Source organism: Ceratotherium simum, chromosome 25 (assembly GCF_057802395.1).
Source record: "Ceratotherium simum simum isolate JZ-2026a chromosome 25, ASM5780239v1, whole genome shotgun sequence".
Taxonomy (NCBI): Eukaryota; Metazoa; Chordata; class Mammalia; order Perissodactyla; family Rhinocerotidae; genus Ceratotherium; species Ceratotherium simum.
The window spans coordinates 32032891-32104979 of NC_141924.1; the positions used below are offsets into that span (position 1 = coordinate 32032891).

The 72089-nt window shown below is 42.0% G+C and overlaps 1 protein-coding gene, 1 long non-coding RNA gene and 1 pseudogene across 2 annotated transcripts; 1 reads left to right on the forward strand and 2 right to left on the reverse strand.

Moving 5' to 3' along the window:
• Positions 1–10609: 10609 nt before the first annotated feature.
• LOC147913767 (uncharacterized) lies at positions 10610–13096 on the reverse strand. The gene is made up of 2 exons (XR_015556397.1): positions 11816–13096; positions 10610–11063 (listed from the first exon to the last, which is right to left on the reverse strand). It is a non-coding gene; the product is annotated as an uncharacterized LOC147913767 (long non-coding RNA).
• A 167-nt stretch (positions 13097–13263) lies between these two features.
• On the forward strand, positions 13264–17905 carry DUSP6 (dual specificity phosphatase 6). The gene is made up of 3 exons (XM_004417932.3): positions 13264–14083; positions 14704–15141; positions 16153–17905. Exons 1-3 carry the CDS (start codon positions 13684–13686, stop codon positions 16458–16460), a joined length of 1146 nt encoding a protein of 381 aa, XP_004417989.1. The 5' UTR covers positions 13264–13683; the 3' UTR covers positions 16461–17905.
• A 27371-nt stretch (positions 17906–45276) lies between these two features.
• On the reverse strand, positions 45277–49823 carry LOC101400934 (small ribosomal subunit protein bS6m pseudogene; annotated as a pseudogene).
• Between the last annotated feature and the right edge of the window lie 22266 nt (positions 49824–72089).

Consider the following 72089-nt stretch of genomic DNA (forward strand, 5'->3'; position numbering starts at 1 on the left):
CCAAGGAGTGTGATTGCTGGATCATGTGGTAAGAGTATGTTTAGTTTTGTAAGAGGTTGCCAAACTGTTCTCCAAAGTGGCTGTGCCATTTTGCATTCGCACCAGCAATGAATGAGAGTTCCTGTTGCTTCACATCCTCACGAAACAGTGTTTCAGATTTTGGCCATTCTGATAGGTGTGCGGTGGTGTCTCACTGTTGTTTTAATTTCTATTTCCCTGATGACACAGGATGTGGAGCATCTTTTCATATGCTTACTTGCCATCTGTATCTCTTCTTTGGTGAAGTGTCCATTAAGGGCTTTGGCCCTTTTTAAAATCAAGTTGTTCATTTTCTTACTGCTGACTTTTACGACTTCTTTGTATATGTTGGGTAAACAGTCCTTCATCAGATGTGTCTTTTACAAATATTTTCTTCCAGTCTGTGGCTTTTACATTTTTTTAAAAGAAGTGAGTAAGTCACCTTTAAAGATTGAATCAGAAATTAGAATTATCAAATGGCCACATGACTTTATTAATAAGTGAATAAATCTTCACTACTTCCCTTTATAACTGATTCTTTGTTGTCAGCAAAGCCATGTTTCTAGTTGATTTCCTTGAGCTCTCGCAGTAAAGGAATCTAACGAGTAAAGGATGAGTACGTGCAAATGCAGGCTGTGATATTTAAACTGCCTTAAAATAAAAACTAATTTGTGTAAGGATTAAAAAGCCTTATTCTTCTGTAATTTGTAATCTCTCGATTGCTTTGTGATGAATTTCACCAGTAGGTTTTCTAAGAAATGCATGTTAAGAGAGAACAAATGAATCAGAATAATTTACTGTACCAGAGCAAATATTTCCACTTGAGAGAACTATTCATTTATTACTTACGTAATGTACCTCAGAAAGTAGCGTATATTATCTTTTATGTGTTCCTGACATGTCTTCTTGTTATATCACTCTATAACCACATATGAGTGTTTTTCATATATGCAGTGAAGTACTGTGGAGTTCCTCATTGTAAGTCCAAATTGTCCCATCCTGGGATGGAAAGACTCCATCAGTCATCTTGACCTTTGATCTTGAACTTTGATGCTGTTCTAACACACTGAATGCTACCTTTGTAACATTCTGTCAGAGGTCACAGTCCCGCCTGTTAGCTTCTTGAGAGGAGTGTCCCCATGTGATTTATCTTTATTCCTCAGAATATCTTGCACCAACTCAGCAGATATATCGAGCATGTATTTTTTACAAGGTGGAAGACAAAGTCATTTTGGCAAAATTTAAAGCATTTTCAGTCCGTAGTGCATTCTGTGATAGATACCAGTAATACTTTTCCAAAGAGTAGAGAGTTCTGATATGGTCCTGGGTGGTGAAATGGAGATCTAGTTGTTGGAAAGGGCCGGGCAGCAGACGGAAAAAGGCATGACCAGGCGTCCCTCGCTACGAGGACAGACTCCAAGACCCCAAATGCAAGCACAACCTGAGAGCATTATGCCCAGCTCTTCACTTAAATGTTTAACCCCTTCTAATATGGGACACCTGCACCCCCATTTCGGCAACAGCAGTAATAGGAGTAACATCCCTTACACTTTTGTTTGTAATGGAAAACAATGGGGAGACAGGCCTGCCTTTACAAAATCTCACTTTACGGAACCAAACGTGTTGCAAGGGCATTTTCATCCTAAAGGTGACAGACTCTTGTATCAGAAATGCCACTTCCAGGGCCCGCCCCATGGCTGAGTGGTTAAGTGCACGCACTCCGCTACTGGCGGCCCGGGTTCGGATCCCAGGCGCACACCGACGCACTGCTTGTCCAGCCATGCTGAGGCCGCGTCCCACATACAGCAACTAGAAGGATGTGCAACTATAACATATGACTACCTACTGGGGCTTTGGGGAGAAAAAGGGGAAAAAAAAAAGAAATGCCACTTCCTGGGTAACGAACACTTGGAACTTCTGCAGAAGCTTCCCTCCAAAGAATATTTCTGATGCTTTTATTCAACTTTCAACTTTCCTGTAGGTTTGAAATTTTTATAATAAGAAGTTAGAGACAAAAGACAGTTTCTGTCCCCAGAGAGGGATTATACCACTGGCATTTAGAATAACATTTCCCCCTCTTTCCTGGGTACAATTACAAGCATCTCTCAGTACCTCTCTATGTGAGGTAAAATAAGTATTTTGTCATCTTCTATTAATAGAGAGGGATTCTGAGTCATAGAAGGGCTCAGTGATTTTTCTAGCCCCAGAAATAAGAGGAATAAAACGAAGCAGGATGATTAGTGCATTATTTTAGGAACAGGACAATTGTGGTGGTATAGCATCATTTTCCTGGACAACTGCAATTGCTTCCTAATTGGTTTTCCTGCCTCCAGCTTCTCCCTCCCCTCCATTTTACTCACCCGTTTGTTACCAGAATCATATTCTGAAATCATGTCACACCCCTGTATAAACACCTTTGATGATTTCTCACTGCCTAAAGAAAAATTCCAAACAGCTCAGCATGACATCCAGAACCCACGTCCTTCTGACTTTAAATGACCTTTCCCATGTTCTGGGCCACTCTGCACCCTGCGGGCTGCTCACCGGCTCTCCAGTTGTCAGGCAGGGCCATACCTTTGAACCTTTGCTCAGGCTGTCTCTCAGCCTTGAGTTCCTTTCTTCCCCTGTCCCTCTGGGCTGGGGGGAGGGGGGAAATCTGCTTATCCATAGGGATCTAACTCAGATATTGTCTCCTCTGGGACACTTGCCAACACCCAAGGTCGATGAACTGTTTCTTCCTCTTGTTCCCACAGCACTTCCTTTCTACTGCAATCACTACATTTATTTGGTTACATTCAGGCTACCTGGGCATGTATCTAACCTCCCCAATCAGACTTATTTTTTGTGACATCAGGGCCTGAATCTTACTCATTTCTATCTGCCCCAGCAGTCATTTCTGTTCTAGACTCACAGTGGGTGCTTAACAAACACTTGATGCTGTTATCAAGAGAAACCCTCTTTTAGGCAACCCCACAGGCAGATCCGGGTACAGTTCGGGGCCTCCTAAAAAGAAATCAGAGTGCGTGCCAGTTCAAGAGTTGAGCTTACAAGGGAAGCAGATTAGTTATGTCTAATGTTGCATTTTTCTGTTATGAAGTTCTGATATTTGTGGGTAAAGTGTACTATTTGATTCATCCTTCCAGGTAGACTTCAAGAAAATTTCTATACTTGCTGACTAGAGCCGATGGGTGAGGAACCTGGCTGTCTGGGATATTCGGAGTTTCTCAAAGTGTAGTCCACCTGTATGAGCCACTCCTGACTGCTGGACTAACAGACATTTGCCTAGGCTCCTCTCCAATCCTTCTGAATGAGAGTCCCTGAGAGGGAGGCTAGGGTATGGATTACAACCAAGTACCTCCAGGTGTTTCTAAACATTTAATTTTGAGACCCACTGGTATGCCTGGAAACCTCTCCCTAGGCAAGGGAATTGACAGGGGACGAGCGTTGTGAATCCTTCTACGCCAGTGGTTCTCAGCCCAGGCTGCATATTAGAATTTCCTGGGGAGCTTTTGAGACATACCAACACCTGGGACCCACCTTCCATCATTTCAATAAGAATTACTGGAGTTGGGACTCGGGAATGCATATTTTTCAAAAGCTTCGCTTCTGAGCCAAGTTGGCTGTTGGATAAATGTCAGATTCTTCAGATAAAAACCAGAGGCCTCTAGAGGTTAGAGGCCCCAGATTTCGGTTCCACGCCCCACTACACCCCACCTCACTCTAACTGTAAAAGTAAATCTCATACCAAATTTAACTAGAAGAAAAATGTATGTTTTAGCAGGTAGGTACAGTCACACAAACTGCGTGTGCCCGGGGTACGGTCAGCTCCCTCCCTCGCTACCGCGATTAACAGCACCTGTACTGTTGGCCAGGCTGCTGGTGAAGCAGCAGTGTTCCCAAATCACAACCAGCAGGTTTTGCAGTCTCCGTGGGGGAGGATCCTAGGGGAAGTGGAGGCGCACAGGCTCCAGTGCTGGAGGCTGCGTGCTTACGTGCACACTGGGCTGGCTGCCTTCGGATATCTTGGTCATTCGAGATCTGCGGGTCCTATCACACCTCCTCTAATGATCACAGATCATAAGCGCCACCAATAGAAATGAATTTTTTTAACATCCTTTATGGTAAATTTAAAAAACCCCACAGGTCACTAAGTCTATTATTAATTCATATTAAGAATGTCACAGCTGGGGCTGGCCCTGTGGCCTAGTGGTTAAGTTCAGTGTGTTCTACTTTGGCAGCCTGGGTTTGGTTCCCGGGCATGGACCTACACCACTCGTCGGCAGCCATGCTGTGGTGGCAGCTCACATACAAAATAGAGGAAGACTGGCACACATGTTAGCTCAGGGACAATCTTCCTCAACCAAAAAAGAAAAAAAACGAGGAAGATTGGCAGCAGATGTTAGCTCAGGGTGAATCTTCCTCAAAAAAAAAAAAAAAAAGAACGTCACAGCTAATTACCCATCCCTAAAACATTAGGGTACCCTCTTAGTTATACTGAATTACTTAAAAGCAAATTACCATACAGACAATATCACAAAAAGGCAGAGAAATCCCATCATAAAGGTTTTTTCCCTGAGAAACTGGTTAGGCAAAGTGGGGAGGAGGAGCATGACCTAGTAAGAGTTTAGACTTTTGGGGTTTGGGTAAAGAATCTAAAACTTCTGGTGGGTCCAGAAAAACCTGATGGGAATACACCAAAAGGTGCACACTTGTCAGACCTTAATAAAAACTTTGGAATGGTACATGTGCAAAAATTACTACAGAAACTGTGCTCAGCAGGGGGCCTGTTTACTTAAGGTGAGGTATGTTTCTACAATGTGGCCTTCAACACAGCACCCTTCACCCACAAATGGAAGATTCGTTCCAGTCATGGGAGAGGGGCTTTCACACTCAGCTCTGACCTACCCCTTCTCCCATCTGAAATGCTCCTGCTGGGCAAGAAGTCAGAGGAAGGAAGGAACCTCCCACAGGATGAGATTTCTCAGATGCAGGAGGCCTTAAGAGCTTGAGTATATAAATGGGTGCTCCCATCCGTGACAGTGAACCCAGATCACTGAGAGACGAGTGTAACATCACTGGGGTCAGTAGACTTCCAGTTCCGCTGTTGTGGAACATGCAGTCAATAGGGACGGCCCAGAGTTAGCAGCGATGGAGGGGTGATAGTGCTTCAGCAGGTGAGTCCTAGGCTGCAGGGACATCCCTCAGCAGCAATCAGCGTTCGCAATGTCCCCAGTTCATCCAGGTCTCTCGGCAGACTGGGAAACAGTGATTTCTGGGCTGCTTACATCAGCAACTAAGAGGGGTGGTAAAGCAATCGACTCTGTTCCTGAAAATTTTTTTTTTAAATCTCGTATGGGTTGTTTTTCTATTCCTGAGAACAAAACTGACACTGTAGTGTTTTTCATTATATAATCCCTTTTCAGCAAGGTCAACAAATATTTTTTAAGAGCTGTGTGTGTGCGTGTTAACAATAAATACAGGTAACTGTCAATGAGTTATTGTTTTGGGACTGTTTCTACCCCTTTACAAATATAAATCATTTATTACACTAGCCCTGTGATATGGTATCCCCATTTTACAGAATAGGAAACTGAGGCATAGGGAGATTACATGATTTCCCACAGAGTCACATGGCTAGAAGGGGTTAGAATCCAGCCTGAGCCAGGATCAGATTCTAGGTTGGTCTGACTCCAGCACTCCCAGTCTTTTTTTTTTATTTTTACTTTTATTTTTTATTTTTTGTGAGGAAGATCAGCCCTGAGCTAACATCTATGCCAATCCTCCTCTTTTTGCTGAGGAAGACTGGTCCTGGGCTAACATCTGTGCCCATCTTCCTCCACATGGGACACCGCCACAGCATGGCCTGACAAGTGCTGCGTCGGTGGAGGCCCGGGATCCGGGCCTGGGCCGCCAGCAGCAGAGTGCACGCACTTAACCGCTACGCCACGGGACCGGCCCCAGCACTCCCAGTCTTGACCAGCGAGATAAAATTTAACAAGTTATGTAGAAGCTGCCATTTTATAACAGGTTGAATTCATAACAGGCTGCGTGGAGTCATGCTTTAGGGCAACTTTTATCGAGTAGGCAGCAGACTGTACTAGAGAGGCTTCAAAGGGACTGAGATGTGAGTTTGGATTCCGGTGTAATTACCTGACGTTTGAGCCCAGCCTTCACCACTATAAATTGTGGTAATGGTATACCTGCTTTGTGGAGTTATCATGGTAGTTAGAGTTAACATGTACAAAGCTTAGTGTAGAATAGACTGTAGCCATTATGTTGTTATTTTCATGATATATCCAAATACAATTTTTGTAATTAACCCACCAAATGGCCTGCTACAGTACTGCTTAGACTGGAGTTTGGAGGCCTCTGGGGTTCCACCTATATATTCTCGGAGGATCTGTGAGTTCTTAAGTTTGATAAACTGAGCTAAAGCATCCCTTGTATTGTGGACACACATAGTCATTTCCACTGATTGCTGAGGCAAAAATAGGCTGGCAGGAAATAGTACCTACTTAGAAAAATAATTAGTTCTCTTACACAACAGCTATTTGTACTGCTCACACCTGCGTAAATAAAGGAACACAAGATGAGGAGAAAAGTCACCAGAGGGAACATGGCCCACACCACGAGGCACAAGGCAAATACTCTGCGTGTGGATGCAGCATAGCTAATGCCCAGGATGCTGCACACGATATTTCATGGACATGAGGAGGGAAGCTTCTGGAAAGATGAATACATATAGTCCCTCGCCTCCCTGGAAAGCGATGTAAGGCTAATTTCCCACTAAGGATCATCGCTGGGGCTTTGGAAATAGTGCAATGGTAAGCAACGTGCCATCGTTCCTTCCCCCTCGCCCCCCCGCAAAAAAAAGAAAAGCCAAAAACCAAAACCAGTAAGTGAGCTTGGCTGTACTGCAGTAATGTCAATTTTCTGACGATTTCTTACATATACATTTACATTTTACATTTCCTACTTTGTGAAAATAAAGAATAAATGAGAAGAATCAATGAACGTTTTCCTACTGGAAGGAAAGGGACTAAAGCATCTGAAAAAAGAAATAAGATTGTTATCTTTAAATGAATTTCCTTGCTAGAGACTTAAAAAGAATATTCTAGATAAAGTCTCTATGAGATCCGAATGTAAATTAACGTGCATTCCATCACGTGATGGGAAGCAGAAACACAAGAAAGCTGACAAAGACCCTAGGTTTTAAAAGCTTAGCCTGACGGGGCGAGGGTCTGAATTTCACAATGGTTCATACTTTTCTTCAGGTCGTATCATTCTGGCAGGGTGCGGAAGCGCCACCTCGTTCATAGGAGAGCTCCAACCACTCCCTAGATGTGACCGTGGATGTGTGACTCCGGCACAGCTGCTGCCCAGCTACCTGTTAGTTCCTGGCTAACCTAGCCTGCCTTTTCCCCCACCCCCGCATAGTTTGGGAAAATCATTAACCTGCACTCGGTGAGCCCCTGCAGCTCCTCGCCCTGGGGCAAGCGGCATGCGGCTGCCACGTGAGAAGCAGTTTGATTGCAAACCAGGATCTGCAGCCCTAGTGTGGTATCTTAATTAGGGGCTCATATTTGAAACTCCCTTTGGTTGTCTCTGTGCACAGCCTATCAATGTGTAGAAGCTGCTTCCTATCCTCAGTCCTTGGGGCCACAGTTCCTGCTGTTCAGACATAACTTGCTGTCTGTCTGAGGCACCTGTCAGGAGAGCTCAGCGTGGGTTTTGTGAACCCCATATGCCCTTTATTTTAAGTCAGACTATTTCAAACATATTTCTCAAATGCAGTTAAATTCTGAGATTTCGCTGTTGTGAAAGCCGTCGACTGTCACTTTGAGGGCCTCCCTGGGACCTCTAAAAGCGAATCTTGAATATGTCACAAGACTACATTTTAAGTCAGACCTTCTAAAACACCCTTTCCCTATTAGCTGAAAATCTGTTTAAGTATTTTCACATGATGTGTTAATAAATGTCATTGAATTCATAGAGATTACTCCAAGAAGATTAAAGGTCATGCCAACCCTTTTGGGTCTCATGAATCGAAAGTGTCCTCATATGCAGGAAAATTCCTGCAAAGTTGGATTGCTTCCCTAATAGCCAAGCCAACATTTATAATCAAAAGACTTACTCTTAAGGAGCTTTCCAGGGGGAAACACCAGGAAGAATTGAAGCACTGTGTGTGCTCTGTGTTTGCACACACATACACATACACACACACACACACACAGAGAAATTAGGATCTATGAAATTGCTTCTCTCCACTTATAAGAACGGGTCAGAGATGACCTGCTGTATTCTCCAATCTTTTTTTTTTTTTTTAAGATTTTATTTATTCATTTTTTTTCCCCCCAAAGCCCCAGTAGATAGTTGTATGTCATAGGTTCACATCCTTCTAGTTGCTGTACGTGGGACTCGGCCTCGCGTTGGACGGAGAAGTGGTGCCCTGGGGCGTGCCCGGGATCCGAACCCGGGCTGCCAGCATCAGAGCGCGCACACTTAACCGCTAAGCCACGGAGCCGGCCCATGTATTCTCCAATCTTTAAACACAGTCCTCTCCATATGAATGGCACCCTTAGCAGGGCACCGAGGCCTCCTTCCGGAAGTAAGGAAGCCTGTGGTTCTTCTAGTCGCCAGAACTCTCCTGAGAGAGCTTTTCCTGGGAGCCTGGGCGACAGGGCCGGGAGGATGAGATTTAAGGCAGCATCACGAGCAAGGGAGTCAGCTTTACACAGGAATGAAGCAGTGAGGTTTAAAATCAGCTTTTGGGTACCCACTTCGTGCCCTACACTGTTCATGTGTATCTCTTTAGTCTCTGACACTCACAGTCCTCTGAGGCAGGTGCAATCATTCCCAATTTTACACACTGCTGAATGCCCTTCCTTGCTTTATTCTTCTCCATAGCACTTTCACTTTTTAATACACTGTATAATTATTTATTTTGTTTATTGTCTGTCCTCACTAGAATGTGAACTCTGGGAGGGCAGTTATTCTTGTCTATTTTATTCACTGCTGCTTCCCTGGGACCTAGTATGAATGAGTGAGTGAATGAATGAATGAACGAATGGAGGCCCAAAGAGGCTAAGTGATTTTTTTTTTTCCAGAAAAAAGAAAAGCTTTACCGAGAGAAAATACACAACAAATTCCAGAGTGCACGGTTTTTAGTCCAGCCCACCAGCAATAGGAACACAGACCGCTCACACATTCCCTACCTCATGGAGGAAGTACAGCAGCTAACATCTGGTCTGAGAGCTGCTACGAAAAGGGGCAGGAGGAAGGAGTGTCTGGGAATTCCATCTTTTCACTCTTCCCTTCCTTCTGGCCCTTTCTAGTAGAATCTGACTGTCCCGGGATGTAGAATTCCTGGTTGGGGGTAAGGAAATAGAAGCAAAAGCATTTCAGAATTCAACTACTAGTGAGTGACAGAGCTAAGATGGGAACCCAAGCCCAGGTGCCACGCTGACACACGAGATAAAAAATGGTAGTTGTGGGGCCCACCCGGTGACGCAAGCGGTTAAGTGCGCGCGTTCCGCTGCAGTGGCCCGAGTTCGCCGGTTGGGATCCTGGGCGCGCACCGACCCGCCGCTTGGCAAGCCATGCTGTGGTGGCGTCCCATACAAAGTAGAGGAAGATGGGCACGGATGTTAGCCCAGGGCCAGTCTTCCTCAGCAAAAAGAGGAGGATTGGCAGATGTTAGCTAAGGGCCAATCTTCCTCACAAAAAAAAAAGAAAGAAAGAAATGGTAGTTGTGAGGATTAGAGTCTAAGACATACTCTAAGGAAGAAAGATATGCAACATTTAGTGAAGAGGTGCAGGCAAAGAAAGCCACCAGATGTAAAAGGAGCAGGGAAATAAGCCCAACTCTTGATCCTTGACATCTGTGGGGAAATTGCAACAGAATATGTGAAGCCGGAAGAGGCTGGTGGTCAAAATTCAAAATGCAGACCTTGAATCCTCCAATTTTCGGCCGGGAGCAGCACAGCGTGGTGAGTATGGTCTCCACAACTCCTTGCAATACGTGTGTGGTAACCCTTAAGGGTCTGTAAAGAGTCAGGCCTCAGATCCTGCCCCACCATTTGCTACTGGGTGACCTGGGGCAAATGCCTTAATCTCTGTAAATGGGGATAATTTTCATGGGTTTTCTGAAGACTGACCGAAATTATGCATGTAACAACAGAAATCAGGAGCATACCCACCATGTAGTAAATGCCCAATACATATTATTTCTATTTTATCAATTTGGGAGGTTGGAGAACCGGATGTTTATAAGGGGACCAGTTAGGGAGAAGTTAGAAAGCGAGCCCGGTACATTGTGTTAACCAGTTAAAGGATTTTGACCCTGGTCTGTAACAGCACCTGCTTCGCTTGACAGCTGAATTGGGATGGATTAAACCGCTTAGGGCAGTTCCTCAGAGGGCTGCTCTGTAGACTAGCGAGTTTCAGGTGGGCTGTCAGGGGGTCTTTGGGATGGAAAGGACTCAGGCCATTGTGTAGGTTCGGAATTCAGAACGATAAAAATAATAACACCTAACAGCACACCAACACCATGTTAGGGCACTTCGCTTTACCCATTTAATCATCACAGTGATCCTACAAAGCAGATATTTTTATTATCTTCATTATGGCAACATGAAAGACTGCGGCTGAGCACATATTTTAACCAAGGTCGCACGTTTACGTAGAGATAGGGACACAATTTAAGCCCGGGGCGCCCCACTCCAGAGGACCGAGCGGTCAGAATGCCATTTTCTAAAATGTGCTGAGAATAACGGACATTCCGTGCGATAGGTCCAGAAACATGGGTCTAGCTAAATGTTCCGATTTTCAGGTTTGAGAAGTGTTGCGATTATCCTCCCCCATTTATGCCCCGGCTCAGGTAACTGCACTTCTAACATAGCTACGGAGAAACCAATTTCCCTCCCCGCCTCTTCTACTGGAGGGCCCGGTCTGAAAGATCTTGCTCTTCTCAGCTCCGCTGCAAAGCATCCTGCGTCTTGCCTCCTCGGCTCCAGGTCCCAGGGACTGAAACGTCTTGGGAACGTCTGTAACAGGTGGGGGCAGATCGGAGGCATCAATTCCAGAGCAAGCCTCCTCCACTTGGAACTGGATGCTATCCAGTGAAATACGGGAATTTTGTTCCAAGGGATGCCCAAAAAAGGCGCGGGGAGAGGAGCGCCGCAACCCCCACCGTCGTCGATCACGCTTCTCCAGGGGCGGCCTGCCTGCAGCAGAGCTCCAAAATTGGCAACCTGGGCCACGCAGCCGCCTTTTTTTAGCCTACATTCCCCAAACCTAGGAGGAGGCCGGCGACTAAAAATGCAAATTGGAGCGGGGGCGTCAGCAAGCAGGCCCATGGGTGCGGGGCGTCTGGCTAAGGGAGACCCCGCGACCTCAGGTGCCCCGCTAGATCGCGGGGGGGCACGGAGCGCCGGGAGGGGCGCTCGGGGAAGCCGCTCCCCGCCGAGCCGCTGCCCCCGCTTCCGCCTCCCAGGCGGCGGCAGGACAATGCGCGGCCTCTTTTCCGCGGGGGGTTGGGGAGGGGAGGCCGGATTAGGGCCCGCGCCTTCCGGCCGCAGGCTCCCCCCTACCCCGCCCCAGCGCCGCGCCGGCTGCACACAGGTGGTTTTCCGCTCGGGAGGGGCAGGCCCGGCACTTTTATATAACAATAGAGCTCTGCGCGCCGGGAATGCGCCTCCCCGCCGCCGCGGCCCCCGCCCGGCCCCGCCTCCATCCGGCCCCCGCCGGCCCGCCCTGCTCCGCGGCGCCCCGGCCGAGCGCAGCAATCCCCGATTACCTGCTGGCTCTGCGGGGCGGCTGAGACGTTCCCCCGGACGCCTAGCCCTCCTTAGGAGCCATGGGGTGCAGGCAAGCACTCCTCTTCGCCCCTCACCCGCCCCAGTCCGACGGAGCCCAGGGCCTCGCACTCATTCGGCGGGACACCGGGAGCCGGCTGAGCGAGGAGGCGGGGGCGGCGGGGTGCTAGCGAGGAGCGCAGCGCGCAGGCGCGGCCGGTGCTCCGCGAGTGCCCCGCGACCCGCAGGGGAGGGGGCTACGGCCCAGGCAGGGGAGGGGGTGGCCAGACGCGGGGTGGGGGCTGGTGTAGGCTCCCCTGACATGCCTCTCTGTCTACAGTAACCAATCGCCGAGCCTGCCTGAGCCCCCGCAGTCCGCAGACTTTGCGGGAGGACTTCCCCAGGCCTCGCCGACGGTGGGGCTAGTCGGCCCCGGCTCTGCGCGCCCTAGTGCAGTTCGCTCAGGCAGCCCAGCCAGACCGGCTCCTCTGTCGGAAGCCGAGCTCGCTGCCCAGAAATGATTAACGAGCGCGACCCCCCCGCCCCCTGCCTCCGCCAGTGCGTGGTGGGTGACGACGGTGGGGGTGGGGGTCCCCCGAACAATGGCTCATAACGCCGCACTCCGCTGGAGAGGAATAAAAGCATCGGACTGCCCAACGAGTTTCTGCAGTCTCCACTGTAAAAAAATTAAAACGCTCTTGAAAAAAAACCCTTTCTTTCTATTATCTGGACATCCAGACATTTGTTTGTTTGCTTGCTTTAGAATGTTTCAACAAAATCCTGGTTTGTTTCGAAAGATGTTGGATTAGCATTTAACACTTCATCGGTCACTAAAGCCCAGGCAGTTCACCAGCCCCAACACAACCTCGGCTAAAAGAACATCAGAGCAAACAGAGCTGGGCTTTTTAAACTGGCGAACAAATGCCACACACCGCCTAAAGGAGGGCGGGGGGGTTAAGGCGAATTCTGGTCCTAATGAGTTTAAAGGGAATAAAAAGGAAAAAAGCACAAGTTTTCTTAAAGCTAGCTTGTGAGCACAGGCGTCGCGAACAAGGGCTTTTGTGCCTGCTAATTGCACCATTTGTGCGCAAAAGTTCCGACACGAAGTGTGAACTCTCAACAGAAGGAAACGAGACAACTGAAGTGCCCTGGTTTATGTGCCCTGCTCCTCCTCCTCCACCGCCTCCTCTTCTTTCTCCTTCCTCCCGCGGAGCCCGCTGTTGCAGCTTGTTTGCACTGGGGCTTATCCGGAGCGGAAATTCCTTTCCGTTTTTGTGAATGACAAACTCATTAACAATTCATCAACACAACCTGTTCCAGCCGGCCCGTCCCCACGGCAACAGCCCCTTCCGCAGCGCGCTCATTGGCTGGCCCGGAGAATGTATCCATTGAGACGCTCGCTGTTTGTATCCATTGAGGAGCTGCCTCGCGCAGGGGGTGTGCGAGGGCTGAGTCCCAGGGAGAGTGAGCAAATCGAGGCTTGAATAATCTGAGGAGAAAGACGCCCGGGTGGATTTGAGGTGCAGCCTTGGAGGGAGGGATTAGAAGCCGCTGGACTTTTTTTTCCTCCCCTCTCAGTAGCACGGAGTCCGAATTAATTGGATTTCATTCACTGGGGAGGAACAAAACTGTCTGGGCAGCTTCATTCAGTGAGATTCATTGACATCAAGAGCGAGCGGCTGCAGCCAGGTGCGGAGGGAAGGCCGGCTCACTGCTGTCTCGCCTTCCCCAACCGCTAACCCGGTTTGGGAAGGGTGAGGTGGAATTAAACGCCGCTCCGAGAGCGGCGGCTTGGCGCGGCGCGCTCGGCCTATGCCTGCCCCGAGGGGCGTCTGGTAGGCACCCCGCCCTCTCCCGCAGCTCGACCCCCATGATAGATACGCTCAGACCCGTGCCCTTCGCGTCGGAAATGGCGATCAGCAAGACGGTGGCGTGGCTCAACGAGCAGCTGGAGCTGGGTAACGAGCGGCTGCTGCTGATGGACTGCCGGCCGCAGGAGCTGTACGAGTCGTCGCACATCGAGTCAGCCATCAACGTGGCCATCCCGGGCATCATGCTGCGGCGCCTCCAGAAGGGCAACCTGCCGGTGCGCGCGCTCTTCACGCGCGGCGAGGACCGGGACCGCTTCACGCGGCGCTGCGGCACCGACACGGTGGTGCTCTACGACGAGAGCAGCAGCGACTGGAACGAGAACACGGGCGGCGAGTCGGTGCTTGGACTGCTGCTCAAGAAGCTCAAGGACGAGGGCTGCCGGGCGTTCTACCTGGAAGGTACGCGCCGGGGGAGCCCCGCGCTCGGGGCAGGGCGGGGGGCGCGGGGCTGCGCGTGCAGGCGGGGCACGCGGACTGGAAGTGCCCCTGCTGCGCTTGGCTGGCGCTTCTGAGCCGCGCTGCCCCGCCAGGGCCGGCTGCGGGCTGCGGGCTGCGGGCTGCGAACCTCCCGCGTCCCGCACGGGCGAGCCGGGCCGGCGCAGAATCCACCCGCTTCCGGCCGTAGGCACGAGCCGTGTCTTTCTAACGAGTTCTCCTTCTTCCCACCCGGAATATGCTCCCCTTTTCCCTGCTTTCTACCGTTTGATATTGACTTAAGATTTGCAGGACTGGAGAAGTCCTTGGGGTGCAGATTGGCACCTCCTAGCCCTTCAAAATATTCAGAAAAGTTGCCATTTTGTGCATTTCCGGATTCAAAATAATAAGTGTTCCCAGGGGAGGCGGGCCCGTTCGTTCTACTCCCAAGGGTGCACCTTTAAGTGTCTTTCTCTTATATTTGGCTCTGTGTGTAGGGGGTTCGTGGGTTGCTGTGGGTTTCCTGCGCCCGGCTGCGGCTCTCATAAGCTGTGAAAACTACTACGGGATCTCGGGTTACACGATTGCTTTTCTCGTCCTGGCAGGTGGCTTTAGTAAGTTCCAAGCCGAGTTCGCCCTGCGCTGCGAGACCAATCTAGACGGTTCGTGTAGCAGCAGCTCGCCACCACTGCCAGTGCTGGGGCTCGGGGGCCTGCGGATCAGCTCCGACTCCTCTTCGGACATTGAGTCTGACCTTGACCGAGACCCCAATAGTGCAACGGACTCAGATGGCAGCCCGCTGTCCAACAGCCAGCCTTCCTTCCCCGTGGAGATCTTGCCCTTCCTCTACTTGGGCTGTGCCAAGGACTCCACCAACCTGGACGTCTTGGAGGAGTTCGGCATCAAGTACATCTTGAACGTCACCCCCAATTTGCCGAATCTCTTTGAGAACGCAGGAGAGTTTAAATACAAGCAGATCCCCATCTCGGATCACTGGAGCCAAAACCTGTCCCAGTTTTTCCCTGAGGCCATTTCTTTCATAGGTGAGACTAACTAACAGACCTCGCTCAGACTTTTAAATGCAAAATTCCTAGCCTTTTAGAGTCTAAACTATTAATCTTTGTTGCTGCTTGTTAACTTGTCGGGCTGGGGGGTCTCTAATGTTCCAAGGGTGTTCTTAATTCTGGGTTATCTTCTTGCTAAGAAAAGTGCCTTTTGACCAGGCTGCAGACCACAGGTGTATTTGGTCTGTTTCTTAACTCTTTGAAAGGGGGGCCGTTCATAATCAGACAACGGAATTTTCCCACAATCTTTGGACTCGGGGGAGGGCTTAGACAGAAGTACTCCCTGTAGACAGGAATTCTAGCGTTGCTTTATAATTTTAGAAGACCTGGGAGTTATTTTAGGACAACAAGTTAGTTGTTGGAAAGCCCTGTGAATGCTAGATGTTGTAATCCAGTTGAATGTTACTGTGATATGGGTTAACAGTGAGACAGTAAGGGTAACCTGAGCCCAGCAGGAAGGACTGTGGGCTGGAAGCCTGGAGAAGCGAATCTCCAGGCATTGTAATGCATTTCCTATTACAAAGGAACTCATTTTCAGGCCATGTCGACATCCTGTTCCTCCTAATGGGCTGTCCCCTGTGACTTCCCTCTCTCTTTTAAAATGCCTGAATACCTCCATTGTTAGCTGCACAACAGTTGGAGAATAATTTAATAGACCCTTGCAGTCTGCTTGTCTGTATAAAAGGCATTCACGACCATATTGCAGGGTTTCTGGTATTCACATGCTGAGGCAAAGAATGCACACATTAAGGAGTTTTTTGTTGGCAGAAACTTAATACAAAAGCTCCCTTTTCAGAAAATATCTGAAATATGTAATTGTGCCCAGTGTACATGCTTTATCGCAGTGATATATTTTCTGCTGCCTGCAGGGCTCAACTGCCACACACAATTATTTTTTATCTTTCTTTATTTCAAGTTTTTTAGACTGATCATTCACAAAGGATGGTTTTCGGTCTACTGAAATCTTGCTTTCCTTTTGTGTGTTCACAGATGAAGCCCGGGGCAAAAACTGTGGCGTCTTGGTGCACTGCTTGGCTGGCATCAGCCGCTCGGTCACCGTGACTGTGGCTTATCTTATGCAGAAGCTCAATCTGTCAATGAACGATGCTTATGACATTGTGAAGATGAAGAAATCCAACATCTCCCCCAACTTCAACTTCATGGGCCAGCTGCTGGACTTCGAGAGGACGCTGGGACTCAGCAGCCCCTGTGACAACCGGGTCCCAGCCCAGCAGCTCTATTTCACCACCCCCTCCAACCAGAATGTCTACCAAGTGGACTCCCTGCAATCCACGTGAAAGGCTCCACGCCCCTCCGTGCTGGGATGTGTCCGTTCCTCTAGCAGTTTCTCTTGGCAGCGTCAGCTGGGCTGCTTTCTTTGTGTGTGGCCCCAGGTGTCAAAATGACACCAGCTGTCTGTGTTAGACAAGGTTACCACATGTGGAATTGGTTCTTACAAAGGGAGAGATTTGCTCCATTCTCGTTGGAAGAACAGGACATGCTGTGTAGATACAGGCAGTAAGTTGGCTCCACACCCGTGTGTACAGCCTACCCATGCAGGGTCTGGAATTCGAGGACTTCCAGGTATATAGGGTAGGACCAAATGGTAGGGTTAGGAGCATGAGTTCTTTATGTTCTTTCGGGCCTCATATGACTGTTTCCTTTTGCGTCTGGAACTGACTATATATTGTCTTCAGTGAAGACTGATTCAATTTTGCATATAGAGGAGCCAAAGAGAGGTTTCAGCTCTGTATTTGTAGTATCAGTTTACAAAAAAAAAGAAGAAATAAATAAAATAAATCTGATACTTCATTTGATTATTGTAAATATTTGATCTTAAATCACTTGACAGTGTTTGTCTGAATTGTTTGTCTTTTCTTTGATGGGTTTAAAAGAAATCATCCAAAGGGATAAAGAGCAGTGTGCCACTTCTTAGAACAAAACATAGAAACCTTTGCTCTTTTCTAATCCAAAGGGTATATTTGCAGCATGCTCCACTTTACCAATTCTAAATGACACTTTCATGGACACTATTATCACTCAGACTTTGTTATGGTGCAGTCTGTCTCTTTCGTATATCTTCTTTGTGATTTTTTTTTTTTCTTAATGTAGTTCGACTATGCCTTACCTTTGTAAATATTTTGGCTTGTGTTGTCGCAAAGGGGATATCTTGGAAAGGCACCAAAATCATGGGCTCACTTTTTTTTTTTAACTTTAGCTGTGCTAAACAGTATATTACCTCTGTACAAAATTCTTCAGGGAGTGTCACCTCAAATGCAATACTTTGGGTTGGTTTCTTTCCTTTTTTTAAAAAAAAATTTGTATAAAACTGGAAGCGTGTGTGTGAGCTTGGGTCCCCATTTGATAGGTGAAGTGCATATGATTGTGAAGAAGGGCGAGTTAAGTTGTGACGAAGGGCGAGTTAAATTACTCCATTATGTTCGTGGTGTAAAGTTTTGAGCTGAAATCTATTATAAGAATGTAAAACCTTAAATTATTAATAAATAACTATTTTGGGTATTGAATGTGTATTTTTTTAAAAATCTCTCCTCAGTTGTACCTACATGTGAAGTGACACATTTTAGGAAGTTTTCAATCTGGGACTATATTGTCTTGTAAAGTGTATGTAGGAATAGAAGGGCAGGTTTTCATCTTTTAAGCTATTCCAGGAATGTTTTTCAGGTGCAGTTTATGAAATTAATCTTTTGCTTCAAATAAAGATGACATCCTAGAATGGACTGACTATCATGTGTATGGACAATACTTTCTATGAATATAGTTCTGGCTTCTTTAAGAAAATTGTAATGCTCTTGAAGAAAAATGAAACCAGAGAGCACACCTTGCTGAGGTATGAGCTTGGATACTCCTGAATAGTCATAAAAAGCAGAATAACAAGGTGACAGTCGCAGTGTTAACCTCTCTTTGCTTCCCCATCAGGATCTTCTCAATCATACACATGCCAGGGAGAAGGTAGGGATAATTTTTTTTTTTCCAATCTGTTACTGTCTGGCAATTCTACCTGCAAATTATCCTAGTGTTGGAATAACAAATGAATCAGGAATGGTGTCTCTCCTTTCCTCTCTCGTACGTGGCAAGGCGTGTCTAAGCTTTTTCGCTGAGCTTGGAGATGGCTTTAAAAATCTCACATTGGCACTTGAGGTAAAACTTTTCCACCGCCATTCTAATGTGCTCTGTGCTTAACTAGTTTAGAATGTGGGCCAAAACCACTACTGAACCTTACGTCAAGGCTATTTTGAACAGTTTCTTTCAAGGTAAAGGCTTACTATCCTGTCATTTGCCTTTAGGACATCCCCTCTCCTTGTCCTGAATGTAAAAGTACACAAACCAAAATAAAAAGTAAAGTGGTATGAAATCAAAACTAGAACACACCTACATTTCGGGCCCTTTTCAAATGAGCTTAGTCCCTTTATCTGCAGTGGGGAGAAAGATGAGCTCTTCACGCACATGACACATGAGATGCCAGTTGGATTGTTGGGTAATCTACATTATGGGAGGTAAGTGGGCCTGATTTTATGGTAATCATATCAAACTGTCCAGTGTGACTTTTAGCAACTAAGCATGTGTAAAAGGCAAGCAGAAACTGCAGAAAAATGCCAAGTCAATCTCTCCCATTCGGGTGCCCCAAGTCAGCCAGAGCTGAGAAAGGAGAAGTGGGTTGCAGTTCAACTTGGCTCGTGTTAATCCAGTTCTGAACGGTTTCCGCCCCTGGCATTCCCTAAACTGCCTGTTCAAAGTAGGGATCTGCAAGCAGCGTTAGCAATTTCCTGTCCAGCTGCAGCTCAAGGAGCTGCATGCGTCCCCCCCTTTTTTCTCTGATTTCTTTTCTCTTTCTTCTTCTTTCTTTCTTTTTTCTTTAATATGGGCTGTGGATAATTTTAGTGCATTTCCTCTTTGTGGATTCTCATCTCCTTTCCTCCCAGAACCTGCATACATTGAGTTCCTACCGCTCTGCTCAAGCCGACAGCTGGCCTCCCCAGCACTTCCTCTCGTTTCGCTGTGGGTTTGTTGTTTGTCAGTCCACTTCTGAAATTAATAATGTTTTCTGGCCGAGTGCCACAAGCCATTACCACAAAGGGGAAGTAACACATATGAATAGCAGGAAGCCATGCAGGGTCACAGTGTGAGCTGAACCTGTGGAGGGAGCATAATTGAGCCTGGCCCATTCAGCAAGTGTCTGACAGCGACTTGGGGAGAGGGAGCTCCCTGCATTTCAGCAGCTCAAGCTGTGAAAAAAAAAGTTTCCAATAAATCAGTAGCAAATGGTCTTTGTCATCAGTCTGAAGTAAAGAGAGGGAGCAAGCAGTGTTGAGGGCCCCCATAAAGTTGCAATGTTTGGGATTCCAACCCCCTCTCCTGGCATATTGTTTCGTAAGGCTGGTGAACAGAGGGGTGCCTGCTTCCCTCGATTGCCACAAAAGGACTCATGTTAAATGGGTGGTTGTTACGGTTCACACAGGCCAGAAGATTCAAAGAGTTATTCTCTTCCTTTCTTGTTTTTCTATGGAAGGTGGAAGGTTGTAACTGACAGCATGGGCCCCCATCTGGCCCCGCGCCTCCTTTTCTCCTGGCTGTCCCTCCGTTCCTTTGGTTCTTTTGTGCTTGGAGGAGCCGCGTGAAGGCATCATTTTGCAGCTCGGAGTTGGGCTCACTTCCTGAATGGAACCGCACGCGCGGTTACTAGGGCAACCTTTGCCAGCAGCTGCGGCTCCCCGGCTGCCTCCTCACCTGCTGTCCCCATTAGCGGCTTCCTCAGGTCTCGGAGAAAGTGTTGCCTTTCCTGGCCTTCTGCAGCGGGGGTCAGAGGGCGCCTTTTGGGAGAACAGGTATCTGCAGGTTTTGTGGGGCTGCAGGAGACTCAAGGAATGCACTGGTTAATGGTATAAACTGGTTTTCGGGTTAAAATCAGACTGAGAATGGGTTATCTGGGGATAGGAATACCAGCATATCCTTCAAAAGAGTGAAAATGGAGACTTGCCTCGACCCAACAATTACATCTGAACTCTTAACTCTTGCTCTCTCACTAATGACTCAGATAGCCCTGGGCGAGTCACCCAACCTCACCGAGTTTCTTTCTCCTTGTCTGTAGAATGAGACAGTCTTCACCTTTCACTTTAGGATTCTCTTATAATTCCAACCTTCTGGTTGTGAATCCGTGACACATATTAGATGATAAAATGAGGTGAAGAGCAGGTGAAAAAAATAACATTTATTAAAGGTATCCGAATCCGATACTGTGCTTCATGGACAATACCATCTAATTTAATCCTGGAACCAGCTCTGTGAGATGGGTCTTACTATTTTTCAAGGAGGAAACTGAGGCAGAGAGAGGCCAATAACACCTGAAGTCACCTAATGGGAGACGGTGGCAGTGAGCTTTGAAGCTTTAGCTCTTCTTGTTGGAAACTGCTTGTCCTCAGTATTTGCTCGTCTTTATAAAGTCCCGTGCTGTTGACTAGGAAGTGGTGACCCCATTTTACAGCTGAGGAAGTGGAGGAAGCGGAGGTTAAGTGACCTGCCAAATCAAACCCGAACTGGGCAGCCAAATAACGAGAAAGCCAGAGGGCTCCAGTTGACATGTTGCCAGAGAGATGTGGTGTCTGCCTGGAGGCTTCCATCTTCCTCTCCACAGAGAGTTGCCCTAGCTGGGGCCCATGAGCACATACATTACAAAAATGATTTTCCTAGGAGCTCTAGAGTGGCTAGCAGCTGGCCAGCTGGCCGTGACCTTTGTCCACACTCCCTTTTCAGGATTACACAAGTGAACTGGCCCCAAGAAATTCACTTCCTCACTCTGATCCCTCCCAGAGGAAAGCCTGTGCGGGGAGAGAGAGAGAGATAGAGCGAGAACATATGGTGGAGGTCTGCAGAATAAGAGAGGCAAATTAGAAAATAATGAAAATATGGAACACAACAAGGGCAGATCAGGTGCTAGCTGGCTGTAAGCAAATATTCTTGAAAAGTCATCTTAAAAAATCAGTCTTCAGTCCTTAAACTGCTTCAAAAGGATTACTTTGGGTGTACATTTTTATGCAGTTCCTCACACAGTATTAATCGTTTTTCAAAAGATCCTGCAGACTTTCAAATACCCTCACTTCTCTTGTGTTTCTTATCACAGTTGGCCCTGAAACTGTCCAGTTTTGGTGACGGAATCTTCAAACTTCTCTAAAGTCCAGAATTGATTTCCTAAGAGTATTTAAGGGCACCGAATAAAGTTCAAACAATTCACAAATATTTATCCAGGCCTTGATCTGTGCTGCAAGGATTTGATGAAACAAGGTTAAAATAGAAGGCAACCAAAGATTTAACAAGCCTTCAATGGCTGAAGGCAATTCATGTTTCTAAGTGTAACCAGTTAGTCTTTCTGCTGGTGCCCCAAATCAAAGCAGAGCCCCCAAGGAACTCGTGGGCAAGTCCTTGTATATCCCCATATGCTGCAACAGTCAAAATAACATTTTAGACCTCAGATTTTATTTTTTACGTAGGAAAGGATTAATAGCCCACATGTATGCAATTTGGCCCACCCTCTTCCCTGCTTTGTCATAGAAAATATCTTTAGAGAATGTGTGCAAATCCATTTTCTCTGGTGTGTGTGAGGAAGATTGGCCCTGAGCTAATGTCTGTTGCCAATCTTCCTCTTTTTGCTGAGGAAGATTGGCCCTGAGCTAACATCCGTGCCCATCCTCCTCTATTTTGTATGTGGGACGCCACACAGCATGGCTTTAGGAGTGGTGTGTATGTCTGTGCCCAGGATTCGAACCTGCGAACCCCAGGCCGCAGAAGCAGAGCATGCGAACCTAACCACTACACCACCAGGCCGGCCCCTCGGTTGTTTTTTAATGATGAGAAGTTTGGGACCACCGTACTTCCAAAAATGAACTCCCAGACACACAAAGGAAAAGAGAAGAACTATCATACATTTTTTGATAATGCCATCCTAAGAAATACCAAACTTTAAGTCTGAAAAAAGTTGCTTTTTCTAAGCTAGAATCCCCCCTTTCCTGCTTCTGGAGACAATCTAAGTATTTATTATATTAAGCATTTTTCATTAGGTCCAGTTTAATTCCTATTACAAATACCAATAGGAAAAGGAAGACAGAAGGATAGGAAGGTACAGAAGGGGATCTTTGGGAGCACATAGCCCCCAGGACAATTGTGGCAGGAATGTCCCTTTACCTTGTGTTCCAGTTATTATTGCTACATAACAAACCACCCCAGAACTCAGTGGCTTCAAACAACAATCATTTGTTTTGTTCACACATGTGCATTTGGGTAGATCTCAGAGGGAAGGCTGGTCTCTGCTCAGTGCTGTATTATCTAGTGTAGCCAGACTGTGGACCAGAGGCTCCATTTCCAAGATGGCTGCCTCACACGGCTGGCAAGTTGGTACTGGCTGTCAGCTGGGAGCTCAGCCAGGGGCTGGGGCCAGGAACCTTGGTTCTTCTCCATGTGGCCTAAATTTCCTCACAGGATGGTGTCTGAGTTCCAGGGTGAAATTCAAGTGAGAGAGCCAGGTGGAAACTGCATTGACTTTTAGGACTTAGGCTCAGAAGTCATATACACAAAGGTCTACCATGGTTCAAGGAGAGGAGATGAAAGAGAGGCAAGATTCTGGAAGAATATATAAGTGGAAAGTATTGTTGTAAGATACAGCCCACCATATCTTACATGGAAGCTGTTTGAATGTAGGACGATAAGAAGTAATAGTGAGCGTCCAAATTAGTCTCGTGGTCCTATCTTGCAAACATTGCAGTTGGCAATACCTGCTGCAATTATTCTTTTAACCCATTTTTTCATCTGTCTCTAATGTTCACAATAGAGCAATGCCATCAAAAACAATCATTAAGATTGACCCATAAAATAAAATATAAAATAGCTTTACAAAAGGATATTAATGTTTTCATTTTGGCAGAGAAAATGTTATGTTTGAGATAGACTCACCCAAGTTATTGAGTGTAGGGATAGTTCATTATTTTCATGCAAAATAGTATTCTATTGTATTTCGTAGTATTCCATTGTGGTAGACCATCTTGCATTGATAGACATTTAGGTATTTTCCAGTTTCAACTATTATGATCAATACTGCTAAGAACACTTTTGTGCATGTATCCTGATACACACGTGCACACGTTTAAAGATACAAAAGAATGGAATCTAAAAAGAATGGGGTACACAAAAGAATGGAATAGATATAGGCTGTGCAGATCCCCAACTTCAGGTAATGACAAATTGTTTTGGAAGTGATTGTACCAATATACATTACCTCCAACAGTATATGAGTTTTCATATTTTTGTCAACACTTGATATTGTCAGACTTTTTAGTTTTTGCTTATATAGTGGGTGTGAAATGGTTACTTATGATTTTAATTTTTCTCATTGTTTCCTAATGAAGTTGAGCCATTGTCTTGTGTTGATTGGCCAAAGGATATTTTATTTTATGAAGAAGCGCCTGTTCAAGTCTCTTGCCAAGTTTTCCATTGGGGTTACTTCTGTTGTTCATATTGATACAAGAAGTGCTTTGATATTCTAAATGCTAGTCCTTTGTTGATTATATGCATTAAAAATATCAGTGCGATGCTTTTCAAACTTTGTTCCTCTGGTCCTCCTCAGGGAAGGGCATGGGTGCATTTCGGGGCAGGTTGTACACTGCACAATTCTAAAAGGTGGCAATCAGAAAGACAATGACAAAAATGGCAGTGGTCAACCTGCGTAACTTTTTGTGTGTGTGTGTGAGGAAGGTCAGCCCTGAGCTAACACCTGTTGCCAATCCTCCTCTTTTCTGCTGAGGAAGATTGGCCCTGGGCTAACACCCGTGCCCATCTTCCTCTACTTTACGTGGGAGGCCTGCTGCAGCATGGCTCCATGAGCGGTGCATAGGTCCATGCCTGGGATCCAAACCTGCGAACCCTGGGTCACCAGAAGCAGAGTGCGTGAACTTCACCACTACACCACCGGGCTGGTCTCTCAACCTGTGTACTTTACATGGAGGCCTTAGGAGCACATAGTTTTTGAATCAAGGGACTTGTGGCTAAAAATGTTTGAAAACTAATGATCAAAACTATTTAAGAAACATTGAAACAGAGGCAGAGAGACTGAGTTGAAAGAATAGTTACTTTTGATGATCTAGACTTAAGTAGGGCTCATCTAGAAGCATTTTGGGGCATACTAAATCTTGAACCAAGTTTTGAAGACAGAGTGGTTTTTCACAGATATGTGAAAAAGATGCTACAGTTGTAGGTGATGAATTATGCCTAGCGTTGGAAGTATTAAAGACAAATTCCTTGTAAGGCATGGCAAAAGTACTTTTCAAGTCGTAGAACAGAGAGCAAAAATCAAGATGCCCAGGGATATGGGAGATGAAATTTAAAGAGAATTTGCAGAGCATAGAAATAACTGTGGTTTTTGGTTGGCCTAGCCTCCCTTCCCAGTTACATCTTGAACTGGAAAAACTCCACTTCTTCCCTCCTACGAGTCTCTCCTCTGTGTCTCCTTTACTGCTCACACAGAACACTTCACTTCTGACGCTTCTGGTCACTAAATGTGTGGAGGGTTTTCCCCACACCAAGCAATTCTCTGCGACACCAGTTGGGGGTCCTACAATTTAATTCAGTATTAACACTATCTACCTGGAGATGGTGTCAGATCCCTCAGGCTAAGGGCTCAGTCCCCCAAGACTGCTCCCACCCACTTCAGATGCCAATTGAAGTAGTAGGTCCCCAAGTCACCCACAACTTCTGTCCCATGACCCATTCCTCAGGCTCAATTAATTTGCTAGAGTGGCTCACAGAACTGAGGTAAACACTTATTTACATTTACCAGTTGATTAAAGGATATGATAAAGGATACAGATGAGCAGCCAGTTGAAGAGATACATGGGGTGAGGTCTGGGAGGGTCCCCAGTGCAGGAGCTTCTGACCCTGTGGAGTTGGGGTGCATCACTCTCCCAGTAAGGATGCATTCACCAACCTGGAAGCTCTCCAAACCCCATACTATTGGGATTTTTATGGAGGTTCCATCACATAGGCATGATGGATCATTAACTCCATTTTAAGCCCTTCTCCTTTCTCAAGAGAATGGGGGGTGGGGCTGAAAATTCCAAGCTTCTAATCATGGCTTAGTCTTTCTGGTGACCAGCCTCCATCCAGGAGCCCACCCAGAGCCACCTTGTTAGAACAAAAGACACTCTTATCACCCAGGAAATTACAAGGGTTTCTGGAGCCCTGTGTCAGGAAGCAGGGACAGAGACCAACACATATATTTCTTATTATAGATCACAATATCACACATTGGGTTACAGAACCCTACTGTATCAGGGAAATTAGGTTCAGAAGCCTATAACAGAGAACAAAAACTAAAAATCATCAAAACTCATGAGGTTTTATTCTCTTCTGTAAAAAGTCAGGAGGCGGGCAATCCTGGCCTGGTAGGGCAACTTCACAGGATCATTTGAGCCACAGGCTTATTCTAGCTTTGATTCCCACAGTCACAAGATAGTGGCTCTAGGCTGGTGATCATACTCACATTTCAGGCAGTAGGAAGGAGGAAGGAGGGAAGGAAAAAGAGTGCACTTCCCTGTAGAGTCGGAGCCAGTTAGAGAAGCTTCCTGGAAAGTTTATACCAGACTCTATGTACTCACTGGCCAGGATTAGCCACATGGCCATAGCTAGAGAGGCCAGAGGATATAGACTTGAAGTTGGGCACAAGCTTCTCCTAATATAATTGAGGTTCTGTTTCTTGGGAAGAAGGGGAGACTAAATGCTAGCCATTCACTTTCTTTCCGGGGGAAAACCCTACTCCCACCATAGGTGAGGGTACACGACCCAGGCCAGGGCGAGAAGAGCCCCTCCTTTGCTCATTTCAGTGACTGGTTCAGGGGTGGGACGTGATTCAAGTCCAGCCAATCACATCAGACTCTGGATTTTTCTATGGAAAGGATTTTCTCTTAGGGTTGGTAAGCTCCAGATCTACTGACTTAGAATCACTGGATATAAGGCCTGGAAATCTATTTTTTTAATAAAAGGTCCACAGATGACTCTTTTGACTGGCCAGTTTGGGAATTACCAGATATGCCGTATGTATTAAATCAGTAGTTAATTTAATCTAGCATCTCCTGTCTCAGGGTCTTCAAAGAACAATGTGAAAGGAGCTTGCTAGAGTCTTTCGTAACATGGACGTCAAAAGGCTGAGCATCTAGTTGAGCTATAACTGCGCCATAAGCTGTTACAAACTCACTACTGCAGACTCTCTTAGAGTTATGATTTTTTTCTAGTTTATTACCTGTCCTCTAAAGTAGCATACTTTATTTTAATTTCACCAGGGCTTCTAGGTCTGCTTTGCTGGGATTTGGTCTCACAATCTGTGTTCCTTCTATCAGTAGTCTCTGTAATGTTATAGATACTCACCCACGAACTCTCATATTTTGTCCTTCCCGACTCAAGTGTTTTAAAGTCTCTCTGGTTTCTTTACAAATCCTAATACTTTTAAGTGACCTTCTTTGGATATGTTTCAGTTTCATTATGAGATTTTTGAGGTTCAATGACGGAAACTCTGCCGGGTATATCTGAGCAGACGAATTCTGGTGTCTGCGTGTATACGTGCGTGCATGTGTGCGCCAGCATTCATGAGACCGTGCTTTCTATTTTGTTTTTAACATCCTTCCTGATGATGCTTGCTTTTGTGACTACCACAATACGTTGGACCGACTTCTTCAGGGAATGGTCGACAATGATGCCATCATCCTTTTCCTGGATCACGTCTGCGCTCGGAGGCCTTGGTCTCCTGAGTACAAGGTGGGTTCTCTTTTCCTGTGGGCATTACGTGCAACCGCCTCCACTGTGCGTAAGTGTTCTCTGCCCACTCACACAGCTCTGTGAGCTTTTCCTGATGTTTATTCTTGTCAGGGTGGTATTTAAGTTGCCAGAAAATCTTGGTGTCATTTATAAATTTGAGATTTCACTTTTTTGGTGTTTAAATCGCTTTTGGAAAATGGTGAGCAAGACTGGTCTATGTACAGAGTCATGAAACATCCATTTTTAATACATCCTCAAACAGAAGAGTGATCATCCTTTTAATATGCCCCTATAATATCTATCAGCAATCCACAAATAATTATAGAATCTGATTAAAAAATAATGAGCCGCCTATGAAAATATAGCTTTATGATAATTTCAAAAAATCCTTGATTCCCCCCACCTCAGTTCCAATGAAACTGCTATTCCTAAACTCTTCTATAAGAAAATTTTGGAATTGCTGCTGATTACCCAAAGTTTCACTTTTTTTAAGGCCCTTCTCACTCCTTGACAAAAGCAATTAAGAATTAACAGGTTTTAAAAAGAGAGATGCTGGCTGAGTGGACCATAGACTGTGTCTGTGGTTTGATGAGGCCATTTCAGTTCAGACCCAGTTCTCACCGTGGAAAGATGCTTACAAACTCAGTCAGTGGGCTCAGTCTTCCCAGATGAGAATCCAGGCCATCACTAACTAGCCATGTGACCTTGGACAAGTTACTTAGTCTCTGCAAGCCTTGGGTTTTCCTCATCTGAACAGTGGGAATAATAATAACACCTGGCTTATGGAGTTGTTGTGAAGATTGAATGAGATCTTCAATTGATGTAAAGCACTTAGTACAAATAAATTAAAATTGATAGGCTCTGGAGAGCGGAATACGGTAACAATTATTCCTTCCTTCATTCATTCATTCAGTAATAGACAACCTGTTGTGTTCAAGGAATGTTCTGAGGGCCATAAAAATAAATTAGATACAAATCTTGACCTTTTAGCCATGAAATAAAACTAATAATGTATAATGTATAACTTATTAGGTATAGAGTGACCAATAGCTTAAAGTTAGGAACATGGGCTCTGGATTCAGACTCCTGCAGGTTCAAATATTAGCTTCACCACTAGCCACCTGTGTAACCTTTGACCAATTGCTTAACCTCATTAAATTTTTCCTCTTCTCATCTGTGAAAAAATGGAGGTAATAATAGTACTTCCCTCATGGTGTTATCAGGACTGAATGAGAAAATACACATAAAGTGCTTAGCACTTGGCTGGCACATGGAAAGTAATGTCACTTATTTCCACAACAGAGATTCAGAAGAAGTCCTGCAGGAATTCAGAGAAGCAGGTGATGTTTTTCCTGTTTGGAGAAGGAAAGGATCATAGAAGACTTACTGCAAGTAGGTGATAAATCACAAAGCCAATTGGTAAATTTACCGAAGAATATACATTGCGCTATCACGATGAGGCTGGGACAACTATCCTATGAGGTAGGTTTTATAGGGATATTAGATCCTCACCTTTCAGAGGAGAAAACAGAAATTCAGAGAGTTTAAGTAATTTGCCGAAGCTTCCCCAGGTAACTTGTAGTGAAGCTGATGTTTCTTCACAGGTCTGTTTGACAAACAAGCACAGGTTCTTAGCATACACCCTCTGCAGTGATATGGATATTGTTCATCCCGCAGGCCACTCCCTTCCCAGGAGGAGAGCGTGGGATTGCTGAATTCCTCATGGCAAGACTGCTGACGAGTGTGGAATCAAAGTTTGTGGCATAATTCATCCACGTTATATTAGAGTTCAGACAAATATTCCCGCTCTGTGGGAAGACACACGAAACGAAACCAAACCAAACCCACACCTTTTAGTCACTGGAATGTTGAGGTCCATTGGATGGTGCTGGATAATCCTGACAAATTTTTGTCCTCTGGCTCTCTCATCCTTATCTTTTTTCGGGAACTCTGACACCTTCCACACGGATGGTCAGGCACAGATTAGTTTCCTTGTTCTACTCTAATCCCTTGATAAGAGATGGGAAACACCCTAGTTTCATCCACAGCACATTGACACATCATTTTCTAATAGCAAAAATGGAATCTACAGTTTTTCAGCCCTTCTTTTGTGCCAGGCTGGATGCCGTATGAAGATTATCTCCTCTGATCTTTGGTACCCTCTTGTGAGGTAGGGATTATTCTCACACAGTGGTTCAGTGCAAGGGCTCTGGAGCTAGACTGCTAGGTTCAAATCCTGACTCCACCATGTACTAGCTGTCTGACTTTAAACAAGTTGGTTAACCTTTCTATGCCTCAGTTTTTTTATCTCTAAAATAGAAATAATATAGGGATGTGGTGGGAAACAAATTAATTAATACATTTAGTGTTCTTAGAACAGTGTCTTGCCCATTGTAAGTAACTAATACATGTTAGCTCTGTTTAGGAAGAGAAACTTTTCCTCTAACCTCTTATGTTCATGCTTAGAGGACTGCAAATTAAACTGATGAAAGACAGATTGGCAAGAGAAAAGACAAACTTTTATTCACATATGTTCGCAGGAGTTCATAAAAAAATACGACTCAACGAGGTGGTTAGAATTTAGGGCTTAGGGGCCAGCCTGGTGGTGCATTGGTTAAGTGCGCATGCGCCACTTTGGCAGCCCAAGGGTTCTCAGGTTCAGATCCCGGGCACGCACTGACGCACCGCCTGTCAAGCCATGCTGTGGCGGCGTCCCATATAAAAGTAGAGGAAGATGGGCACGGATGTTAGCCCAGGGCTGGTCTTCCTCGGCAAAAAGAGGCAGATTGGCATTGGATGTTAGCTCAGGGCTGATCTTCCTCACAAAAAAAAAAAAAAAGAATTTAGGGCTTATATACCATCTTAATAGGAGAAAGGGAATGGAGAAGGGCACTTATGGAAAAACAAATGACTTTTAGGAAAGATAAATGGGCCCTTAGGAGAATAGATGGGAGATATGACAGTTCTGTGGAAATGTCTGTTTAGGTGATTTCTTACCCTAGTGCTGACTTCTCCGCTCCAGTGATAGGAGTCAATTTCCCCTGGTTGTGAAATTCCTGGGGAGGGCGTTTATGACGGTTGAATTCTTTTGAGAGGCTCTGCTTTTAGGTAGATAAGGGGAGTTCAGAAAAAACTCCTTTTTTTAAAAAAAAATTTTTTTTTTTTTCCCCAAAGCCCCAGCAGATGGTTGTATGTCATAGATGCACATCCTTCTAGTTGATGTATGTGGGACGCGGCCTCAGCATGGCCGGAGAAGTGGTGCGTCGGTGAACGCCCGGGATCCAAACTCGGGCCGCCAGTAGTGGAGCGTGTGCACTTAAGCCATGGGGCCGGCCCAGAAAAAACTCTTTAGAGTGAGATATTCTGGATCCTTTCAGCTCTTAACATCTCCATTTTGCAGATGGGAAAATGAAGGCTTAGAGAGATTAATTTACCTAAGATCACCAAGGCAGTAAATGGTGGAGCTGGGATTTGAACTCAGGCTGCTCTGACCTCAGAGCCTTCGATCTTTCTACCGTGAGAGGTCAGAGAAGGAGAAACTCTGATCTCATCTCAAAATGCTTAGGGAATATAAATTCTTTGGAATGGATTTAACATAACTGGACCTCAGCTTCATCATTTGCAAAATGAGGTGTTGAATAATATGACTCTTAAGGGCTTTTCTACCTCCAAAATTATTATTTATTTTAGGTGTTTTAGCATAATCCATCACTGGAGAAGAAATTATGGTCATGTTTCTAAGAATGCACCAGAGGAGACATTTCGATGTGTGTATGCATGTGTGTGAGTACACTTCTCCATGTGTGTACACTTGCGTACGTGTTTCAGTTGCTCTAAAAACAATGATTGTCTTTGGAAGGAAAAGGGAAGATCCTAAGATGTAGATAGTTTAGTTGTTTATTTCTACCACACACGCTGTTGACCTAGGATTCTGCACGTCCTCAGGGAGTGTCTCTCCCAGGCCTTTTCCAAAAGGTGATTGGCAAAGGAAGTCCTTCTAAAAGAGATAAGTGGCTTCTTAAAGTAAACTCAGAATAAATGGACTACAAATTCTGTTTACTAAATATTTCCTGGTTGATGGTTACTAACGTGCAGCCCTGTGTGGCGTGTTCTTTGAGGAATGGAAGAAATGAGGTGGAATTCTGTTTCTCTACCACTTGGGAAGGGTACTTGGAGTCTGCCCCAGATGGAAGATTACATCATTTCAGAGCAGAAACTCAAATTTATAGAAATAGATGTTACCGTGTGGGTTATTTGTTTACTTTGGAGACCACTGGGAGATGTGAGAGGCTTTTGAAAGCTTGTTACAAAATTTGTAGAATGTATTCCTTGTGGCTTATTAAATTTGTAGAATTCTTTGCACAACTACAAAATTTTCTGTGCAGTTTACTTCCTTTATGCTAAATACACTTGGCATTTTGCGTGGTTGTATCTCAGAATTGCAGAGTTTGGCTGCTGGTGGTTGTTCTCCTCATCAAAGGCCTTCTCCTTAGCCCTCTGAGGGCAGGTAGGAAGGCTGTACGCTTGAGCCAGCTGAGTTAAACATTTTTCTCTTCTTTTTTTTCCTCTTCTGTCTTTCTTTTTAAAAAATCTTTTATTTCTTAATATTTCCCTTTCAGAGGTTGGGTCTTAGTGATGTTAATTTAGTAGCTTGATTCTTGTATTGATTCTGACTTTTCAGGATAATTTCTTCAGCCTGAGGATAGACCAGTTTAAAGTCTCATGGCCTGGTGTAGTGAGGCCTATAATTATACTAAAAAACAAGGACTAATATAGGAAGAGAAGTCAAAGGATTTCTCACTGACTCGAAAAGTCATAAGATGGTGAAAGGAAAACACAATTTGTCTTTTTACGCCACGTGAGAAGAAACAAAACAAAAAAAAAACAACCAAACCAACCAAATAAAACATAAGGAGAACCGTAAATAAATCAGTCGCCATGGGCCCTGAAGAACCCGCCTGCTCCAGGAGGAGAGGTGGGTTATAGCCCATAAAGGTCAGAAAAACAAGAAAGAAAGCGGGTGGGATTGCAAAATGAGTAGGTTCTGAGGAGCCATTAAAGCAAAAGGAAAACTACATCCCACTGATGTGTAGATCTGAGGCGTGGAGAGGCCCTAACCCAAGTGGGTGGAGCTCTCAGGTCATCAGAAGGTCACAGAAAGACAGGAAGCTCAGGCAGCCTCGGGTCCCGCCTTCCAAGGGAGACTGGAATTAAGCCAGTCCTTTGACTTAGCTTAAGGAGTGTGAATAAATCAATGTGCAGGGAGGGAATGGGGAGAAGCGAGATTTAAGGCAAGAGACTTTTAGAAAATGTTTTGGAACCTATTCCTTAATTTTAAGTGATGATCAGTATTTTTTAGGATCTTATTATTATTACTATTATTTTTAAATTTCTACTTATTTATTTTTTTCCCCCCGAAGCCCCAGTAGATAGTTGTATGTCATAGCTGCACATCCTTCTAGTTACTGTACGTGGGACGTGGCCTCAGCGTGGCCGGAGAAGCGGTGCGTCTGTGCGCGCCCGGGATCCGAACCCAGGCTGCCAGTAGCAGAGCGCTTGCACTTAACCGCTAAGCCACGGGGCTGGCCCAGGATCTTATTATTTTATTTTACATACACCTGTGATTTATTTTGGAAGGAAGAACGAAGTTCTCGACATGTGCTTAAATAAATGCATTTTCTCCCATTCTTTCCTAAAGTCACTCTTCCCTTTAGAACCCAGGACTTGGGACTCATAATCCCGAAAAATTTTATAGAACCTACTTCTTGGGCTTGGGAGGCAGGCTGAGCTGGGTGTATATATCCCAGCTTCACTCCTAACGAATATGATGTTGCCAAGACCTAGGCAAGACCCAGTGGCAATAATGTTAATGGTGAGGTGGTCTAAACCACAGGGCTGTCATGAGACCAAAGGCTGTGAAATGCTTGGTACAGACCCTGGCATGCACCACAGTGACTGTCTGATCCTGAGCCAGCCCTTCCAGTAATCTTGACTTCAGTCTTGTCATCTGTGAAAACAGCCAGAACGGTAACCCTTCCAGTGTTATTGTGCCGCTTAAATGTGATGTGTTTGCCAGCCTTCTTGGCAAACTTTTCCTCTTCCTTCCAGTCTTGGCTCAAATGCCACCTCCTCTGGGAAGCTTTCTGAATTCCTTAAGCAGACTTAGGAGTTGATTTTAACATGCTCCCATGGCAATTTGTCTTTATCTCTATTGTACAGTACCTCATATTCTATTATAAATGTTGGTTCAACTGTGTCCCTTCATCTTCGTGTCTTCATGTCTTTTCATGTAGTACAGTTAAAAATTAGACTTTGTGATGGTTTGAAAATCTTTGCTCAACCAATACTCTTTGATTCTGAGCCACTTACTTAGCTTCTCTGAAACTCAGTTTCCTGTACTGTAAAACGGGAGCAATAATACGTAGCTTATAAGTACTCTTGTTAACTCATTACCTAGAATAGTGCCTGGTACATACCAGACGCTCAATAAATATTTGTAGACTGCATGAACAAATAGGAATGTTGTGCATACTAACTAATGAAATGCATAAAGCACAGTGTTATGCACTTTGTAGATCCTTAATAAATATTTATAATGTGAGTGTTTGTAAAGGGTCTAGGTCACTGCATTTCTTTAAATAGGTAATACATACTTGTTTATGTTCTGGAGGTATAAGCAGTGTATAATAAGTCTTATATAAGGTTAGCCTGGGAGAAACATGCAGATCAATGAGTGTTTGCTAAATAGAATGACGAGTCACCCAAACAGAGATAAGAACAAATTCTTTGGGAATCTGATATCCTAAACGCACTTAAAATTACAGAACTTGTTGAAAAAAAGGGACTTCAAAGATTTTTATCCAAATTTTCTCTTATGTTAATTTTCTCTTTTGTTTGTCTGTTTACCATTTCTTTGATTTCTGCTCTTATTTGAATCATTTCCTTCCTTCTGCTTATTTTGGATTTACTTTCTTCTTTTTCCAGCTTCTAATGTGGGAACTTTAGATCACTGATTTTAGACCTTTTTTTATATAAACATTCAAAGCTATAAATTTCCCTCTAATTATTGCTTTAGCTGCATCCCACAAAGTTTGATAACTTCTATTTTCATTATTATTCAGCTCAAAATATTTTCTAATTTCCCCTGTAAAATTTTTTGGACGTATTGATTATTTAGAAGTGTGTTACTTGATTTCCAAACATTTGGAATTTTTCTAGATAGTTGGTTATTGGTTTCTAGTTTACCTTCACTGTGGTCAGAGAACATACTTTGTATAATTTCAACCCTCAAAAAAAAATAGACTTTGGACCCAGCCCCGTGGTGTAGCGGTTAACTGAGTGCGCTCTGCTGCTGGCAGCTAGGGTTCAGATCCTGGGCGCGAACCAATGTACCACTTGTGAAACCACGCTGTGGCGGCGTTCCATATAAAGTGGAGAAAGATGGGCATGGATGTTAGCTCAAGGCCAGTCTTCCTTGGCAAAAAGAGGAGGATTGGCATGGGTGTTAGCTCAGGGCTGATCTTCCTCACAAAAAAAACCAAAAAACAAAAAACAACTAGACTTGTTTTATGGCTTAGCATGTGATTTTTCTTGGTGAATATACCATGTACACTTAAGAGAATATGTATTCTGCAGTTGTTGGATATAGTGTTCTATGAATATCAACTAGTTCAAGGTAGTTGATGGTGTTTAGATCTTCTATATTTTTTCTGACATTTTGTCTAGTGTGTCTATTATTTGCTGAGAGAGGCATGTTTAAATTTGTGACTTGATGGTTGAATTGTCTCTCTCTCCCTTTAATTCTGTCAATTTTTGCTTTGTGCATTTTGAAACTCTGTTATTTGGTGCATACTCTCAATTCTTTTATTTTCCAGATGAGAAAGGTTAAATCTTATAGTACCCTTAAAAAAAAAAAAATTTTGTTTGAGTGATTATACATGTGTGCAGGCTCAAATTACAAATTTCCAACTGTGCCTAGGTTTATAAAATATTTTTAAAAAGTACTCTTATAATCCTCCCACCAGAGACAACCACTCAAAAGTTTGACAAAGCATACTTTGGGTTTTAAAAATGCTTATATAAATATACATAAGAGATTTTTGTATTCTTACATAAACAGGGTTATATTCACATATTTTCCTGTAACCAGCTTTTTTCAACTTCAACAGTGTATAGAGAACTTCTTTCCATTTCACTAAACATAACTTCATTTCATCTTTTAAATACATTTTTTATTACATCATATTGAATTGTATGAATGCATAATAATTTATATGATCAACCTCCTTTTGAGGAACATTAGCTTGTTTACAGTTTTTCACTGTGATTAGCAATACTATAATGAAAATCATTGGTTTATGCTTGCTTAATTATTTCCTTTGGATAAATTCCTGGAAGTGGAATGACTGGGTCAATGATCTCACACATTTTATATGTGATTCATTTTGCTTGCTTGCCCTCTTTCAGATTTGCCACCCTTATCTCCTTGGACATTGTTACCCTTTTAATTCAGCCAGTAGGGTAGCACCCATTGTAGAAGCTGGGGTTCTCTCTACCACATTAGAAGATCAAACAATGCCAGGTCAAAGTTGTTGATGGCAAAAATATTGAAGATATAAAAAGTAGGGAGAAGAGGAGGACCCGATAAATTTTCTCCCTCTGATTCTTTCTTCTCCTTGATCTCATGAGATGGAAATAGAAGAAACAATTAATGCAGAGGAGAAAAATCAAATTTTATCAGAGATATGTGCGATGGATAAATCTGGTCTAGAGTATTTTAACCTTAGATTTCTGTTCTCTTCAATGCATTGCTATCAAGGGAGTGACAGTCCCCAATTTTGTGCCCTAAGTTCAGAAGAAACATTGTAGAAGATGATATCCCAGCACAGGAATGCACAGGGCAGGGAGGTGGTGGGAGATGGGATGGGTGTTTATTGAGGGCCTGCTCTCTATATTCCAGGGACTTTACGTATATTGTTTTATTTAATCCTCCCATCATAAATGAATATGGTAAAGTTCCAGGATACACAATCAACATACAAAACTCAGTTGCGTTCCTGTGAGTTAGGTGGTGGTATTATCATCGTTGTCTATAGAGGAGAGACCCTAAGCTCTCAAAGGGGAGACACACCATTAGAAGTGGTAGAATCTGGATCAGGGGTGCATGTGTGTGTGTGTGTGTGTGTGTCTGTCTGTCTGCATTAAGGAGTATGTTTTCTCATCTCCACGGATATGCCTCAGGGAGTAGGGGAGCGGGTGTGGGGCAGGGAGGAGCGGGAGGAGGAGGGTAGGGCAGATCACAGTGCCCCGGGGGGAAAAATGCCTTTGTGAGCCTCAGGGAATCTGCTGGCTGTGTCTCCAGTTCATAGATCAAGACTCAGAATTGTCCTAAACTGCCCCTTGCTTTTGGCAACAGTAGAGCCTATGTTTGTTTCCAGAAATCACAGTAGCGATCACAATGAGGCTGTGTTCATATGTAATCGGGTTTGACAGAAATTAATTTTTAATAAGAGGTTCCATTCAGTCAAACAACTGCCCTTTGGGGGCCTGTGTCAGGGTCGGTCGCCAGGGACGGGCACTGACACAGTGTGTGCTCTTGGCTGTGGCCTGGGGAGTGTGCGTTGGGGGTGGGGTGCGGGGAGCGGGGGGAAGAGTGGGTGTTGGGACGAGAGTGGAGGGGGTACTGGCTGGTCTTAGTCAGATCTTAAGTCAAGACCAGGCATTGGTTTCAACAGAAGATGAAGGAGGCAACTGGGCCATTTATTTAATTGCCAAGAAGAATAGGTATGGTGCCCCTTAGAAAACCCCGTCTGGTTTTTCATACTAAGTGCCCTTTCGATAAATTGAAGGTCTGACAGATGCTTAGGATGTGCCCTTCTCTGTGGTCTTATTAAGTGCCATTTGCTCTGTGTTGTTATTTAATCCTAACAGCAACCCTGCAAGGTACAATGTTATCAGTCCCATTTTATAGATGAGGAAAAGTAAGGTTCAGAGAGGTTAAATAACTAAGATTACACACTCAACTAGAAAGTTGGGAGGTGGGGTTCCATAATCCCTCTAAATTATTTTGTATCCTCCCAGTGGAGACGAATCTCCCTCCTCACATTTCTCTGAGAACCAGTGATTGGAGTATTGGAGGCACTACTATTCGAAATCCATCACATTTGCTCCATCTTTCTCGCTGGAATTTTGTTAAACAGCCACATTTATTCATGACCCACTACCAATTTTTCTCCATGTGACTCACTTGAATTCTACATCCCTCACATCTCTTGCTTGTTACCAACACTGATAAGGTGGTGTTCACACCAATGTTTGAAAGTCTGGGGGCTTCTCTATGTTCTCTCTTAGAGGCTGCTTTCACTTTACTCAGGAAATGTACACTTTGGGGTGTTTCTTTTTTGGTCCTGCAAAAAGGCAGAATCTCAAGGCTCCTTCTTCCCAGTGTGGGCGGCACTGCCGTTTCCAGCATTGGAAACTTCTCCACCAGCCGCCCCCAAAAGCTTTATCAGGAGACATGGTGACTTCTCTCGTAAATTACACAGGTTGGTTTAAAAATAGAGTGCAGGGTTTCCCTCTCAGGAGCGCTGTCAGGCTGCCCACTTTTGACAGCCACTTCTACCTCCCTTCTTTGGTACATGTCAAAGCATTTTTTTAATTTAAAAAATGTTCTACTTAAGTTATCTGGAGCCCTGAAATTACCAAAAAGGTTCATTTAAACATCTAAGAGTGCCCTTAAAAAAGGCTTCAGTTTCCTGATTAAGAATCATGCACAATTTGATTTTCTATGTCTCACCATCTTTGCAGGAGCATTGTTAGCATGCAAATGAATTTTAAAAATACATTCTCGCGGAGGCGAAAGCCTTGACGTGAAGAATTCTGCTCTGTGTCAAAGCCGACTAAGTTGGGGACACGGAGAGCAGCGACTTTGGTGCTGGGGATATATCAGCTTGCATGGTGAGTGTGGCAAAAGGAAATGAAAAATTAAGCAAATGAGTGAAAACAAAACAAATAAACTGAACAAATAAAAATAAAGTCTGGAAGTAAAAACAAATGAATTAAAAAAAAACCCACTCCACACAGAAATGCTGGGAAAGAGAACGGCCTGAAACATTCTCTAGTTAAATGTTTTCCAAATTATAGGATTTGTTGAAACATCCCGTCCTTTGTGTGGGGGAATGTAAAAATCTCTATTTTTTTTCTGTAACCTTTTGCCTCTCCATTCCTCTCCCCTTATCTGCACTGTCTGTTCCTCCCTTATATGGCTGTTCTCGGAAGTCCAGGAATTTGAGTGTTATGTGAAAGGCTAATTCTAATTGGGCTCAGTGACATTCATGTCAAATGGGAGATGTATGGGGGTCGCCCTGTGGAAGATCAGCAAGGACCCGGCGTCTGCTGCTCTGCATTGCTTCTTTCATTCCGGTCTCGCTAAATACCAGTCTTGGCTGAAGGGCCCCACAGCCTTGTTATCCCCTCCACCAGGCCCCCTTCTCGTCCCACTGTTGGCTTAATCAGCAGGGCAAATACCATTCGCTAGCATTTCTTTACCATTTCAACTTTGCAAAAAGATGTTTACGTTTATTATCTCGTTTATTACACACAACCTGTGAGATAAGGAGGGCAGGTATTATTAATCATGTTCACTTGAGGTAAGAGACTTGAGGCTTTAGAGCGTTTTAGTTAGTGCTTACGATTGCACAGCTCATTGAAGGCAGAGTCCGTTTCCCCTCTCCCAGCCCCAGGCTCCTTGGCGCCTTGGTTGGGTGGTTTTTCCTAAACAGAATGCTTCCTGACTTTGGACATCAGGCACCATTTGGGGATCCAAGTTAGAGATTATTTTGTAATGTGAAAGCTCATCTGGCTTTATGCCTCCACATTAAAGAAGCTTTTCTTGTCTCAGTCTAAGCGACTTCATACTTTAGAAAGTGTATTAGCTTCATTCATTCAACAAATATTTATCTGTTTTAGTTTGAGTATAGAGCAGTGAAAAAACAGACTGTTTTTACCCTCATGGAACTTACATTCAAGTGGAGGAGAGCAAAAATTTAAATAAAGAAATACATGCATATATGATAGGTCCAATGGTGAGAGGTTCTATGGAAGAAAATAAAGCAAGGTGAGTGAAGTATTGTTTGTTTACATGAGGTGGTCAGGGAAGGCTTCTCTGGTACAGTGCCATTTGATGAGATGCCTGAGGATGTGAGGAAGTGGGTGCTCCAGATACCTGGGGGGCAAAGCATTCTACGGGAGATGATGGCATGTGCAAAGGCCCTGGGGTGGGAGAATTCCTGGAAGGTGGGAGAATGCAAATGGGATAGCCTGACTGGAGCTGAGAGAGCTGGTGAGTTGTGGGCGATGAGGTCAGAGAGGTGGGCAAGGGGAGTGTCGGTGGGATAGAGCCATAGTGAGAATTTTGGCTTTAACTCTGAATGAGATAGGACACCACTGGAGGTGTTTGAGTATGGGATTCTGGTGTCAAAGAGGGCATTTAGACAAATGGCTGCATCCTGCTGGGCTGTGGCCCAGCTCTGACCCCTTCCAGCCCAGCCTCTGTCTCACTCAGTCTCTTTTCATTGTTCACCAGGGGTGGATACATAACTTGCATAGCCCAATCCAAAAAGAAAATATGGGACCTCTTGTTCAAACAGCAGGAAAAAAGATACAGTTAAAGGTACTAAAATATAAAGCTTTTTCCTTCCTTCCGCAGCTTCTCTGTCAACTTGTCACAGTGTTTTAAATTTGCCATCTAATGGAATTCTAAGTAAAGAGACAACATTTAAAATTATTAGCATGAATTTTACTGTTGATCTTTATATTGTACAATGTCGGTTTTAAATACAAACGTAAGAGCATTTTAGCTGTATGTGGAATCACCAAAATTATACACTTCATTTTGGTAGTTCATACATGCGTATGTATTTTGGTCCTAGCAGAACAGAGGAAATGCTGCACAAAACTAACTCAACTGCTTTTCTTTCTTTTTTTTTTTATAATTTTTTTTTTATAATTGTTTTTTATTTTTGTGAGGAAGATCAGCCCTGAGCTAACATCCATGCCAATCCTCCTCTTTTTGCTGAGGAAGACTGGCCCTGAGCTAACATCTATTGCCAATCCTCCTCCTTTCTTTGTCTCTTTTTCTCCCCAAAGCCCCAGTAGATAGTTGTATGTCATAGCTGCACATCCTTCTAGTTGCTGTATGTGGGACGCGGCCTCAGCATGGCCGGAGAAGCAGTGCGTCTGTGCGCGCCCGGGATCCAAACCCGGGCCGCCGGTAGCGGAGCGCGCGCTTAACCGCTAAGCCAGGGGGCCGGCCCCCCTGCTTTTATTTCTTGATATACAACGTCTACCAACACTCCACCTTTTGCTTATTGATGAGTATGGAGGGACTGAAAGGAAGAGGAACTATGGGTTGCCCCATCTTGCCCGTTTTTCTATGTCATCATTTTCAGGGTAAGTCGTTGGCTAATGCAGAGATGTACTGGGAATAACAAAAGGTATGACAGGGTTCCTTGGTTATTTGGATTTCTTAGAACACCATTGCCTTCTTTCTGCCTTTGTAGCAAGTTCTGGGTGGAGTGGAAAGTGTGGCCCCTAGGGGTGGTCAGCACCCCCACTTTTGCAGCCAGGTAGGTGTAACACACTTACCTTGTACTTGCTTGCAGTCTCGCTGAACTCCCAAACGTTGTAGATGTGCAGGACATCTGTGCTCACGGGGCACTGCAAATGCATTATGCGAATGGAGTGGTGATGAATGGTGGACAGGCGTAGTGCATGGATCTCTTCTGCTCACCCCCATGCCCAATTTCCCGTTGGACTTCACTTAAAAGAAAGGTTCAAAGATAAAATTATTAAGAACTTTAAGAAGGTGACATCAGAACATTAAACCAAAGGCATAGCCCGTGAAAAACGGGACGCAAACCCATGAAGCTGGCCTGTTTTTCACCCCACTCTTTCTAGAACTGGCCCTCTTGCATCCCACTCTTTCTTAGCGCAGGAGATGTTAAAGGGCTGGTTGAAAGAGAATCAGCTGCTGCCTCATGCGTTCCCTATACCTTGGCCTGGTGACAATTCACACTACCTGCGAGGAAGGCTCTTGAATACTGGTTGAGAAGATGGTACTTGCTTAGAAGAGAGACAGTTGTACCAGAAAGCGCACAGAAGTATGAGAGAAACGGACAAAGAAGAGACAACTCACATGAGTGAAAGAGAGAAAGCAGGTGGGGAGCGGATGAGGAAGAGAAAATGACTAATGGCAAAGGCAGCTGCCAGTGAAGGCTCTCGGACAGTCTTTTGTGTGGAGGGGTGATGAGCACTCACTAGGCACAGAGAAAGGGGTGTCAGAGTGATAACTTTGGTGGTTCAGGTTGAACTGATTTCAGTCTTAGGGCTGGTGGTAGGGATAACTTCAAAGAAAAGCAGACACTAAAAAAATTAGGAAATAATCAGGGCCCAGGAATAAAGAGGCAAAGTTGGGTATGAGTAATTATTAATTAAAAAAAGGAACTGGGCATTGTTGTCCTGATATCTTATGGGAAGTGAAGGAGAAGTAATGACTTTAAGACGGTCATTGTGTGTGTGTGAGATATATATATCTCATGATATAGACGATGAATGAGTAGAATCACCCTAGGGCAGGATAAAATGTCAAGAAAAGACAAGCTTTCTGAATTTAGAGAAAATGGGAAACTTGGGTTTCAGTTTCAGACTGAAGAATAATGTCAGAAATGAGACATTAGAAAGGAGCTGGTTGCCTGACATTTGTTTGTGATTTATGGCGAAGGTTGTGGGAGGGGAGGTGTCACCTAAAAGAAGCTGACGTGCAGGGAACTTCTATGGAGGCCATATGTCTGGAAGGAGTGAGGACGGAGCAACAGCTGGGTCTGAGATCTGAGATGGTTCTGAGGAGAAGGCTGTGGTCTACTCACTGTTGCCCTTAGTACAAGGCAAGAGGTGCCCCTGGCCTGAGCCCCATGCTTGAGGGGTCCTGTTCTGGTTTCCATGGGACATACAGAGCAAGGAGTCTGAGAGGCCAAGGGGATATACCCATCTGAAGTCCACGTTCTCTTGCGAGACCACATCCTGGGTGCCCAGGCGCCATGAACTCCCCAGACCTGATTCCAATGCCCATGTGGGCATCTGCCCTGGGTTTGTCCTCCTGACCGCAGACTATTATGCACTTCTAGGCCTGTGGGGTTGCCAAGGGCCAGCTTAGGCAGGATTTGAACTGCTTGGGTGTACAGGCTGGATTATCCCCAACTGCGTCTTTGAGGTTGCTCGTGGTGCTGAATGGAACTGGGAGATGGAGAAGGGGTGGGAAGGGGTCAGGAGAGGGCTCTCCCATGTCACCATGTTTCAGTGTGGAACTCAGAGTCCAAGAATACTGAATTGGAACCTGGCCTTCCTTGTTATTAAGAAAGTATTAGTTGTCAAAGCAGGATGATGGAATATATTTACCCTTTTGTTCATTTCTTTTTATAACTTTTAATTATTTATCCATTTGGTATGTGGGCATTCCTTCTTTTTCCTGCCCTGGCCTTGCGTTGCTATGAATTCTTTCTTGGGTCTACTGGCTTAGATGAAGGTGAATAGTGATGAGATTTCTCCTTCCCCATACATTGTTATCGTTGTTTTGTTACTATCTTTAGCAATTACAATGGACGCCCTTAAAGATTGAATCACAGATTTTCCTGCCTAAAGATGCTCTCAATTACTTCTCATTTTGTGAATGGATATAGCTGTTTTTAGGTGAAAAATAGAAATATTTTGATGGTTTAGGCATCATTTGTTCCTTTGATATCTTGTACACAAGAGGAAAAAAATCGAGAGACCAGAATTACTGGTTAAACTGAATATCTTGTTTCAAGCAGATGCCTGGAAGGCATTCTTGACTCTGGGAACCGGGTCTAGGAATTCCTCTACAAATTGGGGAAAAAGCCAAAGTTATCTGTACAGCCTGCTTTTTTCCCTTTCCTTTAAACTCAGATCCTGAATCTCTTTTTCTTTCTCAAACTTGAAATGAGGCGTTCTAAAAAAGGGAAGTAAAACCGCTTGAGTAGGGAGAGCAGTGGATCCAGAATGTTCTGTTGATTTTGGATGTTCAACTCCTGCTTTGTCCCCGGGGCGTGCAAGCAGAGCTGAGGTTCAGGTGATTGTGAGGGGAGCAACTTTAGGATTCCTTTCTGGAACATGGGACCTGACCTGTGTGTTTTATGACAGTATGGACAGGATTAACAGACATAGTTTAGGTTCTTGTCAACAACAAGAAGACATAGTTCCTGAGCACTTCCTAATGTGCCAGACACATGCTGAACATACGATATGCATTATCTCATAATTAGCAGATTCTAATACAATTATTGTTCTCATTTTACAGATGAGGAAACTGAGAATTCAAGACCCAAGATTCTACAGCTAGTCAATTACTGAGCTGGCTCTGAAACTGGTTCTTTCTGATAACAAAGTTCATGCTTTTGACCACCATGCTATACTGCCCAGCCTTCCAATATGGGGTATGAGGTTGGATCAGTTATTTCATTTAATTTCTAGAAGAGCAACATTTAAGCAGGTCACTTAGTCTGACCTTTTCAATTGATAGTTGTGAAAGCACAGACCCAGAGGGTTCAAATGACTTCTTTGAGGTCAAACAGGTGGTTAATGGCAAAACTAAAATCCAAATGTCCTAAATTCTATATGGGCACTTATTCTGCTACATTCTGTTGCAGGACTAGTTTGGAAATGTAGTTTGAGTAATGGTGGGTGGGGGAAGAGGAAATGTTTCTTTTTAAAATTCAAGCTCAGAGCAGAGTTGCCAGCCTCTCTCATTTCCCTGCTTTTTCTTTGCCTTGCAATCTGTTCTATGAATTCTGAGAGCTTTCAGAAGGAGGTGCGTTGCTTATGGTTTGGCCTTAATATGTCATATGAAGAATGGAGGCCCGTGGTAGTTTCTTCTACAATGTTTCTAAATCAAACATGTGTTTTGTTTTTCCATCAGCCTCTCTTCCTTTTCTTCACTGAGTTGCTGTAGAAGGGCAGGAGAGGCATGCCCCAATTTTCAAGTACCTAATTTATACTTTCGTTTGTGAACAGCCCTTTGTTGTCTATCCTGCCTAATAGAAATTGTGGAGAGAAGTCACATGATGTCTTTATTTACTTTAAAATACTTCAGCATAGAAAAATACAATGAGTTTTGGAAATTGAAAACATTTTGAGACTTTTATCTACCATTTGGGTTCAGAAGTTCTTTCAGTTAGCTTTTGCAGTAGAACGAATGTTCCGAAAATTGAGTGGCCTAAATGGCAATCATTTATTTGCTCACACTTGTTTGGGTCAGCAATTTGTTCAGAGCTCAGCCGGGACTGCTCATCTCAGCTTTCACTGTGGCCAGAGTGGGGACCAAGTAGATGGTTCGCAAAGATGGCCACGACCGTTGCTTCCATCTCTACACAAATGCCCCTTTGCAATGTGACTTGACCACTCCTCTCATCAAACAGGAGATTTTATTTCTCTAACATTGAATTTGAATTTAACTGTGTGACTTATTTTGCCCAATGAGACCTTAGCAAACACGACACAGCAAGTATTTGAAAAGTACTTGCACATTGGGGCTTGCTCTCTTGCTGCTGCAAACCTGGAGACTACTTTCTGAAGAAGCCTAAATTAACTTCCTGGAGAAGGAGAAACCATGGGGAGAGAGGCTAACCATCTCAGCTCCCCTGGCTGAGGCCTCAGATACGGGAGTGAAGCCGTCTTAGACCTCTCAGTCCGTGTCAAGTTGACCCAGACCAGAAGAACTGTGAGAAATAACAAATCATTGGTCCTATATGCCACTGATTATTCATTTTTCGGTTTGTCTGTTTAAAGTATCACATTTACTAGCTGGATCAAAAGTCTTACGTACTACAGTAATTTTTTAAAAAAATCTATTTTTGCATGCTTAAACAGTCTGAATGATTAGCTAGCAATCTAAGGCAGTTTTAATACATTTTGTTCCACAAAATGGTGTTATTGATATTGTTGCCTGGCATAAAGCTTGTGAAGCTACTGTTGTAATACAAAAAGTCTTCATTGGCAAAGAAATGTAATCAGTGAAGGGGATACGCTGGCACCATGGATTGCAGAGCAGCTCTAAGTGAGCGGTTTCACCTCCTGCTCACAGCAAAGGGGATCCAAAGCTAAAAATACCTTCAAAAAATCAAATGGCACCTGCAACACATTTCTAAATGTATAAAGGTCAAGTTTGGAAACTGGATTAATATGACGCTCATGAGTGAAAGAATTAAAAATAAAGATGCAATCTATTGAATCTTTTTACTTCTTCCTCTTGGGATATAATTTTCCTTCAAGTGGAACAGGGAAAATCCCTTCATACTCTTTGACTTCCTGGGTTAGCGGATGTTTTACAATATTAGGTCTAATCACATCAATGTTTTGAGAAAAACGTTCCATTTTACTTTCAATATATGTTGGTGCATAAAAATCCACCAAGAAATACTCTCCGATGTTACGCTGTTGACTGTGGATGGCGATCTAACAAGGAAGTGCCCATATGCCTGGGTTTTCCAAGTTCCTCACTGTTGCTCCCGTGTCCACTGGGGCAGAGCAGTCTCTGGTGGCTGCATGGCTTCCAGAATCAAAGCCAACACTCAGTGGCCATACCTGAGCACACCATGCATGGCTAGGATCTGAGGCAGCTCCCGGGACACAGGAGGGCTGCGCTTGTGGGACAGAGGCCTAGAATTAGAAGGTCTACAAGGATAGTGCTGGAATTGGTGGGTCAGAAGGATCCTGGCTCATGAGAAGCTTAAGCCATTCAGTTTTGGAGTGGTTTGTTTTGCAACAAATACTAACTGATGTAGAAATAGAGCAGCCTTAGAAGACTGTTTGGGACAGAATATCCCCAAGAAAATATTACTTATGATTGAGGTAATTAGGAAAACAACGCTTACTAGATGGGAATAGCATAAAAATTACTATTATTATTATCATTATTATTATTATTTGTGAGGAAGATTAGCCCTGAGCTAACATCTGTTGCCAATCCTCCTCTTTTTGCTGAGGAAGACTGGCCCTGGGCTAACATCCATGCCCACCTTCCTCTACTTTATATGTGGGACGCCGCCACAGCATGGCTTGACAACTGGTGTGTAGGGCCATGCCCAGGATCCAACCTGTGAACCCTGGGCCACCGAAGCAGAGCACGTGAACTTAACCACTACACCACTGGGCAGGCCCTCTTATTACTTTTTATTGAGATGTAATTGACATATAACATTGTATTAGTTTTCGGTATACAACATAATTATTTGATATACATATTTATTGTGAAATGATTACCAGAATAAATTTAGTTAATATCTGTCACCACGCATTGTTACAATTTTTTAAGCTTACACTGAAAAAACTTTTAAGATTTACTCTCTTAGCAACTTTCCAATATACAATACAGTATTGTTAACTATTGTCACCACGCTGTACCTTACATCCCCAGGACTCACGTGTCTTATGCCTGGAAGTTTGTCCCTCTTCACCACCTCTACCTGTTTCGTCCACTCCACCCCCTGCATCTGGTAACCACCAGTGGCTATTAAAAATTACTGTTATTAAAACTAACAATAGTGATGATGATCCTGATAAACAAAATGCCTCTTATTTCTATAGCAAAGGTCAAAAGTCTTCTGTAGAATGATCTCATTTAAATATGAACATTCTTAAAAAATGTTTGCCCTATGCTTCCATTTGTAGTGCTGACATATATTCTCTGCTACTTGGAGACATTTTTGAGGGGATAGTGTTACTAGAAATATAAAAAAAGCATAATATCTTTAGGAATTGGAGATTTGAAGGATTGGCTGGCTTTTCACACATAAGGTGACACAATTCAGTCAGATTGCTTTCCTCTGGGCATCTCAACTGTTTGGAGGGAAAGGGGATTTTTATTATGGGTAGGGGCAAAGGAAAGGAGCACTTTGATTGAAAGATCAGAACTTAGTGAGTGCAGCTAGGGGTTGTAGATCAGCATGAAGGGGATGAGTTTTTGAAGAGAAGACTTAGAGGAGAGGTGTAAACAGTACATGCGGTTGGGGGGGCGTGTGGGGGAGGTGCCAAAGACAAGTTCCCTGGGCTGGTCTTGACCTCAGGAATTGAGGAGAAATTTCATTTTCCTTTTTCTTCCTATTTCTCCAAGCCCATCAAGTTGGAGTTCTTAGCATAGTTTAGGTACATTAAGACATATAATAGCATTTTCCCAAATATGTTCTTTGTAATGCTGGTTCTTCAAGATGCTCAGTATGAAAGAGATAAGGAGTCAAATAAGTTTGACAAAGGTTATATATTAAACCCCACTTTTTGTCACAATGCACATTAGCATAGTATATTGAGGACTTTAAGAAATCCTATAGTAAAGAAATCATTCCCTGATTTTAAAATCCATGGCTTGTCAATTCTGTTTAAAGATAGAAATATTTCCCTCCATAAAATGTTTTAACATCCTGCATAACTGGCACTCACTTGAGAAATACTGAGTTAGTGGGCTCAATTCAATCAGCGGTTATGTATATGTATATATATGTATATGCTAGGCATCTTGGGGAGATACAAAGATATCTTTGATATCTTTGTTCTCAGAAAGTTAATAGGTACAATAGGGAATATAAAACTAGTACAGAAAAATATTATATGAGGTAGAAAGAGATAAGGGCTGTATCAGTAGGACGCTTTCATTGGAGTTAACAAAACCCAGCTCAAAGTGGCTTGAATGATGACAGGGACTGATTGGCTTGTGTAATTGGAAAGTTCAGAGGTAGGTCAGGCTTAGGAAGCTTGCTCTATCAAAATTCTGGCTCAATTTCTCTATGAATCCCTCAGTTCTGCCGTCCTCTGAGTGTCAACTTCATGTTGGCTTCCTTCATGGGAACAAAATGTCTGCCCACAGCAACATGAGCCATATAATCCCTAACTTTCAAATCCAGAAAGAGAATGTCCCCTCGCACAACCATCAGTCAAAAGTCCTAAGATTTGTGCTCATTGGACCACGCCTCCATGTGGCCAGGAACATGCCAAGTACCTATTGCTTGAGGACTGAATTACCACGACCAACATCTAGGTCAAGAGAGATGGGATTATTCTCATTGGCATAGACCCTGCTCCAGGAAATAGTGGTGGGCTTAATATCACCAAAACCCTATGGTTGTTACCAGAGGCTGGAGCGGGTGGAACAGATATTGTGGGGAAATAACCACAATGTCCACTATGGAAGGGCCGTGGAGAGCACTTTGGTTCTGTGGATCCAGTGATCAGTTCCATCTGCTGAGAATCTTGGTGGAGAAGCATTTGAGCTGGTTGTCGAGGACATGAGTTGGCTTTGGATGTGAGGGAGAGGAGGGGTAAAGGGCTTCCCAGGAGGACGGAGCTGTGTGAGCTAAGTCAGAGGGGCAGGGCATGGAGGATCACGCATGAGGAGCTGTTAGGCAGACCCATTTGTATGGGATAGTCACAATATTTCTATGGGAAAAGGCATTCTGAATTCCAAATACTGAAAAAATGAGATTTTGAAACACAACCTGTTAGCAAACTGGGAACTCCTGTTCTCATGGTGATAGTGGTGGCCCTTCTACAATTTATGAAGTTTATGTTCCAAGAAGTGTATAGTTGGCACATCCACATAGAATCTTTATAGAAAAACTACAGATTTGTTTGAAAAGATGCCAAGTTAGTGCAGAGTTGACCACTGACACATTTTATAGCAAAATATTTGTTGATAGGAATGAAAAGAATTCCTTTCCTCTCTCTATGAACCTTTTGCTTGTTATATATTATTATATATAATAATTTAGGTTAGAGATAAAATATAGGTTTTTTCTTTTTTTTTTTGGTGGGGAAGACCAGCCCTGAGCTAGCATCTAATGCCAATCCTCCTCTTTTTTTTTTTTTTTTTTTTGCTGAGGAAGATTGGCCCTGAGCTAACATCCATGCCCATCTTCCTCTACTTTATATGGGATGCCGCCACAGCATGGCTCGACAAGCAGTGCATCTGTGCAGAACTCTGGGCCGCCGCAGCGGAGCGCGTTGCACTTAACTGCTTGTGCCACCGGGCCGGCCCAAAATATAGTTTTAAAAGTCAGATTTTGGAAGGAGTGCTATGAATTTTCCTGTACTAAGTGTTTATTATTTTATTTTAAGTAACTAAAAAGACCATCATGTTCTTAATTTAGTATGAATCACCTGACAAAATTCCAAAGCTGTTAATAAAATGAAGCACATTAACAACATGAATTAAGAAAAAAAGAAGAGGTGCATGCCATTATGAATGGAGAAACCAGGTGTGCAGTTACCCAGAGAAAGACAGACCACTGGATGCTCTGATATATTTTGAGCCTCTTAAAATATCTCCCTGATTTTTTCTTTCCATTTTTCATTTATTTTAATTTATACATTTCTTATTCTCCTTAAAAAATCTAGCCTAGCATTGTATGTAACTTCCTGTGAAAGAACAGCAGGACGTCTGTAAGGGACTCAAGTCAGTCCTGATCATTCCCTTTGATGCACAGTTCGATCCTTCCCTAAATAGTGCCAAACTTTGGTACTGGTCATTTTGCTTCCTCGCTGGTTGATTCAAAATATGTAATTACCTCCAGGTCGAAAGGAGAGGATTAACAGAACTTACTTGCTTGTTTTTGTAGAGTTGTTAAAAAAGATTTGGGCTCCGGCAACAGAAGGTGTAGCCAGACAGAAGGCAGCCTGGAGTTCAAAAGTCTTGTAATCTTTGGCTCCACAGGCCTATAAAATTGAAGTGTTGACTGAACGCAAACAGCCTGTAGTCTGAGCGGCCCAGGCCCAAGAAAGGACGAGAGGCCCATCGGTCATTTGAAAAGGCGAGGGGTTTCATAATGATTCCGGACTGACCTGTTAATGGATGGCCTCATTTGACTTCCCCTTCCCCGTGAATGCCAGATCTGGAGCTCTCTGCTACACAACAAAGCTTTTCTTAGCTCCTGTGTTCCTGGAATTTAAGAATAAATGAGGCCTCTTGGAAAGGCCTGGCATGAAAGGAGTAAATTGGAAATATTAAGGGATGATGGTGTAGTTAATAATGCACTCTTGTTTCCTGGTGCCACTCTTGAGGTAATGGTTATAGGCTTGTAATTTGTGAGCAAGAAGATTAAGTTCAATATTAAAACGTTATTATAGGCAAGTAGGACCAGGGGCTCTTTTGGGAACGTGTGAGTGATCGGTCACCTCCTCACCCCTAAGGATGAAAGGTTACCAGAGGTTAGAAGATTTAGCAAGTATGGAAAGTTTTGCTGGGTGAGAGGGCGTTTTAAAAACTTAAGCTGGGAGCTCTTTCAAGTGACTGATTTAACAACAAATCACGCTTTCTCACTCTCCCTAGTGTTCTTAGGAATTCACTGGGAATCTCCACAAAGGAAAATTTGAATTTTAAAGTATAAACTACGTGTAATACCTGATTGATTTGTGGAATAAAAGATGGATATATTATTTCATTTAAGAAGATGTAACATAATATCACATTAAAGCTGGTTATAAAAAGGTGTTAGAAGAACAATACAGACCTTTTTTTTTTTAAAACTAGGCAGACATAGTAAAGAGACAATGGTTATGTCTTTTTTTTCTTTTCTTTCTAAGCTGCATCTTTGTCAGCAAATTAATTTTCAATTATTTTAGCAGAGATCTATTTTATACAACTTTGAAAAAAGTATAAACGGAAATAAATACTTTTAAATGGGGCCGGCCCCGTGGCTTGGCGGTTAAGTGCGTGCGCCCCGCTACTGGCGGCCCGGGTTCGGATCCCGGGTGCGCGCCGACGCACCGCTTCTCCGGCCATGCTGAGGCCGCGTCCCACATACAGCAACTAGAAGGATGTGCAGCTGTGACATACAACTATCTACTGGGGCTTTGGGGGGAAAATAAATAAATAAAATCTTTAAAAAAAAAAAATACTTTTAAATGTTTTCAATGAATCTGTTTTTTTTCCCCCTCCTCTTAGGAGGAATAATCTCTTAGTTTTAGAAAATCTTCATTTTATCTTGTTTTCATATTTTGCTTAAAAATAGGTATATTCATCTAATTTTATCTCATATTTAGACTTTTATAAAGTCCGGAGATTTCTTAAAATTACACTTACATCAGTAACCCCTATTCATTACGACATTTAAATTTCTTTTAGGAAAAAAACAGGGTTTGATGTTTAAGAGCATGTTTCTGATTTACATCTTGAATTCATTTGTGATCTTTTAAAACTAAGAAACTAAAGCAATTTGGGGTACAAATTTATGAAAAGAGATACTTGTTATGGGAGCTTAGATTATTTCCATCTTTTTTTCTCATAAACAAGCATTTCCGAATCTACGACTGTATTTTCTAGAAGGCACCGTCTCTTTGAGGATGTGTCTTGCATTGCCAAGGTTCTGACTTTCTGATCTCTGGAAAAAATTTTCAACACCCATTAAACAACTAGGCCTCAGAAAGTAGTTCCTGCCTTATCTATTTAGAAGGAACTTAATTTAATTCTAAATAGAGTGATTGACTGCCCTGCAGAGAATTATGTCAGTTCTGCATCTTTGGACTCAGGTCTCTGGCAGCAGCTCTTTCTCCAACCCCAGTACATCAGCCCCACAGGTAGTCAGAGAGAGAGGTTGGGCGAAATGTGTGGCTTGTGTGGCAGAGTTCAGGATTTAACCCACATGACAACTTACATGTACAGACCAACATAGCCCCTTCCTTTTGTCTATAGCCTGCCTCCTCTCGGAGCTCCTGCCTGCTGGTTTGTGGGAAAACTTAATTAAATTTCCAGTTTCTTTTACAATTAGTCCAACCTGACAATTTAAACAATCCCTTTAGCTTATATTCAGTCTTTCCCATGAATAAAGATATTCAGAGTCTCAGGGAGTTTCTGTCTCCTCTGGCCCCGTCTCTAACATTGATTTGATGTGAGCGGGAAGGTGAGTGTTGCTTATGCTTGTGCAGCCCTGAGACAGAGGAGAAGATTTGGAGGTCTTTGGGTGTGATGTCTTCTGGGCTCCAAGGTCATGGTCATTGATTGCTTAATTCTCTCCCGGCTTTCAGAGCTGAGATCTGCAGCATATGAATCTAGGAGCTGTTCTTTTGGCTCAGAAAATGCTATCTATGTGGACTCTGGCTGCTTTAGGTCAAGCACCAAGTTTCTAACAGTTCCTCCATCTGGCCTGCTGTTCTGGGGGTCTCCTTAGCTGTGGAGTCCTTACGCTTTGCTGTGGTGGGCTTTATGGTTGGGTACTGAATTTCATTCTAAGTCTAAGCCACAGGGAAGTACAGGTGGCTCGGGAATGCTACATCTCAAGCTTCTTTCCTAACCACACAGTATTGCTAAGGTTACTTTGAGTAGCTGTGCCTCAGATTGGATTCTGTACTAAGTGGTCCCTTTTCAAATCTCAGTTAGGAGTAACTATCTCATTGGTACTGCACTTATGTAACACATCACTTCCTTTCCTGGAGGAAGCCAAGATGGGAAAAATTTGGAAGCACATGTTTACTTGTCTTTTTTCTTCTCTTCTCTCTATTTTTCATCAATTTTGTGTCCAGAAAAGGATAAATTTTCTTTTACTTCCTTTGTGACAAATCCTCTGTCTACCATAGAGATGGCATAGCTGTGAGAGGAAGATGGACATCTCTTCCACACCATGGTAGAACTCTATGATCTAAATCCTCCAGACTCAATTCTCGGTATACTGAAGGAAAGAATCAAATGATCTGGAAAATCTTGTCTCAGTGCAATAATATGTCTGGCAAGGCTGTTATTTTGGCACATTATCCTATTTTGCATCTCAGAAGCTAATTATTATTTTACTACACCCTGAATTTGCTCTGCAGAAAATACTGTGTTTTCCTTACATGAACAGTATCAGAGGCAGCTGCGACATCACTTTGGAGATTTGGGGGTCTTGGGGAGTTGAGCTGAGACATGTTGGATCTGTTCCTTCTTTCTGTGGCCCCCTTGCTTCAGCAATATTCTTGACATTTTGCTAATTAAAATGAAAACTAAATGTAACCTTATAATGTGCATGTGTTTTCTTTCTGCCAAAATATAGCCTACTGACATGTTCACCATCTATTTCGTCTGTCACTCCATCCATCAGTTTCTATTACGTTATACTACTTTATCTTTATAGCACTCGGTCTTAGTGAAATTATGTATTTTTATTTGCTTCCCTGTTTATTTTCTGCCTCTCTCTAACGTAAGCTCAAAGAGAGGAAGACTTTATCCATTTTGTTCATTGTTGTATTCCAATGCCTAGAACAGGATACACTCATAATAAAGACTCAATAAATATGTTGAATAAACACATTTATAAAGAAATGGATGAATGAATGAAACCATATCCAGATTCTGCAGTCAATTGGCTTTTTTCTCTTCTTTCTTGGTTCAAGGTCTCTGGCATAGGCTTATCAACAATGGCTGATTGTCAATGATATTACTATAGATGCTTAAGAATCATATTCATTGAGATTAATTCTGAGTTGTGTCTTTATTTCAAAATGTTTTTGAACCTGAAAATTTCATTAGTTCATGAAGAGCCTGTTTTCTGGAGTTGGAGAAGTAGTATCCTGATTGTGGAATCAATGGAAGATAAACCTCTGCAACATTCAACAAGGGTGACATACTTTTCATAACAACACCCTATTCATTTGTTCATCATTATGTCTTGGTGCCCAACTCCACTGCTTGACGTATAGTAAGCCTTCATTAGTGTTTGTTGAACTGGTTCAGTATGAAATGTGAGTTTGAAACTTTCAATTGTGCTTTAAGTCTTTGCATAAATGATCCTGAAGTCACTAAATTCCAGATAAAACTATACAGTTCATGGGGTGTTTACTCTAAAAAGATTGTAAACCCTAGTCTGCTTTATTTTGTCTTAATTTAGGTCCTGTTGTTGAGCCACTTTACAGCCAGCTAGAAAAAGGCACTGCTGGAATTGGGGTTTCCAGCCTGCTGGAAATCCCTGCGAGTAATTTCATAAATATAAAATATAAAGTTCCTTACCATTGACACTTCAGTTTTTACATTAAAACTGTGCTTCATCCCAACGTGTTAGCTGGTGTTAAAGCAGCAGAATAGCACTATTCGCAAATGAATCGAGAAGCCATTGCACTGCTATGGTGGTTGAGGATTTGCACCGTCATTGTTGACTGCGTGGGATGATTGATCGCTTAGCTCTCCTATGCTTGGAGGGGTTGACCACAAGAGTTGTCCAGATATCCAGGAATATGTTATTCCAGACCTATTTCTCAGTGAAAACAAGAGCCCTCTGCTTTCTCATGATCATGGCTGTGAGTCATCTCAGCTGCGTTCCCAAGCCATTTGGATCACTTGGAAAGGCTTCACCTGTGTTCAGGTTGAAGCTATGCTCGGGGAACTGAAATCTGGCCAAATCACCATGGCCACAGGACTGTGGGCACATCCAGGCAGTTCTCCAGCTGTTCAGTGAAGTGATTAAATTGAGTTATCCTAACGCACTGATGATGCCAGTGCTGCAATTTAGGGAACATTTCAGGCCCACAGATCTAGACATAGAGTTAGGATGTGCTGTTATTGTCTGCTGATGTTTTGCTGGCATAAAAGTTACACTAATTTTCCATCAACTTAGTGTATAGTTCATCAATACACTATCTTAGAGCAACGAAGAACTGAGGGACAAAATCACTCTATTCAATTAAAAAATGTGTATTAACAGCAATTGGGTGTTAGCCACTGTACTAGGTAGGCCCTGCAAGAGATACAAAAAGGAGCAAGAGATGATTCTTACCCTGAAGAAGCTTACAATCTAGCATTAGATACATTTTTTTTTTTTTTTTTTGCTGAAGAAGATTAGACCTGAGCTAACATCTGTGCCAATCGTCATTTTGTGTGTGGGTCGCTGCCACAACATGGTTGACGAGTGGTGTGTAGGTCTGTGCCTAGGATCCGAACCCACAAACCCAGGCTGCTGAAGAGGAGCACACCAAACTCAACTGCGATGCCACAGGGCCAGCCCTAGATACATTTTTACTTGGATATAAATAGCATATATTTTGATGCAGGAAGACAATTTAATATTTTTTTGTTTGCTCATGGTACAGGATAGAGAGGTGTACTTGCCTTAGACTGTGGTATTAAGAAAGGTTTGACGACTTTTTCTTTTTTGTCTTTGGGAAGATACAGCATCTCCTAACACTTGCTTTGCTCAAGTACCAGAGCCATTAAAAATAGCACTGAAAATTACATAATAGAAACGAGTAGATTTTATTGAAACAAACGAACAAAAAAACCTAAACAATCAAAACATGAATTATTGAATTGGAAGTTGATGTCTTTTTTAGCATTCTTTGACATCTATTTTCTTTGGATTTTTTTTTCTTTCTTAATGTTGAAAGTACAGAGAGGAAAATCCTGTTTGTCAAGATTTATTTTATCGTTTGCTGAAGACTGCATGGTTTTCAGAGTTTCTTTCAGTTACCAATTTAATAAGGATGATATTTTTAACTTCAAACTCTTGGTGATTATTTTTATTTCTCAGGAAAATCCTTTTTTCTATCCTTCTATCCTGTTCACCAGCAGAGAGACTACAGTACCTTATAAGTCTCTCTTTCCTCCTACGGCGTGTTTCATAATGCCAGTGTTCTTCACTTCAGCTCAGCTCCCAAATTTAATTCATTTGTTAGGCCTATTTTTACCTTGAGACATGAAATCTGAATGTGTTGCTAAACTATCAGAGAAAGTGCTTTTCTTTGTGCTTTCCATTTAAGGCAACGTGTGCTTTCTTAATGGTATTATTTATAGCTGTGGGCTGCGAAAACCGAGCACAGACAGGCTGCCTACATCCCATGTCACACCTTTTTTTGGGTTGGAGTAGTTAGTCATTAGGACTGAATTGTTTGGTCACAAGCAGGGAGAGAGTGAAAATGTAAAATTCAATGTGCTTCATTTCCATTGTTCTGGTGTGAAATCTGTGGGGGAAATTCCTGAGTGGGTAAGCCCCAGGGACTCACCTGACCAAAGAGTTACAGGTATATGGTGTTACTCAGCATCTGTTCTGCCCTGGAAGTCTGTGTTTGTGAATGGATTAGGAAGGATAGGCTAGTTTATATTGCAGTAACTAACAAACCTGCCCCTCCCACCTCTCCCACCCCCCAAATCTCAGTGATTTATAGCTGATTTATCTTCTACAGCACATCCTTTCCATATTGCTGTTGCTCTACTCTCTGTCATCTGGTGGAGCAGCCTCTATCTGGAACCCTTGGTCCATGTAGCAGAGGGAAAAGAAACATGGAGAAGTGTTTGCCAAATCTGAAAGCTTCTGCGTGATGCACATCATTTCTGTCTACATTTCGTTGGCTAAAGCAAGTCACATGGTCACTTCTAAGTTCAGCAGAGCAGAAATATATATTCCTCCCTCAGGGAGGGACACGCAGGGAGGGGCACCAGAATACTCGGTGAACAAACTACTACAGTGGGGATTCACTGACTTTCATTTGACAATGGCCAACAGAAAGTAAGAAATTTCCAGACAAGGACCGAATCTTAAGACTGAACTTGGCAAAGAACTAGAATCTTCTTTTCTATTTTTACTTTTTCTAGAGGACTAGAGATAAGGTAGAAAATAAGGTGGAAGATCTCATTGTTTAGAACACTAGGCTCTTGAAGGCCACTTTCTATTGTATTTATACAAGTGTTATGTACTATATCCATATTCACTGTGCCTGCTGTTTGATCTACTCAGTTAAAAAATTAACTTTAGGGTGTTGGAGTTCTTGGTGAATATCATTTTGTCCCTGCCTATGTATCCAGGCTCATCTCTCACCTCACTCCTGCCTCCTACTCTAGGCTTCAGCTGCACTTGGCTATTTGCTATTCTAGAACTTTCCTTGGAGTGCTTTTCAGTCTTGCCTTGTCTGGCCAACTCCTCTTATCCTTTAGAGCTCAAAGTCAATATCACTTTTCCTTGGTTAGGTGCCTCTAATGCTTTAATAGCAAGCTGTTCATATTTGTCCTTACCATAACATTTATCCCACGGAAGTATTATTATTGTTTATCAATTTTTATCACTCCCTATAATTCATCATTGCCCTGGGAGGCCCACAACTGCAGCCTCATTTCTCTTCACTCTCCTCCATGACCGTGATGCTCCAGCCACAGTGGCCCGCTCTCTGTTCTATGAATAAGCCTAGTCTGACCACACCGTAGTGCCTTTCACTATCCATTCTTGCTGCGTGTTCTTCTCTCTCATCTTCAGAACACTGGCCCTTTTTTTTTATCATTCAGGTCTCAGCTTAAATATCACTTCCTTAGAGATGCTTTTCTTGACTACTGAAGGAAAGTAGCCACCCAGACTCTGGCTATCATATCACACTGTCTTTCCATACCCCTTATCACCATTGAGAACTTTTCTTATTTATGCATTTCTTTATCCTCTGCTTCTCTCTATGAGAAGATAAGCCTCAAGAAAGCAGAAGCTTTCTGTCCTGTTTTCTTCTATATTACTGAGGGCATTGTTAGTCATTATTATTAAGTAGTCAATAAATAGCTGTTGATTTTAGAGTGGATTAATAAAATTATAGTAGTTCTTCAAAATCAGGGTTAAAGCTTTTATTGTTGTTAAGCACTCAATAAATATTTATTGATTATTAAATAAATTAATGAAATTCTAGAGGTTCTTCAAAATCCAGGTAAAATCTCATCTTCCACTGATAATTTCCACCCATACTACTAACCTTCCATTGTACTTCTTATTATTTTGTAAACTAGTCACAGTATCTTCCCATATTATTCTCCATTGATTTATGATAAGCCCCTGATGACAGCGGTGTCTTTTAATTTCCCTTGTGACACTTAGCAAAAGTTTGGAAAAATATATTTTGGGGTAGATTTTATTCTATCAGTGGATTGTATAAGAAGACTTTGACATAGATTACTCATATCTAAATTGAATTTACAAGATTCAAAGACTCCTGCAAAGATCTTGAATCATTCAGATCAAATTTTCCTGCCTTTCTATGCCTTGAGCCTGGAGAATTAATTTCTGTGACTCTATGGAAATTGCTTAGGATGGACTATTAAGAAGACTCCATATGATTTGGTAATCACTGAAGAAACTTTTCCTTAATTGGATTGAAGCATAATTTCTTACTCCTGTAAATGGAACGCGTATCAGGTTATGATTTTAGTATATTTCCACTTCACTTATAAGGTATATGACCTTGGACAAGTTAGCTGACTTCTCTGTGTCTCTGTTTCTTCATCTCTAAGTAGGGGATAATAATATTGACCTCTCAGGGTTGTGAGGATTAAATATGTTAATATGTATAAGCACTTAGAACACTGTCAAGAAAGAAGATGCTACATAGTTGTTAGCTATCTTCATCATTTTTAATAATCTAAATTAGAAATCAGTGGTGAATTTTTAAGAAATGTTTAAAATTTAAGTTTTTAGTTAGAAAACAATAAAACAAACCATAAAAAGTAATAGGTTGGTTCAACTTTCTTTTTTTTAAATTTTTATTTATTTATTTTTCCCCCAAAGCCCCGGTAGGTAGTCGTATGTCATAGCTGCACATCCTTCTAGTTGCTGTATGTGGGACGCAACCTCAGCATGGCCAGAGAAGCGGTGCGTCAGTGCACGCCCGGGATCCGAACCCAGGCTGCCAGTAGTGGAGCACGCGCACTTAACCGCTAAGCCACGGGGCAGGCGCTGGTTCAACTTTCAAGGCTCTATTAAAGCAGTGGTATGGTTATCCTTGCAAGCCTACTTGTAAAATTTACCTTCAGAGATTCTAGAATACAGCACACACAGTCTAAGCCAGTGGGGTTGAAACTGGGTTCTATGGAGCTCCTTCCAAGGTCGCTGTGTGGTATTTGGAGTGGAGAGGAGCAGAGAACCTGAGTACGTGGGATTTACCACCCCCAACCCCACGCCCCTCATTGCCCATTATAGCTGCAGAACAGTAACTTTTCCTGATTAAAAACATCAGGCTTTTGCATAAGATATTTAGAGCCCATACCTTCAAAAAAAGGGGTGAGAGATTTGAACACTATTGACCTAAGTTATAATTTGGGGCAGTAAACCTAAATGCATGGGAACTGGAGACAAAGAGGAGCAGAATCCAAGAACTCTCCTGGTTCTCAGAGTGGCCCAGAGAAGTAAATATGTCAGCTGGGGGTACCACCCTCGTTCTCATCTGCTCCACTTCACTGTGTTTTTCCTCCGTATCCCGTCATTCACTTCCATGCCCTTTACCCTTCCTTGCAGATGAACATCCAGCATTTGACTTACTCATTATCTTGATCTTAGCCTTATCTTTGATGTCATGGAGATCACTGTATTTTATTTTGAAAGACAGAATATTGGGTACTCAACAGAACCTCTGTGTACCCTAAATAGGCAACTGTCAAAATATCCAGTCATTTTCATGAACAACCTCAAGTTAACTGTTTAGCACATAGAGCAAACAGTTTATTAAATGTTATGTATTTTAACTGGTTGTTATATGGTCATGTAGAAAGATCCTTCATTGATGTGGCAAATCATTGGGAGATTGAAAATAAGAAATACAGGAATGTTCTGCAAGAGTCTTTCAGGAATTTATCTTGGCAAGGGAAAGCATTAGTGTGATTAAACTTGAAGAGATAGCATTATTAAGTTATATTTTAGGAATATCCTACCGCACAATTTTGACCCCACTATTTTGACTATTCAGATGTGTTGACCAGTCTGTCTTTCCTTGTATGTCTCTTTTGTTCTCCCTTTTCCTCATTCTATCTTGCTTTCTCCATCTTTTCTCTCCCTTCCATTCACTAATCCTCTTTCCCTTCTTTGATCTCGTTTCTGTTCCTTCTCTGTATTAAATTGCTTACAATTTTCATACGGATTAACTGAGAAATAAACATAATAATTGCAGTAAACTTTACTAGTACAAATAATCTCCATGGAATAAAACTGACAGTGTCTTAAATTGCAAGTGGTCAAGTTTGTTATTGACTAAAAATTAATGGAAGAATAACAATTCCTTTTCAACGTTTAGATCTGCAAATTGTACCCAGGAATATTGAACTTGGTAGAAATAATGACCACAAAAGAAAACTCACAAGAATAGAAAGGAATCAATAAAAGTTGATATGACAAAATCCTTATTGATGAATGAATTATAATTTTATAACTTAAATGTAAAATAAGTAATGTGAATAAAATAGACTCAGTTAGATAAAGAAGAAAATTGAAAAAAATTATTGAAAATGGTTACTTTACTATTTTGATCAAGGAAATAATTTGGCTTAGTGGTATTTGCTCTGGGAACTAATTTCTTGATGAAAATTTTATCAATACTGGCCTAATCTGATTAAAATGTTTGCATTATAAACATCCTTAGGGTCAAAATTTCCTCAGAAACAAAAATAGCTGGGTCAAAATGATGGGATTGAAACGTCCTATAAGTATTATTTTATAATCTGATTTTTATATAACAAATTATCTTGTAGATTTTTCATGTCATTAAATATTTTTGTCTTTAATATTTCAATGGTTGCATATTCCATTTTGTGCAAATGCAATAATTTATTTAACTAGTCTTCTAATGCTATGTATTTAGATTGTTTTAAACTTTTTGCTATTACAACTCTGTGAACAATGCCTTTATAGATGGGTGGCAAACTTTTCATAAGAGGAACATTTCTTGAATCTTTCTATTTCTGTATGGGTTTCAGAAATAGATATTGTCTGAAAAACGGCTGTGAAGAAAAAGAGATTCTATACATCTTTCTTTTTACATCATTCAAGTTCTAGTTATCTGGCATTAAGTTTATTTAATAAATAAGAGCCTTTTGCATTAAATTAAAGCTTTTCTTTAGCTTCCAATCTTGCCTGAAACTGACAAAATATGAGACAGCATCTGATCTTGGCTTTTAAAATAAGCAAACCCAAAATACCTCAACTCAAACAGCTCAAAAACAGCATGAAAGGATTGAAATGTCATATAGAAGCTGGTAGCATTTGATCAGTGGGAATTTATTTGACTTGTGCTTATTCCAGTGCTATTTATAGTCAAAGGTAAATATAATTTTAGGTCTCCTTTTGAAACCACAGGCAGAACCAAATGTAGTTTCTGTCAGAGGCTAGAAGAAATGGATTGGGGATAAACTAATTTCATACTCATTGCTGAGCATAGTGAATACAATTCATGAATAGCCGTTGAATGAATGACTAAATAAATTAGTGAAAAATGAATATTAAATTCATACTTTGTGACAAGCAAGATATCTATGAAGCCTATCACTCAGCACCTAGCCCTGCATATTCAGGTATTCAACGTGAATTCTTGCCAGATGAATGAAGAAACAAATACACTCTTCTGTTGCCTGGGACATCATTGAATATTTAAAAATGTCTGAGACCAACATGATCACATTGGAACACTGGTTACAATGAGTAGCCAATGGTGTGGACATGGTCTTGTGGTGACATTGTGTGACTGGCCACGAATGCTGAGAATGAATGCTATAAGGGAATGAGTTTACCCTGCAGAAATAACCTTAGTGTATAAAGCATCTACCAGGCGCCAGGCACTTTCTCATTTGGTAGATGAAGAAAGAGAGGCTGAGAAAGTTAAAAAAAAAAAACAAACAAAAAGAACAAAAACTCTTTCAAGGTTGCACAGGCAAAAGGTATAGCTGAGAGATCTACCCACTTCTTTATGTCCCCAAAGCCTGTGAACTCCATTACACCCACTGCCTCTCTTTCAAGTTTATAATCCAATAATGCTTCTTAAAATCACTCATAATCCCAGGACCCAGAGATAGTAGCTGGTATTTTCCAGAATTTTAGGAATCCTCTCTGTACTTTCAAAGAAAGATATTTGGGATTATACTGTCTGTTTCTTATTGTAGTTTCCTTTTTTTCTTTTTTCTCTTAGTAATATATTTGGACATTTCCTCATGATATCAAGTATCCTTCACCACATACTTTAGTGGCAACTTCCCCCACTCCCCGAACTCCAAGTAAATTATAAGGTCTTCGAGGGCAGAGACTTTAAAAATATGTCTACCACAGTGTTTAGGGTAATATTGGACATAAAACAGATAATTATTACTACAGCTAAATTATAAAGTGTTTATTTTGTGCCAGGCGTTGGTCTAATCATAATGTGGATTAATCCATTTAGCTTTTTAAAAAAAATCTGTGAGGCAATACTATTATTATCCCATTTTCCGTATGAGGAAAGTGTCTAGGTCACTTATGGTTAGTAAGTGGCGGAGGCAGGTTCAAACCCGGCAGTCTGGCTCTGGAATCCATGCTTCTAACCACTATGCTCATCCTCCTAAAATAGATACTCAATGAATACTTGTCAACTCTAGGAAATGGAGAGTAGAGGTAATTATGGGTATGCCTTGACATTTGTCATGTGTAAAAAGCCCACAATTCATCCCCGTTGCTGTACTGCCTGAATTCTAGACTCCTCTGCTAGGCTTTTTAATTAAAAAACAAATCCATTCTTATTTCTCCTAATTTCCCTTTGAATCTTTGGTCCAGTGAGACAATGTGTGACCACGCCGTATCTCTTCTCATTTTTTGGTCTTCACTCTACCCCAATTTTCTCCACCATTGAAAACCTAGCTTGGTTCCTGTGTCCTCCACGAAAAATTCCCTGTGTCCTTCAGGCGTTGTTTGTCTCTCTTCTTTGAACTCTTCTGGTCTAATATTAAACAAGAATTCTGTCTTATTCGTCTTTACATTTCTTAATATCCTAGAAAAAATGCTTGATTCATGGTAGGCAGGAAGTGGATATTCCTTTGTTGAATGAGCAAATGCCCAAGTGAATAAATGAGACGCACTATTTTGCAACTGATTGCATCTGCAGCCGTTTCATCTCTGTACGTGGACTATAAGATCTTGGCAAAGAACGATCAACTTTGACCATTTCTCCATCCCCTAAAGTGCCTGATGCATTCTGAATCAGCATGACATCCTCAGCTAATACTTATAGCTGTTGTTGTGGCCCAGCTTGGAGTACATAAATGGTAGAGAAGATGATGAGCTATTTGTTTTTTGGTCAATATCACTTTGCCTTATTAGTTTTAGAGAATAAAACTTACTTGCCTTTTTATCAGATGCACTTACTTTCTTATTTATTTGTATCTTCTATTTACTTGTTAAGAATATTTAAGGAATTGTTTTGAATGAATCACTATTTTCACGGTTAATAAAATCGAATTAAAAATTTCTTTTTATTTTAACTGCTGTTGGTGTGTAGAAATGCAATGATCTTTTCTATTTTGACTTTGTATTCAGCAATAATTCTACTCTTACATATTAATTATAATAATTTAACTATAGATTCTTTTGGATTTTCCATTTACATAATCATATTGTCTGAGAATAATGACAGCTACATTTCTTCCTTTTTACTGTTAAAGCTTCTATTTATTTTCATTGCTTTATTTTATTGGTTGGGATATTTAATTCAAGGTTGAATCAAGTGGTGTTAGGCGGCATCATTGTCTTGTGCCTTGTCTCAAAGGGAAAGCTTTTATTATTGCACCATTAAGCGGGAATTTTTGAATCCCCTTAGTTTGGTGTTTTCAGCCATTATCCTTCAAATATTGCTTCTGTCTCAACTGTCTTTCATGTTTTTCATGAATCCTGTTATGTGATAGAGTTTCTTACTGCATCAACTATGTCTCTTTTCATCCTTTCACGTCATTTTATTCTGAAGATTTCTTTGATCTAACCTTTGTTTCACTAATTTTCCCTTCATCTCATCTGTTCTTAAACTCATCCATTGCATTCTTAAGTTCAATTGTTGTGTTTTTCAATTAAGTTTATAGAGCTTCTATGTGGCTCTTTGTTAATAGTTTCCGGTTCTCTGCCAAAATTCTCCATCTTGGCTTTTATCTCCTTCAATATTGTTATTTTAGTATCTGTGCCTGATAAGTCTGATACCTTGAGGTCACTGTTGATTGATTTCTATTGTCTATTTTTTCTGCTCTTTTTAATTTATGCTATTTTATTTCTCTTGTGCCTGGTTATTTTTTGTTGTATTTAGGACATTGCGCAAAATTGTTTATAGAAGTAATTTGAGGTCTAGGATAATGTAACTTTCTCTAAAGAGGATTAACATTTGCTTCTGCCAGGCTTCTGATTGTGTTTGTGATATGTAAGTTTCAGGTGTGGGGATGATGCAAAGGTGTATTGCAATCCCTTAAAGGCCTATCTATTCTGGGTTCATCCTTAAGATGTGTTTTTCAGGGTCTCAATAGACAGCAAGGAACAATCACCTGGTCTCTCCTCCTTGGTAGACCTGGGCCCTAAACTTTGTCCCCCTAGCTCTGGCATATTGTCAAAAGCACTCCAGCTCAGTTTCTCAGCTTTTCAGCCCCTTTATCTGAAAGTGGCACAAGTCCCCAGGGGAAAAGTGGCTCCAAATGCAGAGTTATTTTTTCTGGGTTTCTGCCTTCTCTTGGATCTTTGTCCTTCTTCACTGCTATGTTGGTTCTTCAATGCTTTCAAGTAGAAGTATTTTTTACCATAGAACTTGTCCTCATTATGTAGCTGCTATTACTGGAATCAGAATGTCGCTGTGTTCCTGACTTCTGATTTTAGATTTTTTGAGCTCCATTCTCTATAGTGCTTAAAGGAGTGAATCTTTTGAAATTTACTCACATTCCTACTTTTTTTTTTTTTTTTTTAGCACTGCAAAGTGAGTTGCTTGGATATTTAAAATCCTAGCTACTTAAAGTGAACAAAATGATGGGAGTTTGTTGGAGAGATGGACTGGACATGCTTATGCATACCAAAATACAGCTAGAAAAACTAGTTATAGGTGTTGACAATCGCTATTAAAAAGAAAAGAATCCTGTCAAATTTGACTTTTCTGTATTATGAAAAAATTTTATTTCTTTTCATTGCAAAATAGGTGTGCTAATATTGGTTTTTCTACTTTAGAAAAGTCTATAATGTCGTCATATTTGTACTCCTTAGCAATTCTAAAATAACAAATCATAGCATATCAATGGAAGAAAAAGAGCAAATTGATTAAGGGGCAAGTTTGGGCTTCACATTTCCTTTGGATTTTTAAAAGTAACAGCCAGTGGAGAAAAAATATTTGTAACGTTTCTTTGACAGTTCGCTTTTAAGGTTTTTAACAGAAATAACTAGGGACAGGATTTATCCCAAATAGAAAGATACCCTGTTTTTTTTGCTGAGGAAGACCGGCTCTGAGCTAACATCTATTGCCAATCCTCCTCCTTTTTTTCCCATAGCCCCAGTAGATAGTTGTATGTCATAGTTGCACATCCTTCTAGTTACCGTATGTGGGATGTGGCCTCAGCATGGCCAGAGGAGCAGTGCGTCGGTGCACTCCCGGGATCTGAACCTGGGCCACCAGCAGCGGAGCGCACACACTTAACCGCTAAGCCACGGGGCCAGCCCGAAAGATACCCTGTTGATTGAGAGATTCAGTGAAAACAAAAATAAATACCAAATAGTGAAAATAATTGACTGATTGTTTCCCTAGGACTATTAATACATTTTTGTTTTCAGTTATAATCAATGAATATGGATGAGATGCTTTCAAATACCATTATTTGAAACCATATTGTAACCATTGTTACAATATGGTAACCAGAGTGATTTTTTTTAAAACAATGCATTTCAAATCAGCCCTACAATGGCTGCCAATTTCTCCTGGAAACAAAAACTCAATCATTGCATGACTTGTAAGAACCTGCCTAACCTCCGTGATCTGACCTCCACTCTCCCTCTCCTCTCTTCAATGGAGTCCAGCATTTGCCTGATTTTCTCCATATTCCTTGAACACACCAAGATTGTTTCTACCATAAAATTTTGCACTTGTTGATCCCTTTACCTGAAAGCTCTTGACGTCAGCTTTTCTCTTGGTTGGTTTCATTTTTGTCATTTAGGTTACAACTTATACTTCTCAATAAGAACTTATCTCACGGTCTAAATTAACCTCCCCTCGTCTCTGCTGCTCCTAGTTCAATCATTCCATCAGCTTGTTTCATTTTCTTCATAGCATGTGGCATTATCTGCAACTATCCTGTCCATTTACTTTCTTACTTGCTTATGGTCTCTCCTCTTTAGAAAATAGAGATCTGTTTGTTTTACAGATCCTAGAACACTGCCTGTCACACTATAGTCTTGAAACTAATTCTTGATGAGCTTTCAAATGTGATGTTTGAAAGGTTGCTTCAAAATGACTTGGTTATCTTAATAGAGAATTTCATTGCCTAGATCAGCAATTTTATGTCAGAGAAAAATTTATTAGAGTGAGGTTCCCTATGGAGAGGCAATTCTGGCCTAAAGAGTGTTAAATGTCTAACTTAAAATGAAGAGCATTGCTTGAACAGTGTTCAAACTTGCCTAGAAGATATATATTCATATATATATATATGGTATATAGAAGATATCTATATTCATATTCATATGGAGGATGAGATCATTCATATTCTTTGAAGAAAAAATTTTGAAGTGATTCTTACATTAAAAATACTATCTGAACAGCATTTGTCCTCCGTCAAGCACTCAGTGGTGTGTTTTTGATTAATTTTAAACAGCAACTTTTCTACTTAAACAGGCAAAATGCATCCCCTAACCCTCACTCCCCTGTACTGCACACACACGTGAGCACATGCTCTCAGGATTGGGGTGATACTCAGAGGAACAAAATACTGGTACTAAGACTGTAATGAAATTTCCAGTTACCATGACTACCTTTAATCAAAGTCTATATGTATGGGAGCTCCTAAATCTAGGTAAAAATACATAATGATGCTCATCTGGCATAGTATTTAGACTAATAATTAAACCCATTTATATTAAAAATCTACCACATCTGTCAAGTGAAGATTTAGTTTCACCCGTGGTAGGCAGAATTCTAAGATGGCCTCCAAGATTCTCACCCCTTGGTGTACATATCCTGCATAATCTCCAACTCTTGCCTGTGAGCGGGCCTGAATATGATGGATTTTACTCCTGTGATTCTGTTACATAGCAAAAGTGAAGGGATTTTTCAAATGGAATGCAGGTTTCTCATTAGTTGACTTTGAGTTACTCAAAAAGATTATCCTGGGTGGGTCTGACCTAATCAGATGGGCAGCCTTGAATGCCCATAATGTGAACATGGCCCAGTTCTACACCAAACACTCCAGGAACATGGGTAATACACAAATTATTCATTTTAATTTCACTGTATTATTGAAATAAATCCTAGGAAAATAAAGAATTCTTTATAATTTAGTACTTCCTTCCTACATTTGCTTTTTAAAATTTATATTTTTGAATATAATATTACCTCAAAACAAAGTTCCCTCAGGTTCTTTATGTCAATTGTAGTCTGCCAGTGTCCTTCACACAAAGTAAGGACAATATGTGATGAGAACAGTATGACATGGCTCCACACACCTGGGGCCTGCAAAATAATAGACTAGGCCCAAATCAATTAGACTGAAGATAATTACAAATTTTTTTGGAATGGTAAATGTTTTGATGGCAAGATTCTTAAAACAGTTCAGCTGATATATTCACATATTTGTGTAAGAGGCAGCAGGAGGCGGATATAGTGCTAACCATTAGGATGTTCGATATTTAAAAGGAACATTAATTCTATTGTTTCTGGTTTAAAAGCAAACGATATCCACACTGCATGCTGAGATTCCATCCCGTGCTCCTCAACACCCGTGTTCATTAAGCACTTTATTGCCTCCTATTCATCCTTTTCCCAACCATCGGCTCACTCCACAGGCACCTCTCAGTTGTTCATCTGTAAGAAGGGGCTCATTTCCCTTCGTTTTGTGTGTTTTCTTTGCTGGTTCCTAATTATTTTACTGCATTAGTTGAAGCTGTTAGCAAAGTAGTTCCAAGAATAGACTTAATGAGAGTGACAGATTTTGACTTTCATATAAAATTATAAACCCGTGTCCATGGAAACAGAAGGGAAAGCAAAACCTGAGATTCCCTTCTTTTTTATCTTGCCATGTGGCACAATGAAAAATAACCACAGTGGAAATAGCTGAGAACAATTACATGTTGCAGCAAATCCAATATCCCAGGGGTTGGGAAGGCACAGTTCCACCACCTACGGATTCTTGTCTATTACAAGGGGGGCGCACTCAGACGTGGTTCAGCCACTATCAATCTCAATTTGTGATTCTGATCTATTATCACCTAAAAGCATTAGAATGTTAGGCTTTAATAAATACTTGTTTGGATAGGATTAGTGTGACAACTTTGAAATGATGAAGATGCATTTATCTGTGAATACTCTCTTGTTTATTTATTTATTTGTACACTGCTGTGATGGTTGTGGAAATTTGCCATTGACATCTCTTTCAAGAGAAACTGCTCTGGGGACCAGAGCTGATGGAGAACCTCAGCCACATTCCCTTAGAATCCACCACAGAAGCCACACTTTTGATGGCTGCCCCCAGTTAATGACTGCCTGGCAGTGGGATCTGGGACCTTTCAAATGACCCATTTTGGCTCAGCAACTCCCTATTTATCTGGCCGAAACTTTCATTGAGCTGCCCTGTGGGCTGAGACTCTTCTTACCCAATGCTCTGTCCTTTTCCTTTCTTTCAAAAATGTCACATTTGCATCTGGCGGTGGGAGCCTCTCCCTGATTACTTCTGCTCCCTCTTGTTTATCCTTCACTAGTATCCCCCTAAATCTCTTGCATATCTAATCACATCATGATGTCTGCTTCTCAGGGGACCCCAGCTGGCACGACTGCCTTTTTGCCGAAAAGAATGTAAAATGGTTTACATAGATACTAGCAATATAATGAGAGATTTAAAATAGGCATGGAAAATTAGAAAATGGGAAAATAAAGTTAAGAAAGCAAAATGAGCCTAAAGGAGGTTAATTTACAAAATGAATATTATATACGCTCACATGTTTGGCTCCAAGAATAAAGTATATCTGCCTATGGAAATTGGAAACATGAATAAGATGATTCTTGTTTCACAGTTTAAAATAATGACTGATAACCTAGAGGACCCAGAAGATAATGGGAAAAGAAAAATTTCTTCCCATCAAAACAATTTTGACCATATTTTGACCATCTGTATTAGTGACTTATAGGAGTGCTTTGGGGCTAGCCAGCTCATGGTAATTTTAAGACATCAATTCCATTTGGCATTGGCACAAGCAAATATTGTGCAAATATATATTTTATAGCAGACTTTCTTTTTTAATATTTTTCTTAGATTAATATTAACATTAGTTGGTATATATCCTAAATTTTAGTATATGTGGCAGCAGTGGGCAGAGATTAAAATTTTTGTGGGTCTTTCCCGGTATAAGTCTCATGATGTTCATTATTCACGAATGTGTTGGTACCAGCAGGCCCATTGTGTCCTCATGGGCTCTTTATATAAGTCAAAGTGGTCTGTGTGATCTCGATCCAATCTCAGACTGAGATCCATATCTGAATAATAGTAAAGCACATTCAACAGTCATAAAAATAAATTATGAATTAATTTTACTCATACACAATATTGTATTCCACTCTGATGACTAATATGTTGTGGAAAAGTAACTTTCTGTCAGAAAAGGATCTGGGGTTAGGGCAGACACTAAGTTGAGCATACGTCAACATGGCAGTTTTGTTGAGAAAGGTCAAACATGACACTGGAATCTATTAATATAAGTATGGAATCCTGTACGGATAAAATAACACTGTATGCTCTATAACAGGGAGGCAGAATAGTAGTGGTTAAACTCAGGGATCTGGAGTTAAATTAATATAGCAATTATTGTCATATTACCATCCTCACTTTTATCTATCGACCATTATCCTTTTAACCCTTTTTTAGGGGAACATAATTCAGGAAGTTTTATCCAACTACTTTTAGTCAGAAAACAGACTCAATCTACAGTTATTACTGTTGTCCCACTAATATTTATTAAATATAGTACAGCTATGATGATTGCTTTCTCCATCTTATCTCCACTTTAAAACTATTAGCTCATTACCATATATAATCTTTACTTTTTAGCACCAAACACAGTTCTAAGGTTGACTTGGGAAATCCACTGATATTATGTAATGATTTGTATTATTTAGGTTCAATCCTATTCAGATCATTCAGATGATGGATCATATTCTAAGCTATATAATTTAGGGAGAATTTAGGTGTTTTTCAGGAGAGAAGCAAAGCTTATTAAACCGCCAGGCTTTGAAGATCTGTGAGAAAGGGCTATGAAGAGCATTTTCCTGCAGTAGAGAAACCAGAATCTCAGCTAATATGGCTTTTAAAAAAAATTAAGGTATAATTTACATACAGTAATATGTATAGATCTTAAGTTTTAAGAATTTTTAGAAAGTGAACACATCTAGGTAACCAACATCTAGTTTAAGATATACTGCATTACCAGTAACCCAGAAACTTCCTTTATGCCCTGTCATTAAGTCATTAAGTCATTAAGTCATCTCCCAGAATAAGCATTACTCCGACTTTTTATTGTCATAGACTATTTTTGCCAGTTTTTGAAACTTCTTTCTCTATAGTACTCACTCTTTTTCTTTTTTTTTCTGGTTGAATTAATTCAACGTTATAGTTGTGAGTTTCACCCATGTTATGTGCAGCAATAATTTCTTTTAATATTTATATAGCATTCCATTGTATGATTTACTCATTCTATTGATGAGAGACAGGCTATTGCCAGGTTTCAGCTATTGTGAACAATGCTGCTACGAACATTCTTTTACATGTCTTTTGGTGCACATATATGCACGTTTCTACTGATTGTTTATCTATGAGTAAAATTCTTGGTCATAGAGTACGTGTACGCTCAGCTTTAACAGATGCAGCTAGATAGTTTTCCAAAGTAGTTGTACCAACTTGCATGATAACCAGAAGTGTATGGCATTCCATTTTCTGCACATGCTTGTAAACATGTGATGTTGGCACTTTTCACCCTTCACTCAGATCTAATACATTCCTTTTTATCACCTACCATATTCATGAGACACAGTAGTCTGAGATCAATGAAGATTTTAGAGATAGAAAAGATGGAGAAGAAATATTAGAAAGGTTTTGAAGGGAAGAAGATAAAGACTGAAGTGAAGGAAAAAAAGAAAGGATTATCTCAGTGAACTATGGAGGGAATTCTGATGCATTTTGATCATCTGAGAAAAAAAGTGAAATTCAATTACTTTGGAAGAAAATTTCTTCCACCTGATTTGAAGCTCTGATTTCTTGGATTATAAAGATATGATGACGGGGGAAAGGTAAGTAATATAAAATCAGTAAATAAATATAGGGAAAAAAATCAATAGTGCTTCTCTAAGTAAAACCTAAACATCATTGGAAGAGTCTAGAAAGCAAGTACAGTAGTCTCTCCTTATCCGTGGATTCACTTTCTCTGATTTCAGTTACCCACAGTCAGGTCAACCTCGGTCCGGAAGCAGATGATCCTCCTTCTGACCTACCGTTAGAAAGTCAGTAATTGGGCTGGCCCTGTGGCTTGGTGGTTAAGTGCGCGCGCTGCGATGCTGGTGGCCCGGGTTCGGATCCCGGTTGTGCATTGAGGCACCACTTCTCCGTTCATCCTGAGGCCGAGTCCCACATACAGCAACTAGAAGGATGTGCAGCTACGACACACAACTATCCACTGGGGCTTTGGGGGGAAAAATAAAATAAATAAAATCTTTAAAAAAAAAAAAAAAAAAAAAAAAAAAGAAAGTCAGTAATAGCCTAACACTATGTCACAATGCCGATGTCATTCACCTCACCTCATCTCATCACGTAGGCGTTGTATCATCTCATGTCATCACAAGAAGAAAGGCGAGTACAGTTACGATGAGGTATTTATAGAGAGAGAGGGAACATTCACATAACTTTTATGACAGTATATTGTTATAATTGTTTTATTTTATTATTAGCTATTGTTAATCTCTTACTGTGCCTAATTTGTAAACTAAGCTTTATCATAGGTATGTACGTATAGAAAAAAACGTAGCATATATAGGGTTCAATCCTATCCGTTGTTTCAGGCATCCACTGGGGGTCTTGCAATGTATCTCCATGGACAAGGGGGGACTACTGTAGTAAGTTACCGTTAACTATTTTGTAGTGGCCG

Excerpts from the sequence above, each read along its gene's own strand:
- DUSP6 (XM_004417932.3), top strand. The coding sequence starts at position 13,684 with ATGATAGATACGCTCAGACCCGTGCCCTTCGCGTCGGAAATGGCGATC. Across the intron at positions 14,084-14,703 it reads CCGGGCGTTCTACCTGGAAG|GTGGCTTTAGTAAGTTCCAA; the intron begins GTACGCGCCGGG and ends TCGTCCTGGCAG. Across the intron at positions 15,142-16,152 it reads TGAGGCCATTTCTTTCATAG|ATGAAGCCCGGGGCAAAAAC; the intron begins GTGAGACTAACT and ends GTGTGTTCACAG.